This window comes from Aythya marila (genome assembly GCF_965140915.1).
Source record: "Aythya marila genome assembly, chromosome: 17".
In the NCBI taxonomy this organism is placed as follows: Eukaryota; Metazoa; Chordata; class Aves; order Anseriformes; family Anatidae; genus Aythya; species Aythya marila.
In genome coordinates, this window is record NC_139058.1 from 13,130,989 (window position 1) to 13,203,077 (window position 72,089).

The following is a 72,089-nucleotide window of genomic DNA, read 5'->3' on the forward strand; positions in this document are numbered from 1 at the left end:
ATACCATCAGACTTACATGCAACGTATCTTTCCTACCATAAAAATCCAAAGGAATAAGAGGTATCCCTCGAGTGATTTTGCACCTCTGCAGTAGTTACCTTTTCACTTTGTGTTGAATATTCACTGGAAGAAGGCTTCTTTGAGGACAGATTGCTATAGCTTTCTCTTCCAACACAGCTAGCTTGCTGAATGTGGGCTGTAATGACATTGTGACACAGGCTTCCCATGTCACCTTTTTTTTTAATGCAACATCTTGATTTTGATAGAAGTCTTTTAATCATTGTAGCTGGTGTTTTGCAATTTTCACTGTGCACAGGGTAGGGCACTTCAAGGCATGTGGACAACACTTTTGATTGTTTCAATAACTTAATGCTGAAACATTTTCACGCTTACTTGACTCGAGGTGGAAAAACACTCATCTTTTCACCAATCATCCTTGGAAAATGAATTAAATTATTAGAACTTCAGAAGGGAGAAGTAGAGACTACAAATTACTTTTTTCCTTTTTTATGAAGCCAAACTCTCTGACCTGATTCTTGATCAGAGTTAAGGTTTTCTTTAAGATTTGGCGTTTCTGTAGGAAAATAAAAATCTGTTATACAACTGAAAGTAATAACTTCACACACAGTCCTATAATCACGAAGGCCACTGTGTCCTAATAAATAAAGCCACAGATATACATTTTTGGATTGCATTTTAACAAAAAGCCCCCAAACCCACTTTTTAACAGAGGAAATATGAGCATACACAGGACTTCGCTCTGGGAGAACACATCCTTAGAATGTATTTTACAAAAAGCTGGACAAGATAAAGCATGGATTCTCAAACTGTGACGGTTTCACTGAAGAAATGTATCACGTCTGCTGCGCATTCTGTGTTGTGTGGGGGAAATCATAATCTGCCCTTCTCCAGTCCTGCATACTGGGGTTTCCCTTACCTTACCAAACATTTATAACACTGTCAACTACCACCAAGAACTCATCATACTTTCTCTTTAGAGACTGACAGTTCAGTGCTCAGTCTTAAAAATAAGTCTGTCACCATCCATCTACATGTGTGGAAATTTTGTCTGTATCAGAAAAACAAAACAAAACAAACAAACAAAAAAACAACAAACAACGACCACCAAGTCATATGTCGCTCGAGGACAGCATGGCAGTAATCCAGAAATGGCAGATTTTCACCATCACTTTTAAATGGTCTGGCAGAGCTTTTTGTAATGTTTATCATGATACATGTTCAGGATTAGTTGTTGCCAAGAGATTATCATCTTCACTCAAATTAAAGGTGTTTAATACCACAGAAGTTTCAAGTTCACAGGAAAGTAAAAGTGGATTTGTTATGAACAATCAGGGATTTGCTTTGAGATTACACAAAATCCATTAAGGCATTTCCCCACCTTCATTCACATCCAGTGTAATCCAGAGCAGGAAAAATTAAGGCAAGATCAAAGACATGCTTTGCATTAGGAATTATCAGGAATCCTTTTATGATACAAACAGAATAACAAAAGCAATACCACACCAGCTGTCCACCAGACATACGGAAACCTAATTAGCAGGCAGGCAGGTATTAGTTTCCAACTAAGTGCTCCAATAAAGCTTTTCCCTTCATATGTAATGCTTAATACAACCACACTTTCAGTGCTGAGAGCATATGTCTAAAACCAAAACAAAATATTCACAACATGCTCACAGTTAAAACACAACAGAAAAAAAAAATCAAACACTGAGGTTTCAACTTCTAAGAACTGCACTTCGGAGAATTTCAAATGCATCTTCATAAAGTTACAGCCAAATTAATTTAGGGAATGAAATTAAGAATGCTGGACCAGTGCAATGATGTATTTAATGCTTTCAGAAAATGAGGCAAAATTAAAATTAGAAAGAAGTGGGTGCTTTACTAACCTCAACCTACAGGTCTTTTACTTAACTTCATGTCATTAGTTGCTTGGTAGGAATGGGAGAAGTATATGGTAAACTTGGTTTGTGTAAGTAGAAATTAAGTTAAAGAGGACTTTGCAACGCAATTTCTTCACAGAAGATAACAGACATTACCTCAAATCCAGGAAAACAGGAATTCTAGTGTTATCATTTGTTGTCCCATTAAAAACTTGAGAGCGTGGTCTCGGTTGTCTGTAATGCATGAAGTTTAATAAGTGAGAAAGTGTACGTTTTGAAATAACTGGTGTCAAACAAAATGTTATGATATGAAGAGGCACAAGTGACAATTGATGTGAAATCATGACTAATGCCAAGAGACTGCAGGTGTATCTCAGTGGCTGTCAACTTCCTGGTAGAACCAAATAGTTCAACGCCAAACCATTAACGCAATTTGACAGAAGGTGCCCTACAAAGCGTAACTATGTTCTCTCTAACTGTAGGGAAAAATAAGAAGGCATATACTGAGATCCTCAAACGACTGACTTTTTCATTTTTTAATTAACAGGTTAATCACCAGCTGCCTGAACAGCCAATTAGGAAGCTGTTTACACATCTAACTCATTCAAATTAGAGCATCTTTAGTAATAGTTATTAGGTATCAACCCCTTAAATTACAAAGATTATACTCAGATGGGCAGCAGCAAAACTGATGAAGTAGAAGCCATTCTTCAAACTGTCTCTACTGAGAAATGTGCTCTGAAGGAAACTGATAATAGGGATTGGAAGATAGCTGCTTACAAGCACTGAAAACTTCCAATGGGCAAAAAGTGAAAATGCCATTCTGGTTGGAAAGAGGAAAAACAAAACGAGAAAGCACACAACACTACTTTCTAAATCCTGGAGGGGAAAAACAAAACAAAACAAAACAAACAAAAAACCACACACACACAAAACAAAACAAAACAAAACAAAAACTACCCATGAGAGCATGCTAAATAATAACAAGGCTCAGTAAATAATACAGATTGTAGAAAAATGCAGTTTAATCTTTTATTTTTTTTTTTCCCCCTGGAGCTAAACACCCCATCTAACTCCACAGCACAAAAGAGAAAATTAAAAAAAAAAATTGCTCACAGTGAGGGAAAATATTTTAAGTCATTAAAGCAACAACCCTCTTAAAGAGAATAGATCCGCAAAGCAGCAGCAAAACAAGCTGCCCAGTCTATTTTATCAAGGCTTTTTAGGCTTTTTTCCTATCACTTGACAAACAACTGCCATCCCTGCTGCCAAATACTGAACTATGGCAAGGCTTAACTGTGTTTAGGAAGGAAAAATAAAGTTTATGCAGTGTTAAATTTGCAGCATCTACTACAGCTGCCTACGAAATCTACTTTACGTCCTTTTTTTCCCCTCTGTCTCTACTAGTATTGTTTCATCAACATACAGAGAAAATCTTATTTCATTTATGCTGGTTAAAATACTTTTATGCTTGTTAAAACACTGCAGGTAACTTTTAAAACAGGTAAAGAGGGAATAGCACGGTTATATATTACAGGCTAGCTGGCTCTGTTTCATCACAACTTACACGCACCATCAAACTTCTCTGCACCAGACACAGCATTTTAAATTGTAGGACTGTAAACTCTGCTAATTGTTACTGACCAAAAATTGAAAAGAAACATAACTTATTAGTGTTCCTAATAGTTTAAATATTGTTCTTTCTTTCCAAGAGAAAAGCACTAGCAAGTGGCATATCAGCTCCCATTTGGACCATTCTGTTACTTTGGGTTTGAATTTGATCGTCAATTGAAGGAAACCCCAATCATACCAGTAAGTATCTAAGGTGCAATTAGCTACCTTGTTTCTCGTACTGTTCTCCTCAACATCCCTTATCACCATTAAAAGCAAATGGAAAGCCCATTTGGTCCCTGGTCATCTGAAAAAGTAAAGCTTCTCAATCAAAGACTGTGTATGAAGACATTTTTGTCTTACATCTGGTAAGAAATCAACTTCTCATCTGCCTAAAATATGATAAAAAAAAAAAAAGCTGTTTCCCAATAGTGCAATTGAGCTATTATCTAGATATATTCACTGCACAGAATATCCTTTCCTTTGTCTATTATAATTTTAGAGTAGTATCTATTACTCTAAACATTGTTCAAGATTTTCTTCCTTAGCATTAACCCATTTAAACTGGACACACAGCAACCGCTTTTGGAAGACGTAAATGAACGTAGCTAAAGGTCACAAAAACTCAGCCCTAGCTGAAAGAGCAACTGGGGATTTTTAATTATATCTTCTCTTTAGTGATTGCCTTTTTGCACTCATTTAAATAAATATTTCAATTAAAAATTGATAGCCTCACTGTACTGTAAGGAATGCATAATAAACAAGCCTACAATTATACTGAGTTCAGAAGAAAAGATCTGGACAGTGTTGACTAGTATGTGTCATAAAAGTTAGTAAGCATCTTCCTCAACATCATGAAAGCTGTTAAATTAAAAGAATGCTGGATTTCTGGTATGACAACAAAAACATACACTCTGTAGCTAACTAGATAGAAGCATGTTAGGACATTGAGGCTTCATTATTGACTTCAAAAGGTCAGCAACTCAAATGGAGGCTCACAGTCCCTTCTGAATGATGAACAGAAAATTATGTTCCCTGTCCAGAAACTGTCCACTACCAACATCAAGGCAAACAAGCATTCTTAGATCATTCTGTGCCTGAAGGAGATGAAAAATCTCTCTCAGCCTCAGGTAGCTAGACAGTTGTTATTTTAAGAAGCAGAAAGTTTAAAGGAAAAGAAAATGAACTTCTAACAGAAGTCAACTGCAAACAATTAAGGACTCCACAAAAACTCTGTAGCTAATGAAAGATGTTTCGTTCTTTATTATTGTGTAATACTTTTATCACAGAAACATGGTATTTACAAATATACACATATAGACTGCTGATCATAAAATGTTACTGAAGAGTTAGTCAAAAAATCAATTTACAAAAACCAAAAACTTTCCAAAGATATTCTGGCTGAAAAAATTCAATGAAATTTCAAGGAGACAGTTCTGTACAGAAAGATAGGTTTTAGCTCCTCAAGTTCTGGTAATATTAGACAAGAGAGTTGTGAACCAAGTGAGCTAAGCTCAGCTGTACATTTGAGATGAGGCAGTTTTTATATTGTTATTTTTCACATAATTTCTTGATGGTCAGTTCAATATGTCTCAGGAGGCACTAGTTTGTATGTTTTTGGAAGCTGCAAGCATTGCTCTCACTTTGGCCATAAGATCCTGTAGAAGATAAGAGAAAAATTATTAGACTTGCCTAAGCCTTGAACAGAGCTAAAGCATGTGATTGAAAAAAATCTGCATGGAAGGGCTGGTTTATGCTCCAGTCACATAAAATACTTAGATTCAAGACCATCAGATATTTAGCCTTGGGACTGTGATACCAGGCAGTAGCTTTTAAAAAAGAAATGGAATTATTTTGACAGAGGATGGGTATCTTAAAACCACATTAAGGAGAGTGTATACATTTAATTACTGTACGCTGTATCAATGTACGTACCTGATATGGCTATTTGTAAATAGTTATGCTATGAGTCACAGCAGACTTGAACATATCAACAAAATCATAATGAAAATTCACAGACAAAAACAGCAACAAGGGTAAGACTAAGTTGTGGATGTTGCTCGATGCAAAGCAAACACTTACTTTAGTTTGCAAGAGGACGTATTTTTCCTCTACTGTCGATAGTAGAGGAAAACAGCTGTCAACAGCTGTTCCTCTGTCCTTTCTTCCCTGAAACTTGTCAAGAGCACAACACAGTAAGATGGGCTCTCAGTAATACCTCCTGTTCTATTGTTCTAGCATAACGTTGACTTTCATATCTTAACAGTGGATATACTGCATCAAAGTGAACTTAGCTACTTTCAAGTTTAGTCAACCCTCTAAAGATCAAGCTACTAGGGAAGCAAAAAAATTGTTTTTCTCATAAGCAAACAAATTAAGAATGACAATGAACATGTCTATCATATGCGAAGCTCAGAATTGTACAAGGTATTAAATGGAGATTACGATATGGTGGACGCACTCCATTAGGCTGCTAATTTGAATTTGTTTATTTATACCTGAGTGATTTTACTCTGCACTGAAGACACGATTGCTGAAGAGATTTGGCCATCTTTTTCCTGAGAAACTCCCCTAAAAAAGTTAAAATCAGTGTTAAAGTTTATAGCTTACGTTTTCAAAATGAATTTCACTCACCATCAGAGTTTTGGGCCTTATTTTACAATTCTCTCATACACTAATAAACAGTTCTCTCATTCAAACAGAAGTCAGGGTAAGTCACGGTCAGAAGACTTACTCCTGCATAACTGACAAAAATAAATCTCAACAGCAGGCTAGGGATTTTCAACAGGACTGCACTGTATTCTGTGGAAATAATTTAACTGTGAATCTCACAAAGATATTGAAATTCAAACCACCCTGTTAAAATTCTACGTCAGAGTTATCCCGTTTAGTGAAAGTTATCATTTTCTAACTTAGAATCTCACTGCAGAATTTTACACGTAAGTTTTACTGTAGGAGTATGTCAAGGTATACTTGAACAAGGAGCAGAACCTTCAGTTTTCTACACTCACAGGATCACACTTAATCTCATACATAACATGAAAACTTCTTTGACAATTTAAATTTGTACAGTGCTTTCCTGTCTTAAATGTAAATTTCGCAAAGGTAGCGTTAACATATTTTCCATGTTTTGAAATCCAATCCTAAAATTTCACTGGATTACATAAAAACTCCATCAGGCAGTGGAGATCCAATCGTTAGACTGATGTACAAAGTGTCATCCTCTCAGCATCTTCTACTTTTAATATACGTACATACAGAGCTCCTCACTATACCAATTAGGTCAAAAGACACATTCACAGTGAAGAAACATCAGCACTGCAATATTACACTACTGAGAAAGTGTATTACCTGGAGCGTTCCTGGCTGGATTCCCTGCTCTCCACAGGAGAGACACTAGCTGAATGCACAGAATTTTTGTGTGTGGATGGTTTGCCTGGTGACACGGCTGGTGAAGGAGACCTAGCTTTGGACTTGGTACGTGATCTAGATCGCCTCTTCTTCTTCTTTTCATGGGGACTTCTGTGAGAAGAAATATTTTATTGAAGGATAGTTACAGTAGTATTAGACTAGCTCAGTGAAAGGTACTTTTCACGCTTCTAAAAGATTACATAGCACTTTTCCACAGGATACTTTTCCACGTGCACTGAGTAAACGTTCAAGTCTTACCCCAATATTGCATTTCTTACCCCAATACTGCACTTCTCTGGTCGTGCAAAACACCATCTCAGAAGCTCCTTTTAATAAATTACAATAGGAAAACTACTAGTATCTGAGGCTCTCACTTGGAATACTATCTCTCAGGTACAGAGGAATTAGGCAGCAGTATGTGATAACAGATGACAGTGAAAAGTCTTTAATCGAAGATCTGCAGAACAGCCTCACCAGAGGGAAGTTCGTTCTCAAACAACATCCTACACCTAACATATAATAAGAAATAGAATAATTTATATATCCCTATATTTTTTTTTAGCCCATAAAGGGGCAAACCATGTAACTATAACTTTGAAAAAAAATCTACAAGGCAAATCCACAGTTTGCTTGCTTGCTTTTTTAAAAACACAATTACTACAGCATTCCACTTCATAACTCAACATACTGCAGGCTCAAACCCCTAAACAAGCAACTGTATACTATGCAAGCAAACCTTCACGTAGCAAGATGTTTGAAGTGCTAACTATTCCCAACTTGGAAATTTTATATACGAACATTCGCTTCTAAGAGAATGGAACAAATGACTAAGGGTACCTGATGTATTTACTATAGACAGAAGGGGGAAAACAGAGGTTGCCTTATATGAAATGTTAGCTCAAAGAGAATTCAACTACTAATATACTACAGATGAAACTATCAAAGCATTTACACTTGTTTATGGATTTATGTCTAAGATTTACATACCAGTATTGATATTACTGTAATCAGAATTACTAATTTAGCTTTTAGGCAATACCTCACTGCAGGCACTTGTCTCTATCCTTCTCTGCAGGGGGTGCTAGCACACCTTCCATTTTTAGGAGCTCACAAGGTTAAAAAGGTCGGTTCAAAAAAGAATTAGAAATGCTCTGCCAGAAATCTAAACAGAAAAGTAAGTTTCTGAGGCTTCCAACACACCTTAAAGCATTGTAAATCTTAGATTCATCTTTTAAATGCTACATTGTTGATGCCTCTATTTTCATTTTCTTGTGAAATTTTCTACTTTAAAGGCAAATATGCTATAATAAATACACACATAAATATTCTATAATTACAACACTTAGAATTTATCATGAGTATCTGATTTTTTTTATATAGAAGTCAGCATTCAAGACTTAAATTACAAAATGCACCTTACTCTTTTCTTGCATAAATAGTCATTAAATGGCAGGGAAAAAAAAAAAAAAAAAAAACACACACAAAAACACAGCTCTATTGGTCTCTAATATTCCCAAAATTTTAAAAATAAAAATCCTCTACAAAGTTGGTTATTCCTTGACTAGCTGTGTATGTACTGTAATTGCTCAATTTCTTAAAACATAACATAATCAGGCAGTGAATATGTTTCATATTTAACTCTTCAAAATCACAGCAAACACTCATAGTGCTAGAATATTTTAGAGTAGGTTTTTTCAGTGTTTTTAATCTCAGATTATAATGAACAAACACCGTAAATGCTGAATGAAATTGTTTATCAATTTTCTAGTTTTAGAAGGGTCCACATGCTAAAACAAGGCTTGTTTTTACAGTATTTTTTTCTAGGCACAAAAGCTAGCATAAAGACCCATGAATATTCTCCGTGGAAAGCAATTCACTGCAGATGAATTAGATTAAAATGATTAAGATGATTACAGATTAAAATGATTTATATTATACTTATTCAAGTGACTATCCAAGGTACAGGATAAGCAGAAAAAACAATTGTTACATTTATTCTGAAATAAACATAATTTTGTTAAGCAGTAAGCCCCTAAATTCACAGAGGAGACAAAGCATAGCTTCCTAGTTCTTACATATTTTCTTTTGGAAATGTACCTACAAATTTACAAGCAATGCTAGCATCACCACAGATAACAGATTAATGCCCTAAGCAGTTTAAAACACTGCAGTATTTATTATGTCTAGGGTCCTTTTCAGTCCTCTGACGATACAGGATTCCAAAGCCTGCCTATTCTTTGTTTAGCTGTGGTTAACAAAAAGCACTCAGCTGACAGCTGCCATGTAAGATTCAAATCTGCATTTGGCTGTCAGGCAAAATATACATTACTTCCTCACAGAAAGCCCAAGTGAACTAATTGGCTTTTAAAAGATCATGAACCCAAACCTTGCTTCCATTACACCCACTGCAAAGAACCTATTCCACTGCCATATATTGTTGTGTAGTGTTCTGTTTTCTTGTCTGAGGCCTAACAAAGGTTTACAAGCTCCACCTATATAAACAGTATTGTTTAAAGAGAAGTCTCATTTATTTCAAAACTCCCATCATAATTTAGCACTTTGAATAGCATAATTTTCAACATGATTTATAGCTTAAAATGTCAAATGGTCAAGCAGCAGGCACACCAACGCTGCGTGAAAGAACATCACAGGGCTGTGAAACAATTCTTGCAAGTATTTATAGGAAGAAAAATATTCTAAACTTTTATATATTGGATCTTTTCTGCTTAGCCAATTTGCATGCTGAATTCCACAGAAACCTCTATTTTTAACTCAACTTTGAGTATGAAAAACTGAATCGGCTGACGTATACTGATGAAGTTCTCATTTATACATACCATACATCAATTAGTTAGAAGCTGTTAAGAGATGGAAAAAGTTATCCTAAGAAACAATGCCAATATTTTAAAAATCATGAATGTGAAAGTGACCTCCTTGTTTCCTACTCTACAGAAGATATGGAAAAACACGTTAAAGACTATCTTCACTAACACAGAGAAAGAGTCTGTATGTTCAGTTTAGTAACTCTTAAGCTGTTGCATTTTGCGTACACTTCAACTGTACATGACAAAATTAGCATGAAAATTTTCGCTTCCTCCCATGTTAAAATTAGAGACATAACATTTCAAGCCTTTTGGGCACACATTTTGCAGATTTTTTTATTCTGCGCCGGCGAGATGAAATAATGGTTGTTATGCCATCTTGATGATAGGAGGTTCAGGTAGACTATATGCAAGGTGGTCTCAAAAAAAGCACCACTGATTTTGGATTTCACATTCCACTCAGGTAGTAAAATAACTGTTGGATATAAAGCAGACTTTTTGTTAAACTGGATTTTCCCTTTATTTGCACATATACGGTGAGTGGTCAAGCAACTTTCAGATACTGCTATGAATAACTTAATACCAGTACATGTCGTCTATGGAGGCCATATCAATTGGACAAGTGGAGCATGAAAAACCAACCAAAGACTTCGGAGTCCAAATAAAATCTGAACTTTAACAGCTATGAGACAGTACTGTATTAACATTCACTGATTTGGTTCAGCATTTAGTGTTCAAACATATACAAAAATGTGCAAAGAACCATAATCAGTGCTTCTAGTTTTTCTTTTCCTCCATAGATGTATGTGTCTAACGAAATAAAGCCCGTGATGAAAAGAAACCCAAAGCTTTATGTTTTATCCAGGGAGCATACAACACTTCAGGCAACATTTAAAGTCTTCTGATACCAGAAGATTACCTTCTCTTAGACTGGGTATACTTACTTGGATCGTGCACGTTTCCTACTGTTTCCGGGACTATTACTGATGCGATAAGCTGTTGGAACACTCCTTTCCTCTCTCCGTCTTTCTGGTGTGTGAGCCCTCCTCCTAGGTGACCTTGATCGTGACCTAAGCAGGAAAAAACACCCCAAAATTTGCTTTTTGTTACTTATTTTGTATAATTATTTGTATAATTATTTTCGTTTCAGTGGAATTGTGCTTTCACCAAAAACAAATGTAACACCATTCATTTCTACTTTATATCATTATGAGGTATTTAGTCTCCAAGACTTGTCAGTTGCTTATGAATTTCTTACCCATCCAACACATTTAGGGTGTAGTTATCCATTGCTTTTCACTCCCAATAGTGGGGGGGGAAAAAAGCAATTTTTTTTCAGTATTGTGTGCTGACATCAATGTCTGTATTAGTAGGCATGAATGTTCCACTTCAGTGCAGTCACCTTTTGTGGCAACAGAGCTTAGTAACAATGGTACACAGAAGTCCAATTTGGCTTGAAGCCTGGAATTGTCAGGCCTGACCTTGTCTTCTCAAATTAATGGAATGTTTTTACAACTGCTGCATCACAGAGATAAATGCAAGTTTTTGTTTTCAGTTCATCTCCAACTTTGACAAGTCCAGGAAAATTTGTCCCTGATGCTGCAGAATAATCCTAACACAGCTAATATTTTCACCTGTGCAAGTGACCAACAACCCACGACCGGCATTGTTTGGCACTAGCACTTTCACTTGAAATATTTTTCCTAGAGAGAGAGAAAGAGAAAGACCAAGATGAAAAAAAAGCATACCCAGTTAAGATCAGAAATCAACTTAACAGCCTAACTCTTTTTCTGTGTGATTTGCAATTAAGTAGATGTGCAAATAAAACCTGAGTATTTTTTAATAACCAAATAATTTGAATGAGGAAAGTCTTAAATGGAAGGGAGACAGGGAGGAGATTGAGAAGGGGACAAGACAGGGACCCAGCTTGAAAAAAAGAAAGAAAAATACCTTAGCCTCAGATCTACCCCAAATTCATGGTAGCAACAGTTAATTTTATTCCCACTACAGTGTATAGCTCTAATCATTTGATTTTTGTTTATATTCAAGCCTTTCTTATTTATTTGCTATAGGTATTGTCACTCCAGGTATACCAAACATTTATTTTCTTTCGTTCTTTTGCAGTGACTAAAAGAGAAGCCATTTGTGATATCACTGATCTTCTGCAGACTTGCACAATGTATTTAGTATATACACACACACTCCTGAGCCATTTCTCTTATACCTACAACAGAACCGATCAACTGAAAATGGAAAAAAAATAATCACAATGGCAGTTAAGGGTTGCAAATTAACTGCTTTGTCACTTAGAAATCTGATCTTTACCAGGCCTTTCAGAAGGATTGAAAAAGGAAAAAAAAAAAACAACAGATCATAAAATTTGGGGTCAGTCAGACACCTTGACATTTTACCAGGATTTCCCTCAAAAGAGCGCCAGCAGTCAAATCTTTTCGTTGTCGAAGCTGCCTGATAACTTTCCCGCTCTGTTGCTGCTGCCATGGATGAGTTGCTCAGACTCGGTCCCATGCTCAGTGTCCCTGTGGATGCTGTGAGTCTGTGATACGGAGGCACACACTTCACATTCAGAATAAAATGTGCTAGTTTTGGTATTAACTAGAATCCTGAAAAGGCTCAGTCCCTTAACCAAAAGCTGAACCTTAGTGAAACATGCCTATATGGACCAGCCTAAAAAAAGTCCAAACAATCAGAAAGAAAAAAGCATTAGCTTCATTTTTATGAACCAGATATGATGTTTTTTGGTTCTACAACATTCTTCCAACCACCAAACGTTAAGAACTTGGCCATTAGTTTAAAACAATTCCAAACAGCTTAACAGTTTTACTGTGATACAACAATTATTACTTTCATTACACTATTATTTTAAGACACTCTATTCCATTAAAGTCAACAGAACTTGTGATTAGAAGGGTCCCAAAAGTTCAAAGGATTACAAAGCTTGGCATGTCTCATTACAATACAGGAATTAAAAGTAAGTGAAAAGACACTGCCTCAGCAATAAGAAAATTGATTTGGAACAAACAAAGAGCAGTTACTTCCAAATCTCTCAAATTTCTGCAGTTGAGGCAAAAAGTCAGTTTCTCTCTCACACAAGCAGTCTGAAGAGTTCTCAAACTTATCAAAAAGTGACCCACTAATGAAGCATGCCACCACCTATTGTTTGTTACTCATTAACTGGGTAATTTAGTATGTGGCTTAGCTCTATTCTGTTACTATGCAGTATAAAGGAAAAGGATCAATAACCAACAGAAGTTTAGACTTTCCATCTCTACTTTAGTTCAAAATGAACATCCAAACGTCATTGAATCGTATCATTCAACACCTAACGAGTGCCTCTCCATCCCCTCTCATACACACACACACAAACCACACTCACTCATGCAAAGACATCATTAGCTTAGATCATGTGCAAAAAAGATCTGGTAGAAAATAGAGATGCAGATGAACGCGGTCATTTCTTACACTTACTGTCCATCAGCTTCAAAAATCAAACTTCCCAGCTAGAACAGCATACCTACAGCTCCAGGGACTGACAACTTCACTTCTTTAAAGAGCATCACTATTAGATGCAATTCACATCTAACTTTTTATGGTGCTTTGAAGCTGATTAAAAGAAAGACACCACGAATCTGTTACTAGAGATGACCAAAAGATACTAAAGGCTGTTTGCCAAGACAGATTTAACAGATGTGCCTCACCTTTGACCTTAATTACTGATACCTTAATTACTGATGTGTAGTAAGTCATTATCTCTTTGGGACTAACACCTCCAAAGCAAGCCATGCTAAAATACCTCACAGTGTTTTTGCACATTGTTTAACGTTTCTGTGACTTTAATTTAACTTTAACCTGTCATGTCGGTCTAGAATTAAAACCATACTAGGCCAGGAGCTTTGTGGGACTAACTTTGACAGGCAAATTTTGGTTCAGAAAATAGCATTCATTTACGCAGAGAAATTCCTCGTAGTGTAGCACATGGCTCCATAAAAACACTGTATCTGGGTTCCTTGTAAAACTGCTTTCTTGAAACTTGTTTCTGTTAAACAGGCTTGGTTGTGCTACCCAGAATAATAAATATCCAAAACATGCTTCGAATTAATTTGCTGTTATTTGAACAGATTTTTTCAACATTAGTACTGCTGTAGAAAATTGCACCTTACCAAGGCCTATTTTTAAATGAAGCAGTGTCTACGCCTCTAACAATGCAAAACCAAATGATAAACAAGTGATATAAAACAGTATAGAAGTGTATTGCAATTATTATTTCCATGATTTCCAAAACTCATTTTGATTGAAAACCAAAGAAAAACCAAAGTTTGACAAGAATGCTGAACATCACTTGAACAAAGACAGCAAAGACAGTTACTGTAAAGTTATCTTTAACTTCACTTCCTACATCTCATTCTCTATCAATTTATTAGAAACCAAAATCAGTATATAGTTTGTTGTAATCTTATTTTTTGAAACAACTCATATGATTAAACAGTAACTACTCAAAGCATTAAAGAGAAGCTCATCGAGTGTCTACATGGAAATCTCACAAAACCTAAAACTTTTACGACTGCTCCCAAATACAAGGCACACGGTGAGTGGTCATTATTACAACTTAGAGGTAGTTCACTATTCATTATTATCCAAATGCAATATACATGTAGTCTAATGAGAAATTGTGGAATATGCATCTCTCTTTTGGTTGTCACAGGTAATTTAAATATAACAGTTTAAATAGCTTCAAATCTAAAACACATTTTTTTTTTTTTTTTTTACTGCACAGACCCCTCAGGCCTGACAAACTACTCTCTAGGAAAGTTATGAATGTTTACTACAAGAAAGAACTCCTTTGTTATTCCAAATTTTTTGATTAATGTGATCCAGTAAGTACTACAGAAAGAAAATTCCAGCCTTTTTTTTTTTTTTTTTTTTATCTAGTCTGCTGCACCAATAATTGCTCTATATTGAGTTCTGCACGTTAGCATAGACATCTAGAGCTGGGTGGAATACAGCACCAAAATCTCCAACGTACTACATTAGATTGAGACATTCAAATAAAGTGAAGTTACTCAAAATAGGAATGTTCCCATATAATTTAGCATCAATAACCAGATAATGAAGACTATCCTCTTAGGCACCACCCAATTAATAAAAGATGAACGCAGTAACCTCTGCAAATAGTTCACAGCTTTATCCCAGGTGGTTACGACTCTTTACATAACTACTTATTCAGCAGTAAACTGTAACATCCAGTGTTTTAGGAATCCAGAAAAGTTACACATTTTGCATCAAGCACTAGGAAAACTAAAGATAAGAGATGTGAAAGGTGCCATGTTTTGAACAAGGCAAGGCAACAAACGGAAATTATATATTTAGTGTTGAAAATCAAGAAAAGTCATATCTCTTCTAGCTAGGCACCAACATTTGCTTCTTTTGGGGAAAGACAAGACATTATTTTTACCTTAACATTTGTTACCTTAACATTTGAGAGACAAAACACATCAGTATCTGAATGGGTTATTAATCTGCCTCCCATTCCTGATTACTTAATTGTTTTACAACCTTTCCAGTTTCAGGGGCAAGAGCGTTGATTTCGTAAACACACTGAGTACTTTGAGGATTATCAAACACTTTCAGTAAAGCCTGGCTAACTATTGCCATTATTTCTTCTACAATGTGAGACCATAGGGATAATTTTTCAAGGACCTAATTAGAAATACAGAGCTAGAAAAGACTTCAAGAAATCAGACTATTCAATACTCTCTAAATCATCATTCTTAATGCAGAAATTTCCCATGACGGCACTTTCACAAGCTGTATTAACCACTGGGAAACTATAAAAAGCTTTCTAGTCTCTCTTCCATCAATTTAAATCCATTACTTCTCATCCTAACCCCAGGGACTGAAGAAGAATGTTCTATGCCCACCTTTTTGGCATATGTGATGACTCATTTAATTTTCCTGTTTTTTCCAAAGACGTAACTCTAAATCTCCTCCCCACGTCAACTTTTTTTTTTTTTTTTTTTTTAAATTTATGAAAATTTTTGCTGACTCAATCCAATCTTCCTCTAGCTGGTCAACATCCTTCTGAAGTGTCAAGGTCGAAGCTGGACACAGTACTCCATTTCCCGTCTCAAAGATATCTTTATGATCTTATTTGCAACTCTGGAATTTGTCTTCCAGCTGAGGATTCATTCAATCCATCCTGCATAAGACTTGATGTCTTGACTGACTATATATATTTTTTTTTCCTTTTTTTTTTTTTTTTTTTTTTTTTTACCATACTCCCACCTGTCTACTCCTTACTAGTATATAAGAAAAATTGTAAGTGATAAAATACTCTTCCACTGAAGTAAACCAACAGTCACTATATTTAGTATAATAAGCAGGAAGAAGGTATTAATTACTATTAATTACAGGAAGACCTCAAGCAAGACCTCAAGTTCAGATTTAGTCACACTGAGAACTCTGCAGATAGTAAGGTAAATTTAGACATATAACAGGTCTCCTGTCAAGAAGTTTCTCATATGACCTGCAGAAACCTCAAAGTGAAAGTGCAACAGCTAAACACTGATGATACTGCCTTAAGTTCCCATAAACAATGGTTTCCTGAATGGGGGACCCTCCAGAAACCTTTGTTTGAACTGGTATTCTCAGATCAGAAAACAGGATGAATGAGTTCAGCTTTAACATTAGTCAAATTTTAAGATGCGCAAAATGTTCTCAATGCAAGATGTGGTGCAGTTCTGAAACAATTTTAAAATTCAGCCAGCCAGCATCAAGCTTACTGGACCTCTAAGGTGTACAATTCAAATAGCTGATCTAGGAAAAATCCATCCAGATTTAATTAGGTGTCATGTTGATCCATTATGTTTGGGCTAGTATGCATCTACTAATTGATTTGTGCCAGGAAGCACATTCTACAGGGCACACAAAGATTAGCTCCATCGGATTAACTATTTTTGGTGACTTTTACACAGTATGTCCACCAACTGAATTCTGGACAATCAAAAAAAAAAAAAAAAAAAACTACTAAAAAAAATAAGACTGTCCGTGATATGCACGTTAGACTTCAGAACACTGTAGTTCGGTCTTTCCACTAGCAGAACCAAAAGTAAATCAGTTGGTGAAAGTATTCAAGCCTTGATAAAGGAGGAGATATCTTCAGATCACCATGAAGTCACTGAAGACATCTCAGGATATATCTGACTTGGTTGTCATTCATCTGATTAGTGCCAGATGCAAGCTCATGTAAGGTGCAGGATTATCCTTAACCTACAGAGTAGCAGACTCAAGTACTGATAAAGATCTTCTCAGACGATTCTATTTCAAGGTACCAGAAAAGATTATTATATTTTTAATCACTACATTGATGATTCTTCTTGTTTTCACCATTTATCAATAAAACAGTAGAAGAACATATGTGACATAGCTTGGATGAAGAGACAATGGAGTTCCAAGTGAAGATACAGCTTGGCAGGGAGCAGAAAAGATCAGTGATTCACCTGACAAGACTTTTCCCCAAGGTATCTTCCACTCTGAGAAGACTTGTATTCACTTCACTAAACAATGAAAGCTTCATTCAGCATCATTCCCTTTATACACTGGTATGTACAAAAAAGGAATGGTACCAGAATATTTTGGAATGCCTCTAATAACATACGAAATATCATGACCACCTGTTTGTCAAAAGCAGTCAAATAACCAGTGTGTCAGACTGATCATTTAATCCCAAATGAAGTTATGTTCATTTCATTTCTTTCATCTCTGAGTAGCAGAGATGTCTTCAGTGAAGTATCATATTTAACCTAGGAAAACTAGTATAAAATATCAAGTTTTGAAGTGTTAACATATATATTAGCATAGTTAGACACTTTGTTAAATATATGCAGAGAAGTTCTGTCACATCACCATCAATGGCTAGAAAAAAAACAAGAAATAGCTGAACAAGCTGTTTCTATGCAAGAAGCATTTAAATCATTGGCATGTCCACAGAAGTAATACATAATTCTGTGTGCATCAGATATATATATACAGCTATGGTAGTATTGATATGCATAATTCATTTGAACTACAAGTTACTGAAATACTGTTTGGATATTCCGTAGCATGATTCAGAGACTACAACCCCAGGAACATGCCCTTCTGACTCATCACAGCAACTGCTCTGTGCAAGGGAATTAAGATACAATAGAAGTTTACAGACAGCAATCTTTAAAGATTCCTAGACCCAAATGTCTTAGATGTAATTAACAGTATTAATATAACACAATATATATAGCTAGATAATTAGCATAATGCATTTAATCTCATTAATGGTCACATTTAGCCCAACTGCAGTGGGCTACATTCTTCTATGGTCTCTGTTCCACAACAACTCTGCTTTCAACCTTCTTTGATTCCTGTCATCTCTCTCCTGCCATTCATCCATCACATCTTTCACATGTTACCCAACTGCTTGCTTTCCTTCTGAACTTTGCTGTTCAACCAGCTAGTTCTCTATTTCATATTTTAATGTTGTTACTATACCACAGCAATAGCCACAGACTCCTTTTCTTGTTATAATCACACTCCTACATAGTATCACCAGGTATTTCACAGACCAAAGTTAAATTTGCTGGTGTAAATTCTGCACTATGTATTTAGAAATTAATGACTACTTCATCAAAAATGTTTTCAGAGATTTTTCAATATTTGATATTTATTCACTGTCTTCAGGGTGACTATATCCCTTGTAATGGGTAAGAAGATGCTTATATAATTAAAGAAGTGCAAAAACATTTTCAGTGTTAGCTCACACAGAACTCTAGAGAATATGGTTGGTTTCCAAACCCACCTTGAATGCCTGACAGTTCTATAAGCAGTGGGAAGTGAGTGCTTTGCTTTTGAATGTGATCTAGATCTGGACTTAGATGAAGAATGATACTTGAAAGGTGATCGAGATCTTGTCCGAGATCTTTTCTTGTGCTTTTTTCTTTTTTTTTCTTTTTCTTCATCCCTTGGAGGATCTTTGCTTTTGCTTGAAGGCCTTTCCGCTTGTTTAACTTCTAAGGTAGGTAAAGTTCTGACTGCAGTCACAGGACATGGTATACTACTGACACTCTGAAATCAAAGGTAAACAAAGAACATCAGCTTTCAGTTTTGAAAATTGCATAAAAATTTTTAACTTGAGAAAGTCCTATGTGTGGAGACAACACATAAGCATCTCTAGATCTTTATAGCTTTTTATACTAAACAGGAGGTTACATCTACTCTTATGAATGCCATGTAAATACACAGTTCTGGCAAAGAAACTTAAGATATCCCACTCACTAATCTTGCCTATATATATCTATATATGTATATATTGTCGAAATGCTGGGTAACAAGTACAACAGCAAGGAAGATAATAACTAACAATCATCTTATATTTTTGACTCAATAAAGTGTGAGAAATACATCCGTCTTAAGAAAATAGTTGTTAAATCAATAACAATCTAACCTCCCACGACTGCTTTAAATCCTCACAGTGCTGCATTAATATTATGTAAAGCACACGTAAGTCAGGCTCACATCTTCAAAAACACATATCTAGTATTATTCAATAGAGGCCTATACAGTCCCCCAAAGGTATATATGCAAGTTGGGATACACGTGTAAAGACTCTCAGCTTAACTAGGCATACTCCTGAGTATGTATAATCTTTAGTTTTTAGAAAAAATGTGTTGTAAAAAAAAAAAAAAGTGTACTACCAGATAACTTCTCATTTATTTATACTTTTGTTTAAAAAGGTATAAACAAGAAAAATACAATCAGAACTTACTGATATTCAAGATTAAGTTTTCAAGTCACTTTCTTCCCTGAACTGTGCTATTTAGATTAGAATCTCAAGTAAAACAGTGAAATGAAGTAGCACTGATACAAATTATTTCTGTACTTTATGGAGTAAATCTTTTGCATGTAAAGGGCTGGAAAAATGACAGAAGTTATTAATCCTAATGATAGAGCAGGCCCTTGCTCAACTCATGTTCAGCGAGTAATTCTGACTACAATTAAGTGAATTACGCAAAACATACCACACTCTGAGAAATTTTCAAATTATCAGCTTGTACCTGAGAGAATTCTGCTGAACACCTTGCTTAGAACAATTCAAGTCAGGCACTGTAGATATGCTCCTCATTTCAAAGTCTGTCATTCCCCCAGCTGCCATTTCAAGGCAACTGGAGAAATCAGTTTCCCTATCATAATTTCTGCTCTACCTGGTCTGACACTTTCACCATTTGATAAAAGGATGCTTACCGTGATCAGAATAGAAACCAATACACTAAAATTCCAAATAACCAAATTAGAAGCAGGTGATCTTCTCCTCTCTCTCTGCCCTTCTTCTACTGTGAATAGGTCAAGGCAATAATTGAACTACATGTGAACACTCAAATTCGGCTTTGCTTCACATTACAGCAGTGTTTCTTTTCTGAGCTTTAACTGATAACTGTTATCACAATATTTACAAAAATAGCAATAAAGCAGTACTGAAGTAGTTTGCTTCAAGGATTATAAACATTTTATACCATTATCATTTGAGTGACTAGTTTACTTGTGGCCTATTTCCAATTTCCCTAACTTGACAATCCACATGCAATTTCAGACACCTTGTCTCCAAACTCAAGGGTTTCCTAAGAGACTACTGCAGCCTACTTTTGTTCCTTGACAGTGTTATTCATGTCTTTATACAGTACCTTAGTCTCTTTGAACTCTACTGAATATGTAATAGACCAGTTTGCCTTGAAGTAGATAACTCTAATAGCTTGAAACAAAATAGCTGTAGGCAAAGCAGAATTAAGAGGAAAACAAGAGAGGGAAGAGAAAACAACATTTTTCAGTGCTCAAGTTCATTTGGCTGCACAAAACACAAGCTCTCATACCGCTAGCCAAAAAGGAAGCTAATAACTAATTGACACAGGTACTTTTAGTGCACACACAGGGATTCTCTCAGCAATCAGAATGAGGAACCCTGCACTGCTAAGCATCCCTCCATACCCACCACAAGCACTGGCTGCCAAAACTGTGATCTCTCCTTGACTTTCAGGAGGCTTTCAGTACAAGTGACAGAGCTGTCCACATCCCTCTGTGAAGTGTACTGCAACCTGGCTGGATGGAGATTCAGACACAACAGCTCCAGCTTACTAATGAAGCATGTTTGGAAAGCTCTGGCAGAGATCATACAGAAGTAACTTCACCAACCCCCAAGTGAATACGTAGGTCCTGAGTGCGAGACAAGAGCTAGCGCAGAGAGGGAAGCCACCTACCCAGCCAAACTGACAACGCACGGCTGGGACCTGGTGCTCAGAGAAGCTGTCACAAACAAGCCGATTCCTGAAGTGGCAACTCTACTTTCAAGGAAAAAGCCACCAGCAAAATGGCTTGAAACATCCTCAGAGCTGAAGGCAGAGCTCTGTGAAAGAATGTTATGCCAGCAAGTTGCCAGGACACGCAGAAAAGTTAAATAATGCAGCTGAATTTGAAAACAAAACAAAATAAACCAAAACTGTCTTGTGTTGGGCAAATAAAAGAAGCTGTCAGTGACTTGGGGTTTTACTAGGGAAAACTGACCCAGGCAAACTAAGGTAGTAGAGGCAAGAAACTAGAGGCAAGAGCGAAGTAAATCAATAAATAAAAAACAAAGCAAGTGTGGACATTGGGAGATTATTAAGGATTTCCAAAAGGCAGAAACTTTTTTTTTTTTTTTTTTAAACTGACCAGACTTTGGAAATCTGCAGGTCAGCAGAACGCTGTTTCAGAAAGCATAGCAACAAGCTGGATACCTGATTAATTTTATTATGCATCTCAAGGGAAGAGAGATGTAAGGCTTTTGAGAACTCTCCTAGGAAATTAGATTGCAAACTTTCAGACAGCATTCATTGAACCTCACTTCTTTGTTCGTTTAGGTTAACAGAACACTCTTTCAGCCCCTAACAAAAATTAGTGTCAGACAATTAGAGCTCTTCTTCTGTATTTTCTGTGGACGGCTGAAGGAAATCCTGGTAAAAGAACGCTTCCTACAGTAAACACCTGCTATGAGAAATGTTTCAAAGGTACTTCTTCAGAAAAAAAAAGATTATTGAAAAACTCTCATTTAATAGACATGGGTTAGGAAAGAGCTTTCTATCAGGAAGGATGTAAAACTATATGAGAACAAGTACTTCAGTTCATTACCAGACATTTGCTTATTTGCAGTATTCACAAGATCGGGACACACATTAGTTTTTCATGGGTTACATTATTTAATCAAGGTTCAAAACAAGGATTAGAAGTAAACCAGGAAGTGTTTATTAAAACAGAACAAAACACTGGCATTGTTCCTGGTACAAGTGAACTTAACTGTGAAAGAACGTTATTTATAATATAACTAATGCTTTCACAATTAGTTAATGTTTTTTTCTATTCTGAAGGCTGATTTTTGCATTAATTTCAATCCTGTGTTAGATCAAAGTTGGAAAGAGTTAAGAATTAGAACTCTGAAAAGTTAATCAACAATTACTTTATTTCATTAAAAATTGAATTTCATAAAATCTAAATCGCTTCAAACTTTTCTCTACCCCTGCACCTTTTTTTTCTGCAGGTTCCACAAAGATTGTGCTGAAATACTCCTTGATACGGAACTAGTAAGCAACTGTCTCCTAGTAATAAAAAAGTACCATCGCTCTGTGCATCAGAGTGAGCAGTTCTAACTTTTAAAAGACTTAGTCCAACCCTAAATTACCCCAAAGTGCTTAAATGTAATTGATAAAAACACTTGTTCTTCTAGAACAAAATAGTACTGAAAGATAAACTGTTTCAACAGTTTAGTTGCTGCTACAACTAGTAACACTACAGTGACCATAAGAATTTATTTAAAAACAAACAAACAAACAAAACAAAACAAAAAAGAAACAAAACAAAAAAAACCACAGAATTTTGCATTTTCGATTTTGAAAGGCCAACTGCAAAGAAATTTGTGGTTGTGAATGTGTTTGCTGCACGGAGCAGTATGCCTTTATACCCTGAGTACTTTGAAGAACAAAAATCAAGGCATAGAATATTCTTAACTCCCCCACATATCTACATTCTTTAGATGGCAGTTTCTGGTATTCAACTTTTCCTCCATTAAATATTCGTTGAAGTAATTACAGTATAAGGAATTACAACTCTCGTGTAATTTTTATGTTAGGGTTCTTGCAATAAAAGAAGTTTCAAATGCCAGCAAGATAGCCACCACTTATGCCCCAAATGCCACATTAGTATGTGGCACTTGGTTTTATGTTTTTTGTATGACCTTTTGAAAAAGCAAGATAATGGAAGTTTTGAAACAAACAAGCTAACAACCCCCTCCCCCAAATCGTTCCATACTAAACAGAAGATAATGATGCATATATTCTACTTTGCTTTTTTTCCCCCAGAAATGGATGACCCTGAAACACTTGAAAGGTTTTTATTTCCTCTAAATACTAAGCATATGGTATTCATTACAGTTACATTTTGCTTACAAATTAATATTTTTTAAAAGATGCAAACATAAAATTGTTATATGTGATTACTCCTCTAAACAGGCATACAGCAATACACACCATCTATTGCTAATGCAGCAGAATCAACTACAGCAGAAAGTGTGAAAGATGTACACAATCTACAGTTGTTGATAACGCTGTTACACTTGGCAAAAATTGAATTGCACCTTACTTTTAAGCCTGTACTACAAACTTCTGTTTCAGCCGTAAACATACTACTCTCCACAAAAAATGAATACTGTTACGAACAGGACAGAAGTAAGGACAAGCCATCTAAAGAAACAAATGAAAACCAGGTCTTCAAAAGAGAAAAGATGAAAGAGACCAAACAAGTTAAGATGTGCTTTGTGCTATAGAATCTTTATATTCAGAGGCACAATGACAGATGACATCAGGGACAAGCCATTAAAACAGTTACTTTCAAGTTACGTGCTTGCCTGGTTTTGCAGCATTATAATGGTGAATTTGTCTCCTTGTTTCAATTGGATGTTAAGGTGTATACAGGTAACAGTTTGGGTACAGCTAACTGTCTTTTACAAGTAGATCAAAGTACTTATCACCCATAAAACATTTCTGACAAGATAAAATATGAGAGATGAGCAGAATAATATGTATTAGAAACCTATCAGGCATGCTATTAGGTAAATCATGCCTTGTATACAAAAATTATACTGTACTACACATGCAGAACACCCATCTGTACATCAAGTAACTGCTATGAAGAAGTCAAATACACTGTGTGCTACAGGGACTATACAAAGCGTAGCCTAACCATGCACCAGCATTGTCCCCCTTTCCTATTTTTGTCAGGTATTACCTGCTCCAGTAGATTCTGAGATGCTTTATCTCTTCAATTGCTTCAACAGTCACTTAAGACCATTTGCTTTGACAAAAAATGAAGCTCTGCAGGCCTTCTTTTGGCAGGGATAGCAGGGATAAGACTTTACCTACGTAAATCACTGTTACCAAAACTTTGCTGGAAGTATTGATTTGGCAGCTTAGATTGTACCTCTGCAAGACTTCTACAACTTGCTACAGTTATCAGCCACTGTTAACAAAAAGATTAAGCAAATGTTCACCAGCAAGACACCGAACCTTGCCAGGTTTTGTTTGGCTGCGAAACAGATGGAGAACCCCTGCTTCAGAGATGCTGCTTCCTTTTTTGCTCCCAGAGGCACCTAAGAACAACACTGCTTAAGCAGACAGGATTGGGAATAATCCAAAGTTTTGAATTAGCATTTTTGTAGACAAACAACATTTTAAACCCCTAAAAAGTTGCAAAATGTGCTACAGGCCTGCCATACCACAGCCTACTACTACCAAAGGTGATGTTTGTATTCAGAATTCAACTGATGCCAACAGCTACATATCTGGAAGAGTCCTACAGTCCTCAAAATTAAAAGGTTGCTCCCTATTGCAGGCCACAGAACCTTACGTTTGTGGCCAACTGACTGTACTTTCTCTTAACTGAAATACTGCCCCTCACGTGTGTTAATTGGTATGCTTTTCTTGTTAAAATAGCATCCACCTGAATCATATATAAACATAAAATCATACAAAATGAGAGATGCTACCAAGTTACTGTTAACCCATCTCTTGAAAAAGCACAGACTTCACCAGCTACTAGTTACTGCAAGCCGATTAGCTTCAGGAACTGAGCTAGAGTTCCATGTTTTCTAAATGCTGCTCTGATGAAGGATTATTCATAACTGCATTACTGTTGTAATGCATCCAAGAATGGTGAGGAGTCATTTCTAAAAAGCTGTGCTGCTTCATTGCTCAAGCTCATTTTTCAGCCTTTTGTTCCTCTTGCTTGATTTCACTTTAAGGAAAAACAGAAAACCATATAAAATAATGAATTCAGCTAGGGAAAAAGTAGATCTGACTATTTTTATGATCCAGCTGAAGTCAAAGAGCTTAAAAGTACTACATACTCTATGGTGTCGAGTGCCCTTTACATGCAGTTAGTGGAATCAATTTTGTTCCAACTTAAAACATATACTCAGTATCAGCAATTCTTCTAAGAAATACTAGGCATCTTGAAAATCTGACAGAGGTCAAACAAAGCTTTGCTCATTTAATGCATTTCTATACCGTGTGATAAGCAGGTTTTCAGCACTGATGTATGCTGTGTATAAACAGACAAATAGCATGACTAGTTTTTATACAGTTATTTGGCAAGGACAAGCTCATGGGAATTATGCATCTCCCATGGAAATTCTCAACCAATTTTCATGCCTTATTATACTTTTCAGTCATTACTCCATTTCTGAGATACATTTTAAGCTACAAAAATCATTCCACTACACTAAGTCTATGACCACTGCATATCAATCTTTGTTTCCTGGACTCAGCATTGGATGGTCATATCCCCAAAAGGGAGATAAAATATGTTGTGACATTTTTGGTAAAACTAAATACTTTTTTCTTCATTTTGTGAAATTTCCACTTTTGCTTCCATTGACCAAACTGCAAAACTAATTTTACATCTTTCTTTCTATTGATTACACATATGTTTTCTTGATTACAGTTACTTTTTGTTATTGTAGAATACTTTTGCTATCAGTGTTTTTAAATGCATGTTTTTGTTTCTGAAACATGACTGAAAAAGCTTTTAAAAAAAAAAAAAAAACAAAAACACAAACAAGATCTGCACTATGTATCTGTTTATAAATCAATCTAAACACCATGATGCAGATTACTGGATTTTGAGTGTAGACGGCAGAAGACCGCCCGTTAATACAGTACTAACATTCCCAATATAGAATGTCAATATTATTTCAAAAAGGCAGGTCACATCACTAACATTTAAATACGTACTTGAAATTCTAAATAAACCCTTTTATAAACAAATTGTTGTCCAATTACTTCTATTGGTAAGAAGCAGAGAAAGTGGTTGCTTTAAAATTCTTAGATACACAGGACTTTGTGTGAGAAACAGAGATGTCTTCTCTGAAACAGTACTTCTGCAGAAGAAAACCAGACATTTTTAGCAAGTAAGTTTACTGAGAAGTAGAATTTGGGTGAGGCTTTTGTTGAAAAGTTGACTTGCTTTTTAGTAAGTTCAACTTAGACCTTGAGTAATCCCCTCGCTAATTGAGTATTCCCCTCGCTACAAGAAGGACATGGAGATGCTTGAGCGGGTGCAGAGAAGGGCAACGAAGCTGGTGAGGGGCCTGGAGAACAAGTCCTACGAGGAGCGGCTGAGAGAGCTGGGCTTGTTCAGCCTGGAGAAGAGGAGGCTCAGGGGCGACCTCTCTATAGGTACCTCAAGGGAGGCTGTAGAGAGGTGGGGGTTGGCCTGTTCTCCCACGTGCCTGGTGACAGGACGAGGGGGAATGGGCTTAAGTTGAGCCAGGGGAGTTTTAGGTTAGATGTTAGGAAGAACTTCTTCACTGAAAGGGTTGTGAGGCACTGGAACAGGCTGCCCAGGGAAGTGGTGGAGTCACCATCCCTGGAAGTATTCAAAAGACGTTTAGATGTAGAGCTTAGGGATATGGTTTAGTGGGGACTGTTAGCGTTAGGTCAGAGGTTGGACTCGATGATCTTGAGGTCTCTTCCAACCTAGAAATTCTGTGATTCTGTGATTCTGTAATTTCAGATGCAAGTGGGGACACTAATCTGCTCTTCTGAAAAGAGACAACTGTTATTGAAGTTGTTGGTTATTTCAGGCACTCTCTTAAAGAAAATAACAACAGAATCTCAGCTTAGAAATGCCTACGTCCTTGACAAATCCCTTTGAGGAGAAGAGCAGACAAAGTCTCAGGAATTTTGCAGTGGCATATCTCTCTGCATTCATTCAACATATAACTGGAAAAACATAACGCACACACACCAGTCATAGGAAAAACACATTAGCATCAGTAATGAGAATCCTAAACAGGATCTCAGCTTGTGTTCATACTCAATTCATGAGCTACTATGTTGATACGGAATTCTTTCTGTGGCAAAGGAAACAATGGAAAGCCACGTCATTCGTTCTTGTTGCAGTCTGTCACAACCATTTCAGTGGTTGTGAAATGTTCAATTGGTACCCAAGATGAGGTTTTGCTTGATCAGTGCAACCAAGAACTCCTTGCTGGTTTTTCTAGGAGTGACACAGTTCCAAACACAGGAAACAGACTCTACTTCCCAACTATATTTGTGTTTGCAATGTGCATGGTAGGTCTGACTGCAACACACACAGTTTTTTTCTGGCTTCTGTAGGATCCCATAAAAATACTCCTAAGCTGTATAAATTTCAGGTCCTATTTAAGCTGGGTATCAGGAAACTACATAGCCTACACCAAATCTCACTCCTACTTTTTTTCCCCACAGCTGTTTACAACTACTGCAGTGAAGACCTAAGTCCAAGGTGACCCTCTTGAAACAGGTTTTGATGGGTTTTCTTCCATTAAGAAAAGAGATTGTCTGGACTTGTTGGAGGCGTCCATACAATTGCTGAAAACACAGACAATCTTTTATGAAGCATGCATGAGATCACGCTGGATTGGGATGTGTTATGATAAAACAATACCCAGACTGAAAGAAAAAGAGGTTGACAATCTAGCCTCTTCTTCACTCTGAAGTTAAGCAATTAGGAACTTAAATGGAAAATATACAATGCACATGGGAAAGTGTCACTTGGACAGAGAACACAGCTCTGCTGCCAAAACCTGCAGATGGAGAAAAAAGCTTCGGGACAGAGCTGTGATGTACAAACAAATCAATACGAGAAGGATTTTCCTATAGAATAAATGCAAATCCCTCACTTAGGCTTTTAAAATTGTAGTTATTTTATTGAAATCAGAAAAGGTTTATGTGAAATGCATTATTTCTAAGCTGTTTTGAACAGAGTTTTCCATTTATTAATAGGGAAAAAAGCAGATCAGTGGCTTTGATCAATACAAGTTTTTAGAGTTTGGTTTTATATTTCTTCACTAAAATTTGCAGAAAAGCATTTCTAGGAAACAAATGTCTTCAGCTGAAGAAGGGAGACAAAGAATGCAGTTTTTGTATGGCTCCTATCTCTTCCAGCTTTCAACAACAAGCTGGAAATGATTAATTCCAGAAACATCAATCTCTCTCGATCTCTTCATAGTGATCTTGAAGATGCAAATAAAAATTATGAATACACTGTTGAAGTAAACAGGCTACTGGAGTTAAGAGGACAAAACATATTTCACTATTCTCAGAGCCTGTTGAACACGACTAAAGTATAAAAAACAGAAATTACCATAGAGAAAGATGAGACTTTCATTACAGTTTTGTCTTCATTACTAGGGAAAATGAATTTATAATCTACATTTTTCTGTAGCTTGTACTTTTGAGATTCTCTTTTTTCATAGAGACATTGCTTACTTTTTTATTTTTTATATTTTTTTAATTGCATGAATATAAGCATTTTGAATCAATGCACATATTACTTACTACCTATGGGCTCACAAAGGCTCACAAATTCTACACCAAACACAAAATAGTAATTAACCAGCAGCAGGACTAAAAATCAAAAATAAAATCCACATACAAACTGCTTACTAAGTTATGACCAAAGCAAAATTGAAGCAAGTTAGCAAACTCATCTGTATGCCTCTGTTGTGAGAAGCACTATACAATATTGAACATTATTGTACCAACTTTTAAGTTATTAGCTAAAGGTTACCACCTATGGCAGACACAGACAGAGTAAGTGCAATTATGTCTTTATTACACTTACATAGTTGCTTCAAACATGTTTATACCAACCTATTATTTTTTACATAATGAAGTACTGGAAAACTTGTGGAAATTAAAATAAAACTGAAGTATTTCTGCAACTTAACTTAAACATCTTTTGACCCAAGATTGCCCCTTTAAGCTTGCCTACTCAAAAATTCTAGGTCTTACAAAACCGATTTCTAGAAGCTATACCCAAAAGGTATTTTAATTGATCCACATACCGCCTGGTAATAGTTCGATTTGCTGCATAAGATAATTGCAGATAACTGATTAATAGTTATTTCTGCGTGATAAAACCTCTTTTTTTCTTCTTTGTGATAAATTCTAGTAAACCAGCACGTGACCACTAGAAAACAGATTTTAATTTCCTTTGGAAACTACAGCCCAAACAGTTAAATGGCAAAGTAACTTACTAGCAACTCTTATTAGCTTTTTACAGCTAGGCACAAAGTCTTTTATCAACCCTCAGGTTACTTTTAGATTGGCCTAAGAATACCATGATCACCCACTGAAAACAGAGCTTCTGAAAGCTCTCAAACTGACATTACCTTAGTTTGATCTATTACAATTGATTGTCCAGACAGGGGATACAGGGACAAATTGTCAGGAGCATTGCAAAGACAAAAGAAAGATGGAAAGCAGTCTGCCTGTGCCACATACACTAGGATTCTAGAGAGCAGCAAAGTGCACAAATTTGTAACACAACTATCAAAATCTCTTCTTTGAAAGAAGTGCAGGAATAGTGACACTCCAAATTGCTTTGCTCTAGATAGACATTCGCTTCAGCCATCCAAAACAGATTCTACTAAACAAACCCAAGGCATTGGGCCGCTTTATCATAAGAATAGCACAAGCATATACTCTGGAAGACAGACAGCAGAATAATTAGTCCCCTCAATTCTTTCACTTTGAGTTTCTTGTTTTGATTCTTTACTACCTGCTCTGTAAGTAGCATGCATGCACACATTATTTTTCCCACCTATGTATTTATTTTCTTGATTAAGAATGCTCCAGCTAGAAACTTTAAGTTGTATGGATCATTTCACTACCTATTTATCTCAGTTTTATACCAGCTAAATTAAAAAAAATAAACAGCAGGACAGGTTCAAAGTAAATCTGAATGTAAGCTCAGTTGCCTGCATACTGTTTCAAAATTTTGAATATATCTACTCACACCAAAATAAACTTGAAACAAGCAAATATTAAAACAGATTCCTAAAGAAATTTGAAAGAGGAGCATTCTACTTCACAGACCTACTAGCGCAGAGTTAAACTTGCAAGTTTATTTTGCTTTCTGTGACTGGCAATCTGACCTTTGAATTACACACCTTATTTCTCTACCAGTTTTTTAATTGAAATTAAGAGGCATGTGTAACTGAAAAAAGATTAAAATGTGTTTAAAATTCAAATTTCTGTCCATTTGTAAAATATTCCATCTCTTCTGTCAACTTGATAAAATACTCCCAGATTCATACCCCACAGGTAATTTTTCTGCTAGCTTTACAGTAAAGAGAAATGTATTTCCTGCATACCTCAACACTGAAGGAATTCTCTTCAACCTTCTCAGTTTCTGCCTCTGCCAGAGGATTTTTCAGAGTCTGCAAGAACAGTGCAGCTTTCCTTTTGCGTTCTGCTTGTAGCTGCTTTTCTTTTGATTCCTTGGAGGCCTGTGCAAGCTTCTCCCTCGCCGCAGCTGCTAGTCTATCTTCAAGTTTCTGCTTTGCTAAGGAAAATAAAAATCAAGTTTAGAATGAATCACACTTGCGTAACGTAAGTTTCCTTGAAAGAAACACACAACCAAAAAATAACAGAACCAAACGGTCCCCCCAGCTATACACAAACCTTTCTAGTACATCTATTCAGAGAGATAGTAAGGACATATCACTTGAAATGATCAAATTCTACCCATTATAATTTATAAGTAATGTTATTTGATCAATTAAAAGCATTAATAAAGTAAAAATTGTTAAGCTTAAAGAAACCGCCATAAAAATCTGATCCTGGAAGTGCAGCATACTAGTGTTTTCCTTAGCATTTACAGAAGCTGCCTAAAATAGTAGCAGTACAAATTCTGTGGCTTTTTCCTTCATACTCCTTAAAGCGATGCACTCTTCATTTTGCTTTTCTCACAGGCTGGTTCATTTTCTCACTTCTTCCAGCCCACTTTACATATATCTAAAAAAGTTTACAAAGGAGTTTGCTCCAGATAGCTTGACAAATGGTTTTGCAGTTGTTGTAACCAACAATTATTGTTATGTGATTAAAGAAAGAAAACAAGCCACTTTAGCTATGCACAGAACACTTTTTTTTTTTTTAACGTGCTTCATCTTACATTTCCAGCTGTGTACTGAACACATAGATGATTTTTTGGTTAATTGCACCCAACCCAGCTTTTCCCAACCATCTCTTATGCTTCATTTTTATTATCATATACAGTATTTCAGACTTGCTCTACATATGTATCACTAGAGTGTACTCATTGCTACGCAAGTGTAGAAAGGAACTGTTGCTTAGAAATAAAAAAAGTACTGTTTGACAATGAAAAATTAAATTTCTGTGGCATACTCACAGTTATAAAAGCAATATTAAGTTTTTAAGCTGGCAAACACTGACAGCATCTCTACTTTATATTAAACAGTCTCTACTGTAAAACCGCCTGAGGGATGAAGGTGGGAAATCTGATCCCTTTAGAAGATCACTTCATTTGAATTCACACTGCATACCCTTCTGCCCTTACATATGCACAGTAACAGGGAAACCCGTACAAAGCCTTAGTGGCACTGCATTATAACAGGAACAAAACATCAGCAAGGTGATATTAAGAGTATATGGGCATGCTATGTTACTGAAAAATAACTTGAAGCATTTCATTGTTCTGTGAAGAAAATGAGAAATTGACATGTCTTTTTCTGGGTTGTATAAATACAAACTGGAAACTAGAAGTTTCATGTTTTACCCCAAGTTTGTAAAGAAAAAAAAAATCAGAAAGATCATGTACCATGGCAAACTATTCAATGCCATTGTGTTATAGTATCAGTTTCAACTGAGCAACCAATGAATATTTTGTACTTCTCAATAAGTAAGAAACTGCGGGAAAAGGAAAAATAATAATCTAATTCCTGTAAATGTGATATGGTGAAGACTGAAAATAATTACACGGTACTTTACAAAGGACTCAATCTTTCATTTTGTTTTCAATATAACATGGGATACCTTGTTTAGCTTCCAACTCCTCCTGAGTAAGCTGAGGTTTTTTCTCTTCAGCAGGAGTAGAAGGAGTGGTAACAGCTGGAGTATGGTTTGAAGCATTATTAGCATTCTCCTGGCCTTCCTTGCCCTCTTCCTCCTCCTCATCACTGTCATCATCTAATTTAACACGGTTTTTCTCCAAAGGAAGAAGGTCATTTTCCTTGGCCTTGATTGCAAAGCTTATTGGAGCAAATGATGCTGTGAAAGAATGGGTAAGATTTTACACATCATTAAACAACAGTGGGAAGCATGTTGAATTTCTTGTGTTTATCCGTAACTCCTGAAGCCTACACCATGGGTGAAACCAAAACCAAGAAAGAGATCTGTATCATCCTTACACTGTGGTAATTATTTTGGAGGACAATACAACATAATCATTTTTTTCTTATTTGAACATATTTTGGAAACTATTTCCCTGAAATGTTCAGCCTCAAATTAAAACATTTCAGATATAAACCATTTTTTAGACCCAGCCATACAATACAGTTGTTAAAATGTTTTTCATTTATTTAAAATCAGTTAAGGGTTTTCCACCCTCAAAATCTGTGAGAATTGGTCTTGAAACCAGAAACATTCCAGTCTAGGATAAAATACTTCATAATGCTATAAGAAGCAGAAAAATAGTTTAAAGTATTTTTTCATATTTTATTATATCAGACACTGCAATTAGATCTATAATACAACTAGAACTTAAAATACATCTCTTTAAAGGATCACTTGCATTCCATATTTTTCTGTAAATCTGTTATCTTAGGCCAAAGAGATATGGACATTCCTAGAAAAGAATTCAGTATTTCCTCCCTATGGTTGCTTGCTTTCTTGTTGAATCAGTTTTCCCAGTTTTTTCCCCACTGAACACTCCTGCTAAGGCTGCTGACACACTACAGCATGATACAGCCCCTTATGCTCTCTTCACACTAAATCTGATGGTTTGTGCAACAATAGCATTTGTCTGGCTCACAGAACAGCACTTAAAGACTAACATCCATCTATATGAAAATTAATTACTTTGGGGAGTTAACAACATTTCACTATAGGAGAAATAAATGCAAAATTTCAATACTGTTCCCTAAAAAGTAATTCACTGCTGCAATACTTGTCTTTCACAAATAGGAATGCCTGTTGCATGCATATATAAATATCCTCTAAGGTTCTAGTAACAGAAAATTAAATACAACAATTAATTTACATGCCAGTGTTTAGAAAATATAAGCTTTGCATCTTCTAATTCTAGGGGAAGAAAACAGGCTCATAAGTAAGAACCCCAAAATTACAAGATGAGAAATTATAATGGGAATTTTTCAACTTTTTCATATAACTAAACAAATCCTAAAATGGGATTTTAATCCTTCAGAGGCAGAAGAAAGGTTCGGATATTATGTTTGCCTTAGAGCCAGCTACTGCATTTACATTACAAGAAAGTGGGATTTGTACCATACCAGAAAGTGAAAATAAATTTACAGGAATAAGATCACAGGGACCAGAGGTAAACTCATCAGCAATTAAGTAAGCCTCTGAAGAAGGCAGAAGGTAGTACTTGTCAGCGGGAACACTGGTTAAGTTTGTCTTCTGCTTTGTTTCCTAATGGCTTTTAATTCTACTTCTATCTTTTAAGTTTCTATTTTATACTGAAAAGATGACATTTTACGATTTCTTTTTCTGGCAGGCCAGGAAATCAGTTCTTAAATATAAAAAATCTGTTTTTTATATTTACTCAGGATATTAACAGTGTTAGCTAAATTTGGCTTTTAAGAGATCCTTCCACTTTGTCCCTCTGCTACTATAACTGCAAGAGGAAAAACATTTCACCTGCATGTGAAAAGGCTTTTTTTTTTTCCCCCAGTATGACTAACATGCACCATGGGAAGACTGATTAACCAAGAAATAAGTGTAGTGTACTTCCTTCACATATATGGTTTCAAACAAGACTACTGCTTTTATTCAGGAGTACCTTCTTTCTTACAGAGCTTGTAACTGTCAAGTTTTAAATGACAAAAATAAAATTCTGCTGGCATCATTGATGAAAGCCTTCAACTTTGCACTAAACTAAAACGAAACAATTTATTCTGTCAGACAGTGAATACCTCATAGTCTGATAAAAGAAAAATATGAAAGCAAGCAAATTGCTTACCTTTTTTTAAGGTTTTAATGAAAATAACGCTTAAATTCTTTTCTCTACTCCCCTCCCGCACCCCCTTTTTTCCTTCACTATACGTTAACAAATATTTTTATGGCCAACAACTCATGCCAACGTACCTTTCACCAATTTACCATCACTGACAGTTTTAGAAGGAGGAACATCCTTTTTAGTTCCTGGAACTCCCTTAGCACTTGGCTCAGATGCATCTTCAGGTGTGTGCTCATCTGCAAATTGAGTCTCACTTGCCGTATCAGTGGCAGTATCTGCTGGAACATCTTCAGATGAAGATACTCCCTTTTCAAAAGAAATATTTAATTTTACCAATTGGGTAGTTTATGAGAGTTAACGCTGTGCTTAGGGAGCTGCAATTATGCCAACTATTTCAAACATCATTTTATGAACAGCTAATTGTACATCAATAAGCAGTCATGACCAAAGTTTGCTCCTTGTAAATAATACACTGCTTCACATACACCCACAGGCTGCACAGACTAGAGATCTGCAGTAAGATGTGTTATTTTAAAGGGAAGAAAATGTTTTTCAGCTGGTACACTTTTGCAAACAACTGTTTTAATAATGGCATTTTTTAAAACTGGACCCTAAAAGCATATACTTTCTTTCCAAAGTATTTTCTTTTAATTCTTGATCTCTAGAGTCGAGGACAAAATCCATTAAAGTTGATTTACAGAACAAAAGCTTAAGATGTTTTTTGGTAATGTCTAACTCGTTCCAACGTTTTGCTGAAGAACACTGGGCCTATTGATAAGTTTTTGTGACATTAAACTGATACAGTACAGGTGTTTTAAGATTTTCAATAGAGTTAAGAATTATTGTTTCTACTGTTACATGACTGAATCATTCAAGACAACTTCTAAACTCATACTGTAAGAATATTAAGATAAATATTTTTAATATCCTACAATATCTACATGGCAAGTCAGGGGATCACATTAAAAAATTTAACATTTAAATGAGCCTCTCTCAGCAAATAGTTTGGTCGCTTCCCACTGGCAGCTGTTAAGTATATTTAATGGTGAAATATCATGTATTGAAGCGATCCTTTCATTGCTCCCTGCAGCCACTCCCTGACCAACAGAACTAATTTCTGAAAATCCTTTGAGAGGAAACGGATTTCATGTATTTACTGAAGCCAACAGCACAATTTTCTATTAACTTTAATGGCCAAAAGGAGAATAATCAATTGCACTAGTTGCCTATACTTACATTATTAAAGCATAAAAATAATACTGAAATCATTATTCTAAAAAAATTAAAGAGAACAGCAATATCTACAAAACCATGCAGTAACAGAATATTCATTGCTACACAAGACCTCAGGGGACTTAAACCAGTTTCTGCTTGCTTCTTAGCTACTAGAATCATTTGAACACCTAAAAGGAATCTTTTATCATTACATTTTGGTTAGCGCACAATTTCCCCTGAAAATAAACGTTAATGAGTCTTGATTAATTATGTAACTTTTATGAATTCAACCCACTAGCTTGGAAATAAGAAATTCTAGAATAACAGTTATCATTGTGGTACAGGACAATTTATCAGTTGACTAAGATAAAATTTTATGGAGTATCTTTAAAAACAGTGTTTTCCAAACATTTTTCACGATTAAAATAAAACAAGAGACAAAAAAGTTTCAAACATCAACTATTACTGAATTTCTTCATTTTCCAGAAAGTTATTTTGAGGAGTTTACCCACAGGCCTACCTTCTTCAGTTTAAGTAATTAATTGTTGAGCACTCCAATCTAAGCCTTGAGATGACAAATGACATAGGGCCTAAAAAGAAAATAGCTCTTTCCCATGAAAAGTTAACATCAGATGAAGTATTTCTGATCATATTTGCAATTTTCTTTTCCGTAAGAGAACAGACAATCTAATGCTATCAGCTAACATGAGAATGGTTAAAAACAAGGATGCCAAATCTGGGTATTATCTTTTAATAACATGACTAGAAGAAGCGAAGGAAGTAAGAAACTGACATGAGATTTTGTAGGTTCAGTATTATTTCAGTCATGCGAGGGTTCCTCTGTTAGAAACCCTCACTCAGAAAAAAGCATGCCAGCAATGTAGTTTAGCTACTAGTCTACGAAGAACCATAAAGCATGTGGCTGTTAAATGTTATACCTCATCTTCATGACAGAAAAAAAACCACCACTAATCCTAATTTTACAAGGCTGCAGACCTCCACGAGGCATATACTGCCTTGTATAGAAATGCAAAAGATTCAGTTTGCCATTGCAGACTACAACCACAGTGAATGGCTGCTTATACTAAAAAGCAAGAAGTAAATATCATACCACCCCATGTATCCCAAATTAAATGCTATACAAAATTAAAAACAAACAAAAAAAGCACTCGCATCCTTTGCTGACCAAATTCTCTATAATTCAGAGATTTCAATTTTTAAAGTCTCATGATAATACACTACATAAACAAGTCCTTTTCCCACTTACGCTGTATTTTTAACACACGTACATATAAACAGACATGTACCTGAGAGTTGTCACTGCTTTCTTTTTGAAGGAAGAACTGTTTTTTAAATTCATAATAAGCATTATACTGGTGCCACGGTTGCAGGAACTCAAATCTGTTAAAACAAATGAACACAGCATATACCAACAATCTATTGTTGTTTTAACTCTCTCTTGCAGATGGAACGCTATTTTATGTTTGGAAGAGTTATATAATGTATGCCTAAACTTCCAGAGGATATATATATTGAGAGCATGGTTTTGAAGGAAGTTTTTGCTTGTTTGGTTGTTTTCAACATTTGGGCAATAATACTTTAGCATTACTTTTAAGTAGGTCCTTGAATTCCAAAAAAAAAAAAAAAAAACAAACGACATAAGTCCCTCCTTGAGATCTGCATGCTCTGCTGATATATTTTAAAATAGAAAACAGAATAATGTTTTCTTACCTTAGATCATTCTTGGCACGAACACTAGTTTCAAATTTTATCCCATTCCTAGCAACATATTCAGCTAGCTTGTCAATAACAGGTTGGATATCTGGGGGTGGAGGTATAATGGCAACCACTGGAGCAATTGTGCTGAAAACATCAAAAGTGCATCATTTTTATAAATAGAATATAAATATCTTTCAGACTTCTGTTTTACTCTCCCCCTCTTCCCTCCTCCCCCCCCCCCCCCCCCCCCATGAAATAGAGGCTTGCTCTCTAGGCTCATTATGCAATTAAAGCAACTGCTGATTTTCCACATAGAAAAAAACATCATAGTAGCTGAATAACACTAACCACATATAATATCAAAGACCAAAGTGAAGCCAGGTAATCAAAGCTGTATAAACACTGCTGAATGTTACCGAGGCATCACCAATAATACAGCTGTTACTAAATACTTCATATTGCAGTGCAAGGACGAGTCCCCTCCACCAAACAAACACAACTATAGAACTGTATGTGGTACCTTGTAGATGTTGTGGTAGAGGTCAACCCACTGCTGCTTTCAGTTGTGTCTGGAGGAGGTGGAGGTGTAGTACCAGGGGGTGGAGGTACTGATGCTACCCCTGTAGTGCTCGATACAGTCACCCCTGCAGGCAATGCATTGTAGTAGGTGGCGACATCTATTCCTGGAGGTGGAGGTGCAAGGCAGTAGGTTCCATCAGGTAGCATATAGTAACTATAATACATGGCTGCCACGGTTGCTATAAAGAAAAACAAAAACATATTAAAGAATAAAGTTCTAGTTAGAAGAAAGACATACAATAATAATAAAAAGCTACTATGCAATCAGAACAAACCCATCTATTATCTAGATTCCCAACAACACACTAAGAAATAGTATTTCATTTATTGTGTAAAAAAAAATTTCACATTAATACACTCAGAGTGAATATGAAATAAATATGATGAAAAGACAGAATCAGAATATACTGAGGGTCAGATGGAAGACAAATAGGTAGAAATAAAAAAAAAAAAAAAAAAGGTGAATCACCAGAGAATGCCTACAAAAAACAACCTAATATGAAATCGTTCTTCCTAAACTAAATTAACCTCTGGCATTGTAGCTTAGATAAAATTGTGTATGCATTAAGAACAAAGTGCGCATATATTCAAAACTAACACTGAGAAATTAAACTCCTATTATTGCTAGTGGTTTAATTAAACGACAGCACTACTTTAAGAGAAAAATGTTTTTTCAACAGTTATTGTAATTTTCTATATTAAGTTATTTCTAAGTTCCACTTTATTAACAACCTTTCCCAATTGCCTGTGTATAAAGCTGGTAAAAAGCTGTTTTGAGTATCTGAGTAGTTTTTCCTTATATCTGGTAAATACATTTGCATTACAAGCTTTGGAATCAAAGTTATGCTGACTGTATATCCGCTTAAATAAACTGTATATGCAGGTAAGTAGAAATTAGGCAATATAGTCCATTAATGCTGAAACTACATAGACATTCACAAAATCTAGAAACTTTAAAGCTTACAGGTGATTTTTCATTCTTCACAATAGAAAATCTCACATTAGACTGCCTTCACAGTAGCTGCCATTTTACAATTGTGCTACATTGTACATGTATGCTACAGTCAAGCTCAAAAACATTTTGCATATACCAACTGCAAATGGAAAGAAAAGAAAAACCCAGAACAATACACAATGGCCAATGCCTTATTTCACTCATTACCTGCATACAAACTCCTAATTTACAGCACAGCTGAATGTGCCACTACTATTTACTATGAACAGAAAATAATTTGCTTTCTAAAGTCACCATCCCTGGAAGTCTTTAAAAGATGTTTAGATGTAGAGCTTAGGGATATGGTTTAGTGGGGACTGCTAGCGTTAGGTCAGAGGTTGGACTCGATGATCTTGAGGTCTCTTCCAACCGAGAAATTCTGTGATTCTGTGATTCTGTAAAATGATCTTAGAGGGTAGTCTCTATCTATGATTGCCAGTGAGTTCTTTTTCTGCATTTGATTGGTAAGACTTCACATTTCAAGCTTGGAGTCACTGAAGTTTGCCTTATATCTTTTGATCAAGTAGATGAGGCTGATGGAGGATCCTTTCACAAAAATGGCACAGAACCAAAGTAACAATACAGACTTCATCATGAAGAGAAGTGAACTACTTTTGTTTGCCTCAGGTTTGTATATATATTTATTCTTTAACCCCCAGTCAAGAGATCTACTTCCAGCTAAATGAGACCAAATCACATTTAGTCCATTACTTTGTATTAACTCATACAGTAAGTAGGCAGGATGAAAAGTTTTCACATTTTCACATTGGTGATTTAGTGTTGTTTAGTGAATTTATGTCTGAGGCATATCAAAAGATGAGCAAAAAGGCAAATATTTGGCCATTAAGCTAAGCATCTTTTCAGCTCCAGAATGTAACAGTTCACTATTACTAGCCAATGCTTAAGTCCACCGTACCAGCTCTGCAATTTAAGATCACATACAAGGCTGTATCATCTGGGGAAAAATCATAGCCAATAACAGGGAACAGCTACACTACAATGAAACTGAGATTTATAAACTAAAAATAGTAAGTAACAAGGATTCCTTTTTCTGGAACATGGTCTCAACTCAATTCTAGTACAAAAATGCTAATACACAAATTATGAAAGTACATCCACATTTTTCTATGCTGCTCCCACCATTATTGGTTTAATATATTGAAGTATTTCCAATACACTCAGCATACCACTCTGCAGATAGTAATTATCAATGGAAGGTTGGGAAGTTCTGGTTATGTCTAATTAATACCAGCAGAATGTAATAGACATGTAGAACTGTGCAGGAAAGATTAGCACATCTAACTCATGCTAGTGGAGATAGTTGTTTGGAAAATCTCAGTATACACAGCTAAGCACAAGCGGCAAAAACAGAAAAAAACAAGCAATTTTTTAACGCAAACGCACACGGAGATTAACATCCTTTGCTATTTTACCTAGCGCAGTAATGTATTTCATTCCTTTGTATATAAATTGCTTTAGGATTAAAGCTTTCTGCTTCAATAACATCCCACTGCAGCAAGTACCACAATTTTGTATTTCAAAGTACTATGCTAAATATATATGCAACTTTGAGACTTCGTAGTTTTATCCAGTGCCTTCTTTATGGACTCTCCATTACGGACATACATAAATACATGTAAGTTACTGAAGTGCCTCGTCATTACCTGCTCATTTTTGTATCTTCCAGTGCTGCTTCTTAGTCTAATCCCATCTCACTCTAACAGTGCTTTCTAGTAGAGACAACCTAATCACTTTCTCATCTTATGATGGATAACCCATTTTGTGGTCATAAAAAAAAGATATATTTACACAACATACTGTTAGTAAAAACTGCCACTTAAAACTCTGCTAATTTTGTAGGTATCTTAAAAATGGATACAAAAATCTCTTATTTAAACTGCGTTAGTTGAGAATTCTAAGTACTTAAAAAATACAGCACTACTATGTGACTGCAAGTCATAGATAACCAGATTAGCCTTACCGCTCCACATTATATCAGAATATATTACCACAAAATCTTTTTCTTTCTAAACAGAGGTAAAAATTTTATTCTTTCCGCAGAAGTGTAAAATTAAACATCAGTTTTCTTTGTGTACATTTACAAGCATTACTTTGCATTGAAATATCTTACAAATAATTTAAAATGGAAGGGAATTTTTATTTCCAAGATGATTTTAGGATAGAGAAAAATGGGTTGCAGGTCTCAAAATAGGGCTCTTCTAGCAAAATCAACACTCATTGAATGTTAGCATAAAAGTTGCACAACACTGAAAAATACATGCAATTTGTATCTGCTGGATATATATTTAATATGGAGACATGCTTACAGAAGCCTCAAGAAGCAGATGAGTTTAGCAATATAATACCAATACAATGAACAACTGATTTGAGTAAGATTTCCAAGCTAAAGGTTTGTCAGATTCTAAATGTTTGTTTCTTGAGAGAGCAAAGGCTTGTGGCTTTTTTGCTTTCTTTAAGCAAGTATTTTATAATGCTTTACTTAGCTTAACACTTCACGCAAGGGCACTCACTTCCTGTAAATCTAAATAATTTCAACAGAAAGGTGTGTAAACAGAAAGTATTCAGGTAAAATATTTCAAAGGATTTAGAGTAAGAATTTACATTTCTGGAGGGAAAGTTTAATCAATGCATTAAATTATGGTCCTCTTAAAAGTTTCCTAAACAATTCTGTGTGGCAGTATTTACTTTCTTCAAAGAATAACTTATCTGTAAGGAGAGCAGAATAAAGATCTATTAAGTTTTAAAGGCAGAGAGAGCAGAGCTGTAGGCTTAACTTGTATTGCTATTAAATGATAATCTCCAAGTCTGCAACACATTAATTCAGATTCAAGCCTGACATGAAAGTAATCAGAAAACTGAAGGGCATTTATCCATAGAGACACTTATTCTGATTTCAGTCTTTCTTGAAATAACCAGTAATTTTTCATTTCTCTGCAGACATCTTATTTCAGTTTTATTAATATTCTCTTAAGGTACAGTTTTAAATAAAAACACTTCCACATATATTCCACTACATATATTACAGTTGGACATCTCCAATCATTTGGAGAGTTCTGAATTTATAATGCTTCATAATCAACTTTGCTAATTATTGTCACCATTATTTGCAATAATATTATTAATAGAATGAACTCTATCACCACCACCTTGAAATTGGACCACTCATTACCTACAAATTGATATTGACATAAAATGTTTCTGCAGTGAAGGCTACAATATACCTTTTCTTACAGCTCAATAGTGTCAGATGATAAGTCCTATAAATGAAAGGATAAGTTATATTTCTACGTTTAAGGAATCAACGACTTTCACAATAAAGGACTATGAAAGAATTAGAGGCACATAAATCCAATTAAGTTTGTCCTCACCTTTTTGGGTATAAGAATTTACTAAACTTGCAAGAGCTTTGCATGCAGCCTGCATTAAGCAGCTTCAAAGATAATAGAAACCAGACATAACCAGAGAACTTAAGATAACATTGCTAAAATATTTCATAGCAGAAGAGATTCTTAAAAGAGGTTACAGACAGGACAATATTTAAATTTAATCTGAAATGGCCCAAAAGAAATGTCTAGTATTAAAGATTTAATAATAATTTGGAGGTGAGGAAAGCCTTTGCATTTCACTATCAGGCATGGGAAAATCAGTTGAGCACACAACTTTCCACATGGCTCACTTACAATTTAAACACTATCATTGCTTTTGTTGTTCTTTTAAAGAGAATTAGAACATCTACTCCTGTATTAAAGAATGTCCTCTGTAGCTTTTGAACTTAAAAGACAGTACTCTTTCTCTGATACTGTAATAGAAAATATAATTTACATATAAATTTTTAAATTTTGGATCTTGCATTTTCCTGATTTTTATTTTCTACATATAACATTGAGCCAGTGCACAGAATAACAAAATAATGAAAAATGATATGAAGTGTATAATAAAATACTTAAACATTTATGTCCTGTAAAACTACTTCCTATTTCAGACTAGAACGCTATACTAACACCTGAATTTATGACCTCATGTGGATCCTTCATTAAAAGTTATTATTATTATTTTTTTAAGCTTTGCACATTTTTCTTAGTATTAGACAGGCCAGCAAAACTGTTCAAAGCAGATTCACCATCTGCTTTTTCACTGAAAGTAGCAAGTTTTTTTGATGAACTACTTTATAGGACAGTTTTATATTCAACTCTGAATGTATTAGTTAGGCTTCATTAATAGAAACTGATGGAAGCTATCAAAAAACATTAAGAATACTGTGCTCTCCATACTCACAGACTGGAGACTTTGCTGCCTTGCTCCCCCACCCCATTTCTGTTTTTTTTTTCTCTACACTTCTAGCAACTTGATATATACCCAGTGGAACACCACACCTTCAAAGATTGATGCAATTGAAAAAGAATAAATACCAGTTACAAATGATGAAATATGAAGTTAACATATTTTTTCTGTCCCCCAGTCTACACACAAAATTAATTCATCAAGACACACCACCAGTTGCCTAATTACAGTGCACTTACAATCAGAAGAATATTCTACTTGTGATGTCTGAACAGCTGCCCCATCCGTTGACTGTGGTGTCGATGAGTTATTATCTGATTGTGCTTTACGGACCAGTGCTGCAAGTGGATGATCTGGGTCTACTACCTTCAAAGGCTGAAAAAATTTTGACAGTGGAGAGTACATTAAAATTTGAAGTGTATATTTAACACATGGCATCATCAACTTAATCTGAATTAAGTTAACTAGGTATCAATAATATACTCCAAACACTGAAATTACTGTTTCTGTAGCTCCTGTATCAGGATCAACTTGATTCTTTTTCAAAAATTTGTGGAAGAAAAAGAAAAGACAAAATACACTTCAATTTGATGTGACCATAAATCCATGACATGAACAAAAAAGCAGGTATTACTCTGTTGTTCACCACCAAGGCTGAAATAAGACACAGAACCTGACTTGACTTGTCTAAATATCAGAAAACATTGCTGCCATTTCTCTGAAAGCTTCGTAAGTGCACAAACATCTGTTATTCCCACTGTTCCATCACCGGATCAAACTCAAAAAATATCTAGAACATATCCAGCAAAATCTACACTTAATGAGTCGTACTAATTCTGCTGAAATATTATTCACTGAACCTATCATGTCATGTCAAGATTTTATCTAAAATCTGAGAAGAAAATATTCCATTTCAGCTTTTAGCAAAATATATTTACATTTCCAAGACAGACAGAAAAAAAAAATGCTAACAGAAGATCCTAACACCTGCATATTACAATTCTGTGCCCTGTAATCAGACATTTAAAAGTCATTTTAATAGGCTGAAATACCTTCATGAGCTCTTCAAGTCTACTGCATTTTTTAGACGCAAAGAGACTTGGATGCAGATAGTTTCCATCATCATCGTCGTCATCATCATCCTCTTCCTCAGATTTCACTTTCGAGTCTGAGTAAAAGCAATATCTGAATTTAATTTGGGTTTTCTGTGGATTGGTATTTGGAGAGGATAAGGGTACAGATCAAGCATGCGTTCTTCTAAGAAACTATACTTTTCATAAGTCTGCTTATTCGCTAAAATATAAAAAGATGACACTGTTAGCCATCAATAAAACTAAAACTTAAGTGCACAAACCAACTTTTTATTGGACTAGAGCTACACGAGCATTATAAAGCTCCAATATCATAGCAGATTTTGTATCAGAAAGCTCCCCAACAGAATACTTTCTTTTAAAAAACTTTTTCAATTTAAGGAAAATCTTAAATCATCCCATCAATCTCAGATGCAGGATAACAGTACTACCATCACAATGCACCAAAAGAATGCAGCTATTTTACAAAAAAAAGACCAGTGGATGTTTCACTGATTCACATCCCAAAGCCATCCATTCGACAAGCATTTACTTACGTTTTTTCTCATCTGCTTTATTTTCAGAAGGAGCTGCGTATCGTCCCTCTTTCATAGCTTTCTGAATGAATTTGTAGTAGGGATTGAGGTAGTGATCAAATCGCAAGAAGTCAAACTGGGAGTTGCGTGCTTGCTTGGCTTTTAGCATAATCTCAAACTGTGCTCCCTGCTTGCAGACAAAGTTTGCAGTTCGTTCTATAATTGCATGCATTTTTGCTGTTGGTGGCTGTGGGAGTAAAATAACATAAGTTTGTATTTTCATAAGCAGTTTGTAGAGTTTGTCAGAACTCCAGAGGTAATTAGAAAGAGCACAGTTCCCTGCCCAGCTTCTCAGCTTTCTCAGCAACATGGTGTCATAATCACTTTCACCTAGTGAAAGTGTATCACCTTTGAAGTAAAAACAAACAAACAAACAAAAAACAGTCCCAATTTTCCCCAGCTTCTTATTCATTTCCTCTTGCAAGATACTCTCCACCTATCACACCAAACTGAACTGGGGAACAAATTCCAGTTGAACTTGATGCAGCAAAAACATTCTTTTAAGTCAGGCACATTCCATAGCCACATAGCCACAGAGACACTTCTGCAGGCACAAGACAGGAGACAGATGTTTTTGTTGACACAGCAGTGCCAACATGAAGTGGATCTGCCTTACAGCATTTTGAGGTGCTCTGAGGAGTCACCATGCACGGACTTGTTAATAAACGTGCAAATAATGTTCCCTAACTACAAAAGCTTCTTACTAGGTTTCTTGGAAGGGTCATGTTGCATCTGAAGACCAACATAGGAATTTTAATTATACATGCTGTCACATTCCCAGTCATTAAACACTTTAACAATAAAAGAAAAAGAATGAAGGTAACCAGCATCTGTGTATTTCTACTCCTGAAGTCTCATGTAAGGAGCACTGCCATGTCAAAACCAAGAAGTGAGAAGAAAAAGAATTTAATTGAAGAATGAATAAACTTCACCACTGACTCTTTATTTTCATACCCAGATAGGTCTGTTTTGTCTTGTGCTAAATAAACTGTAGGAACACTTACTGTGTGTACCTATAAAAAAGGAAATGTCACAATACTGATTAATTTCAGCTTTGGATTTTTACTGGTCCAAATGCAGATGCATGCTGCAGACCTCAGAAAATCTGCTCAGAAGATCAGAAGCAGATAATACAGTGTTGCTCTATTTAGGGAAAAAAGACTGAATTTGATCAAACAGTGTATTTTTAGAAATTATTTTCAGCCAGTTGGATTCTTCATTAGAACAACATGTTCAATCTGGAAAAATAATTAGTTGTTTCAAGTTTTACTTGTCCCTCTAGAACACTAATAAAGATTGTTTTAATTAGAGATAATTAGGTTCTCAATAAACTGACATTATTATGTTCACTGCCAGTTTCATAATTTAGTCATATATCAAATTTATCTATTTCTGTGATTCTTGTGCAGGAATATAAATTACATTTCAAGACCTGGAGACTCATGAACAAAGCTACAAATCAGAAAGGAATCTCGAGGAAGATTGTACCCAAAACTGTGATCTGGCATTGAATCTGAAACTGACACCACCTTATAAGCTCTGGAAGACTAGCAGCACCAGTGATCTGCAAAACTTTGAAACTTTACAAAGTAGGAAACCATTAAATCTCCATCAAGTAGAGATGTGGATGTCATAGATATCCTAGATGTCATAGATATTCTAGTTTGCTACTACATTTAATAAATAGACAAAATAAAACTGATAAGGACTGTTTGTTAAAATTGGTGGTACTCTTCCATGAGAACAGGGGAAAAACCCTTTGAAAACAGTCCAGAGCTGACATTATGTAAGTGCTATAATCTAGTCAGATATTCTGTTCTAAACTTCAATTATTATTGTAATTAATTTTTTTTCCTGAGCAAGCTTTCCTTACTGCAAGTTAAACAACTATCTTCCATTCTTCAGTGAGCCTGAAAAATAATTTACAAAGTCTTACATTGCCTCTCAAATATATTCATCTAGAGAAAATAAAGCAATTTTCAATCTCTCCTCATAAATTTAGCTGATAATATCCTCTTATTGCACATGTCTGTGGCATCCAGAGTTCTTAAAATGCAGTGGTTAAAAACAATCATCTTTGCCCATTAACCCAGACCATGAACAGTTCAAGCAGTAGAAGACATCCTGTGTGCTTAATACAACTCTTGTATTTTAAATTTGACAATGACATCACTGCTGCAATTGCAGTTTTCATACACTCAACATGCAACAGCTCACTATAGCCTCTGGATTTTTAATGTATTTATTTTTTAATTTTACAGTAGTGCTGCCTAACTAGTCTTCATTTAACATTTGCACGCTGGATTGCTCTTTATTGCAGGAGCTATTTGATACTTTTATTGACCTGCACCTTGCAGATAGTGAACAAAGTCTCCAAGTTAGCAAGTCAATTCTCAGATCTTATCCAACTTCCAAGCACTACAGTTTCTTCCACAAAACAATTCACAAAGCTTGTAAGTACCACCCCACTCCTTGACCATTAACTCCTTGCCATAATTACACATCATATGTCCTTTAGCTTAAATGTTGATTAGCAACAGCCTCGGGAGAAGCCTAGACCACCACTGTCATTTCTACAAAATATAACTCTGTCCTAACTGAAACCAGGACAGTAATGTACCTGTACATGTCTTCCAATCACCTGGGGATCAACAAAATGGCAAAGTAATTTACAGAGGGTTTTGTTTGCCTTTAAAAAAACAACAAAAACAAAAAAAAAACACAAAACCAACAGAATATGCACTTTCGACAGGAAATCTGAATCACTAGGTTGGAACAACAACAACATCACGGCTTACAAAAAACATTTTCACAATTTCCAATCCAGGGTTAAATATATGTTCCTTTCAGAGCTGCTGTCTAGACATTTCTGGCTTTGTTTGTTTGTTTTAAAACCCAAACTAAAAATATCCCCATTCACTTTTTTGTTTGTTTGAAGCTATTGGAGTTCAATAGCTGACTTATAATTAGAAATCACTTCAGTAAGCCCCACACTGCATTCTGCAACTACATGTAAAAATGCATCTTAAATTTCAGAACAAAACTCAGCAAAACAGCTTTCTAAAACAGCGAAATTTCTTTCACTTTTTGCAAACAACATACAATTGTAAATAAGCAGTTTCTGACTGTGAAATTGACGTTCCTATTCTAAGAATAAAGTATAACTGTCAATATAAAGGCAACAATGTAAATATCTGAATTCAGTAGTGGGTTTGTAAGCACTTTACTACTGAAACATATTGTATGACTGTATAGAAAAGTAAATGAACACAATAGATACGTTAAAAAAACAGAACAGGATAAAAATTTTCAATTAATGGCTAATGAAGTAGAAGAACAGTCTTACACAAATACTGTGTGAATGAATAGTCACTCTAACAAATTGCTTTGAATCTTTACTAGCTAAGATTATCAAGCTGAGAAGGCATCCCAAAGGTAAATTAAGATTTCCACAAACACGGTGTAGAAGAAAGATTATTACTGCACTTCTCAGCATCTCTTCTGAAACTTGAAATAAATTTAAATTCATCATGTTTACAACTGTACTGAAACACCAACATTACACTTCACTTCAGTCAAGGATCTTGAAGGAAGACACTGTTCAACTCCCTTTAGGGAAAACATGCAAGTTGTCGTTAAGCTTACAGCTTACAATGTAGCACACTCTGGTAAGATCACATGAAGGAAAGAGCTTCTATAATGCTAATACTTTCAAGTTATTTCAGAATTTTCTAGAAATAAATTATTACTTTCCTCCTGGAATAGGCTAGCCTTAAATGTAGCCTTTCCATTAGTTACTTCCTTTAAATTGGTCACTTCCTACCCAGTTCAGATTGGGCCAAATTAAAACAAATCTCAAAAAGTCAACAGAAGCGTTCTTCTGGTTTAACAGTCCTTTCCACTTTTTATTTTCTTCACATTCTCTAAAATATCACAAGTGATACTAAATGCACTTAGCATAAACACAGTAGTAATTTCAGTGTGAATAGGAAGATTAAACAGAGTTAAAAGAACTCAAAAATTCAAGGCTGTACATTTGGAATTAAGCTGCTATTTGAGAATAAGTTAAAGTCTACCAAACTGAAGTTAATGGAGAAAAATCAGCACAACACTATAAATGTCTTGAAAATTGACAGAAATGTAGGCTGCATAAAATGTACACACATACCAGTTCCACATCAGAAGGTACATTCAATCCTGGAGGGGCAACAAAAGGTTCTTCATTTTCTTCTACGTTTTCTGTCTGTGCTGCTTCTACAATAAATGGCAAGGTTAAAACACCAGACCACAAAACACGACTAACTATTCAAATGTTAACAAAAAATTATTAAAAAAAAAAAAAAAAAAAAAAAAGCTTATCTAAAAGTATTTATCTTTACACCTAGGTAAGTTAAGCATATCTCATATCACAGTAACCCAGCAATAGGTTGTTTAACAACCCTAGTAGTTAAATAAGTAGTAGTAAGTGTATTTAAATAATATGTAGTTTAATAATTAATTTAACAATCCTAACATAACTAAGACATAGTTCAGTAACACTTGAAAGCTTCCTTAAGACTTCCCATTAAAAATACAGTTATCATAATTAAAGATGGGAGCATGAGAACCTGAACTGTGCATTTAAGATCACAAAGAGAAGCATACTACACTGAGAACGATCTTGTTTGTAATTACTAAGGTGGCGAAATCTAAATCTAAAAATTCTACTATGGTTAATTATTGTTTTGTTTGTTTGTTTCTAGTGATCTTTTCCTTCTTGACCAAGAAACATAGTGGTAAAATATTGTCATGTGATGAAATACAAGAATTTTTATGATTAAGAACCTGCAGGACAGCAGAATTAAACTTCTGATCCTGATTACTGCAGTATTGACTATGGTTTATCAGGAAAATATTTTAACATGTCAAGAGAAAGTTTTCACAAAAACTTAGTAACAAACTTCCATAAAAATGTAACCTCTATTTAACCTGAAGTACTTTTGCATTAAAATGCGTGTAAAAACGTCACAGATTTTCAATCTTGAACTACAAGGGCGACAGAGGTGCTTCCTCTTAATTAACCCTCACCATTTTTAACTCCTTACCTCTTTGTTTTGTGGGCTGATGTTCTTCCTCCTCAGTGGGTTCTGAAGGGTCATAATAATCACTGCCGTAACGGAATCCCACTGCATTATAGGTACCATCTTCTGCCAAAGCTTCACTCAGTCTTTTATATTCCTCCTCTTGAACAAAAATACAATTATCAATTAATACAAGATATATTAAAGCTAATGCTTTTTAAAAAAAAAAGAAAAAAATAATGATTCTTACTTAAGTTTTTAGATGAGACGTTTTCACCTGTTTTAACTTTCATTTAAAACTGAATAGAAAAAGACAGCATGTAAATATGCTGACCATTTACGTCTCCCTAAAGAGATAAAGGCTGAGGGTTAAGACATTCTAACATGATTATTCACAGAAGAACACTGACTTTCAGTCATACAACACTGAAAAAGAAGCAGGGTGTGTTTATTCTGTTGGTTTTTTTTTGGGGGTGGGGTGGGTGTCTGAAATCCCAGTCTGCCCTCAGAATCAGGGCAGTTTCTGTGTGGATCTATATTTAAACTATCCTGTGGTCCTCTCACATACGCAAAGACTCCCGCTTTTCGAATCCACTGGATACTGTCAAGATAACATCAGAAAAAAAAGAGAGTATAAAATAAGTAGGAGCAAATTTAATTAATTTCAAAATTATTTATTTAAACGTGCTAACTCAGGAAGTTTCCTTGAGCAATACCTTGCCTCGCCTCCTCCTCAAGCAAGTCCGTATGCAAGGCTAAATACCTCTCTTCATCACAGAGGGCTTCTATTCTAGCTTCCTCTTCAGACAACTGATAATCTCTGTTCCACGTGGAATATTCAGCATCATATTCAGAAAGGTCATGCAGGTGACCACGCCCATCATACCTGCAAGATGAAAAAGCTGGTCAATGAAAAAAACTTAGGGCTTGAGTTTATGCGACTACTTAAATACTTACCCATTAAAAATGAAAAAAAAAAATACTTATACGTTAAAGCATATTTCCTTTTAGAAGTTACGTTTAATTTTGCTAATCATTTGTCACCAACTATTGAAAATTTGTTTAATAGGCTAGATTCCTCTCAAAGAAACTAATAAATTATTACAATTAAAGGCAAAGGTATCCTTTAATAGTTTAAGTGGGATCCATTTCCTTAACAGCTCTTACCGTACGTGGTTCAACCAACCAATCAATGTCACTTGCAAAATATGTTTTTCTGGAAAGTCAAATAGCTTACATTCACACAAACCCGAATACATAAATACCTATCCGTAAGAACCAAACGGTCGAAATTTCCTCGCTTCTTTCTGCTAGTCCCGAACTCTCAGGAGATATCTTCACCATAGAAACTTGCGTCCATTGGAGGTAAAATCATGGCTAGGCTCGGCCCCTAGCCATTTGGCTGAGGAAATAAGTTCTGGGTTATGTGATAGAGAGACACACATACATAGGAACAGTAACATATACATGCAATTCAAGGAGGTTCACCGTAAAAACGGCTAAGATCAATGACGTACACTTCCTTTCTACTAAGCAGAAAATTTTATTTGCAAGAAAAGCGTTGCATCAGGATAATGTTTATGCATCAGTAAAAGAAACTGATTGAAAAGTGACAGTAAACTCCACTCCGCTGAGGTGTCTTCCCACACACAACTCTTGACTTGTGCCAACTTGCTAGACCAAAAACAAAGAAAGTAAATATTCTAATAGCAAAGTTAATGAAACACGTAGGTCTGGTTAATCAAGCTCTGTCCACAGGCAAACTTCAACCCATGTCTTCTCATAGCAATGTGCTTTTCCCAAAATGGTGAAAATGAAGACTGCTGCTGGAGATAAAAAGAATCTAAGCTTCCGAAGGAGTTTATAGGATTAGTAAATGCAAGCTTCCTTAACTTACAAATGTATGTTATTTGAACTTTTTAGTATTGTATGTATGGATGTACATGCACATACTTCATTTTTGCTCCCAACAATTTCTGTAATTACAATAAACTGGGTTACTGCTGTACAGAACCACTAAAATGGCCTCTACCTCCTAATGAAATACGCCATACAAGTGAGCTGCCCTTATAAGTGTGCATTATAACACTTCTCATGTAAGTAAAATATAAAATAACTTATTTTTTTTACCCACGTTTTTGTATTTATTGCAACTTAACTAATTAAACTGTAAGAATCCAAAACAGTGCAAGAACATCTCCTTTCCCTACATTCTTACGGATTTTTTTTTCAAGTTTTTTTTTTGTTGTTGTTGTTGAATCGGAACAAGAAAAATCATGCTTAGCATCACACCAATGATGAAATTGGGGGAACAAATATGTATAGTATGTCATGTGATCCTTTTCAACCCAAAACTCTTCCATCTTTCCACTGAATTTTTCAGGATCAGCCAGAACTCCTCTTAAATAGTACTTTCATTGCTCCACTGACATATACCCAACCTGACTTCTGATTTTCTTTCTCCAGATGTATATTCGAAAGATTCATTCTGAATAAATTATTTCTAAATCCCATCCTGGACCAGTGAGACTTCTTAAGAGACCAGAAGAAAAACCAAACCACTAAATTCTGTTATACTTTCTGGCCATGAACCTGTATGTACTGCAAAACAACCTAAAAAGCCACCTCTGCCATAAAATGTGAAGAGCAAACACCCCTAATGAGACCCACTCTGCCACTAACATAGATTAACGCATGGCACGAGGAAAATGTATTTAGTCCATGAATTGCTCTTGGGGTATCACGTCAACAACTTGCAGTCAGATTACACAGGATAAGTATGGAAGCCCCACTTTCGCTAAGGATAAATGGGTAAATGCCTTTTTGCTCCATGCCCTACGCTCTGGCTGCTTAGAGAATGCAGAAAGCTACCTATCAGCATTCCAGTGCAATAAGGCTTCCTTGGTTTCCATGTGAGGATAGACAATAGTAGGGGTTTGCACTGAAAAGGTGCAAAACCTTCACGTTCTCCACTCCACAAACCCTATCCTAGCAAGTGGAAGAGGAAGACACAATGCACACTGGATGCCCGAGGGAGGGGGGCCTCCCCACGCTGCCAGAGAGGGGAACCCCAAGTTCCCGTTGCCTGGGGGATGTCAGCCTTACAACAGCAGCGCTCAAAGCACCCTAGCAGGAGGAGCAGCCCTCCAAGCCTGCCAGCGAAGATTCCCACACATCGATCGGCCAGAGCGAGCCCTCCATTGCTCATCCCCCGCCCTCGCTTGCCCACAGCACAAGGGGAGGAACAGAAAGAGGCTATAACAGGAGATCTCGCAGCAGAGTCTGGGGGTTGTGGTACACCGACCTATCGATCATGATCTTGGGGTCTCCCATCCAAGGAATAAGGTGTCGCCCCTGCTCCTGGTACTGAGCCTTCTCATCATCTCGAAACAGCTTGCAGGCATAGCCGAACACCAGCAGCTCCACACGGCTATTCCCACCTCCACCTCCTCCTCCTCCACCTCCTCCGGGGGGCCCGGGGACCGCTGCCCCGCCTGACAACAACATGAGGGGCGGCGGGCCTGCCTCTTCTGCGCTCCGGCGAGAGCCCCCGACCCCTCCGTACATCACCGGGGGACGCAGCGGGGAGGAGGAAACTCGCAGCAACAGCGACTGTCCGAGAAGCGAGTCCCCCAGGAGGCCGGGCCCGCGCTAAACTCTCCAGCTCCACAGCACCACGGTCGCCATCACCCGAAACAAAATGGCGACGCTTCCTCTTCCGCTGGCCGAGCAGAGGGCGGCCCGGCTGCCGGAGCTCGGCAGATTCGCCTCAGCTTTCGGGACGGGGAACCCGCAGCCCCCGAGGCGCGGTGAAGCTCCGTGCTACCGGCGGCGGCGGGGTGGGGCGGGTGGAACGCTCTGAGGCGACAGCGGCCGGTGGCGTGGTGGCCGCAGTGACGCGGGGGTGTGACGAAAGTGCGGAACCCCGGGGGAGGGGTGGCTCAAGGGAAAAGGGGTCTGGGAGCCGTGGGGGAGGGGCTGGTGGCTGAGGAAGATTTCTCTTGTAGTTGATAAAACACAATATTTGCTAAAACATATATATAGTCTGGGTCAAATTTTCTAATGATGTTTCCCTCAGTGTGATATTATTTTCCTGTTTTTGGTAAAAACCTGTGTAACGTGGCTGTTATATATGGAGTGGTAATTCGTGTCAAGAAAATGGTTGATATTAATAAAGAAGGGAGAGATTTGGGAATGTGACCATGGGGGTTGGAAAGCCCCATGGTTGAGATAACATCAGACTCTTAACGACGAGGCCATCAGGAATATAAAAGAGTTTAGAGGGAACAAAGAAGGGTGGTTCAGGAGACTCCATGCAGTCTCCGGTTTCTTGTTCTCCAGCTGGTTTCTTGTTCTCCAGTCGTTAAAGCGTGGATGTTTCTGGGTGTTTGCTGTCGTTATATTCAAAGTTGCTTGACCAATGAAAAGTTGTTTTGAAAAGAACTGCTGTGGAGAGAAGGGTATAAGAGGGGAAACTGCCCTCAAGATAAAAGAAGAAAAAGAAAAAGGCAACACGATGAAGTTACATCATCAATAAAGAAGCAGGAAAAAGAAGTGAAGAGGAACAGGCTGGCAGAATGGAGACCACGACGGCGACGGGAGCAGGCACTTTGCCTCATGAAGATAGGTTCACCAAACTCAGCAAACCGCTCAGAGAAGCTCATACTGAAAGTCGCTGGAAATGGGCGCACTGGAGCTGGAGAGAAGCTCGAGCTGAGAGAAGTGGACCTGTGCACACAACTGTCCCTCTCTGGTAAGCAGCTGCGCATTATGGGGAATCATATGTCCTTAGGAACAAAGACTGTCCTGGTAACCTTACAGCTTATTCTCCTCCTTAACAATCGGACAGTTTATGAGCCTAAAATATGGGACCAAACTGAGGTCAAGGTGTGGGACTCTGCAACTAAAAACGACAAGATTGCAGTGGGATCGCTCGGCACCTGGCGAGCAATCTCTGAGGCCTTAAAGAGCCATGTGGAGCCACAATTACAAACATGTGGCTTGTCAGATAGTGAGGGAGCTGCGGGCTCCTTTACTGATCTGACTGCTAAGCCATCGGCCCCTCTGCTGCCACAGCCATCGAAGGATTTTGCTGTTACGCCCCCTGATGACCTGAACGTGCCTTTTGACCCAGGCCTATTGGCCTTGAAAAGGAGATGGATATGCTTTTCTTCGATCTGGGAAGAACAGGATACATAAGGCCTGAAGACCGAGTTGCTTGACAACTTAAAGCGAGACACATTGTTCAAAAGGAATGGAAAATGGAGATTTGTTAGTAATCAAGAAAAGGAATGGAAAATGGAGACTGTTAAGTCATGGAACTTAAAGGATTATTTGTTACCTTTCCAGATTGTACGTATGTATAGGCATACTCGGGTTTAGTATGTAAAGCAATGTTCTGTATATTTAGAATGTTTGATGTTTGTGTGTGCGTGTTGGTGGAGCATAGACTCCCTGCAGACCCAGCACTGTTTACTTGCCTTTTATACCTTTTATAGCTTTTATACCTTTTAGAAACATTTGTTTTATAAATATCACAAAATTCAGATTGAGTTGAGACCTCATTTATAATAGTGGCCAAGGTGACCCTGCTTGAGCATCAGGGTTGGACTAAATGATCTCTGGAGGTCCCTTCCAGCCTCAACCACTCTGATTCTGTGAAAAACAAACAAAACCCAACCAAACAAACAAAAACAGTAACAATAACAACAACACAAATTACAAAACAAACAAGCAAAAAAAGGAGTAACAACTAAGCTCCTCAAGAACTTAATATGAAGGATCAAGTTGCTTTGCCTAATTTACGATATGTTTTGTAATTAAATGCATCATGTTTTGCAATTCAAAATGGGACTTAAACCATAGCTTTTGTTATGAGGAATTTTGGACACCAATAAACACCGACAGAGCTGCTGGGCTTTTCCAGTACAAACGATTTACCAATGTCACCGCACCCAAGGGAATTAAATATGTAAAATAGTGTGAGAAAAGCAATGCACAAACACTGGAAAAGAAATGGATAGCTTGTATCTGCATCTAGAAATACCTGCTACTTCATAAATTTGGTGAAGAAATGTAAAACTTTTCCTTGAGCAGTTCTTCCAGTTTTAGTCATAAAACTGAGACGTTATCCATGGGGTTACCACAATATATGTGAAAGTGAACTGCAAAATCTCAGTAAACTTTATATAATGATACTTTTAAGTAATTATGATGCACGTACACATATATCTGGAATTCCTTGTGCTATAAAAGATGGTTAAAAAATGAAGTTCTTGAAGTTAACAAATCTGTAACCCTGGAGCATATTTCATGTGGAAGTTATTAGTAACTGATTGCTTCAGAGCCATCGGTGAAGAAATCTGCTAAAGGTAGCTGCTTTGGATATATCTTGCTGTCATGCAAAAGTAATGACTGAGATGTTTTAATGTAGAGAGTAGTCCTTAGTATAACACTCCCCTTTGAGAAACATGGAATACAGACCTGAATACCAAGGAGACGGGGGAACAGGCCTGATCATCATTCCACAATTTTGTACCAGTTAGGAAACGCCTGGAGTAAAGAAAAGTGCAGGAGAAAACAATAAAAAGATTAAGGAAGACAAACAAACAAACAAATTGATTTTGAGGGCAGTGTAAAAACGCAATTAAATACTAATATTTGGTGAGGATTTTGTGACTTCCATAAATCTTCTGGTAGTACAAATGATTCAGCAACGTGCCACGAAAATGGCTTTGTGCAGTTAAGTGTAATGAGATGAGATAACTAAAGAATATTTTACCAGGATATCAGCATTTGAGACAAGGGTGTGAACTGTACGTGAGTCAGATAAAGGACAAAAATGGAAATCTTAGTTACAAAGAATGCAATTAGAGAAAGATGGAGGGAGTATTTTAATGAGCTCTTTAACGGTGAAATGGATAAAGGCGAACAAACAGCAATTTTCCAGCCACCTGAGCCATTTGTAGAAGAACCAAGAGGCAATCAGAACACCCAGGAACAATAAAGCACCAGGTGTTGATATTTTTTCCCCCTGAATTATTAAGAACAGGAGGGGGTATGCTAACTGTAAGACTTTAAAACTAATTGGTGCTGGTTTGGTGATTTGAAATTAATGTAAAGAAATGGAAAAGGGGAGCTGCATGCTTATCTCTGAGAAGAGGGACAAAGTGAAACCTGAGGCCTTGAGCAGCATCTCACTGCCTATTGTAGCATGTGATATTTGTGGCTGTTTGTTCACATGCAATTAGCCTGTAAACAGAAGAGAGATTCAGAGAGGCTTCTGCAAGAATGGGACTACTGCACAACAATTATTTTCAAATTATTAAATACTCAAGGAAAGGTAGTAGGAACATGAGCAGACTGCACACAGGGATCCTTCATGTATTTAAGGAAGCACATAGTAGTACCTTATGAATTTGCATTATAATAATAATAAAAATATCTTTATTTTTTTTTTTCTTTTTTTTTTCCCCCCAATATGTATCAGTAAACTATTCCATTTTAATTTTTGTTCTAATGTATCAGGAAGGAAACTTGGTGCCAGTCATATTATAGTTTTTTTTAATTACATTTAAAGACACATCCAGCTTTAATATCAGCTAATAAGAAAATATACTCTGAAATGACTCTAGGCTTCTCTTTTAATGTTTTTATATGGTAGAATGTCCATGTTATTTCATATTTCGACACTCAATTAGTCCTAGCTGAACTGGCTGGGAGGAAGAGTAGTTAGCTTTAACAGGAAAAAAATAACAAAATGAATCTCTCTCCCTCTTGCTGTTTATATTTTCATTCCATTGCAGATAGGAAAGCAAGAATAAAGCAAGTAAAAACAAACTTTTTTTTTCGTCTTCTCTATTTTAATAGAACTGTAGTCATCTAGTATTGCTTTGTGGCTTACCTTCAGCTAAAAGTGTAGAAAACACATTATTTCTCAGTTCTGAAGTAGGTTTCAAAGAAAAGCATGTTGGGCTGATTTGAAAGAAAAATACCATTTTCCTCACGTTTTGTCCTTCAGCAATATAAAGGGATTTTCAAGCATACCCAAAGAACGCATCAAATATTATCCCAGTTGTAGAGGAGAAAAGAAATCTCAGCTGCTGGAATCCCTACTGAAGATATTAGCAAAGGGAGGGGTAAACGGTTCTGCAAAGAAGAGTGCAAAATTTCAGTAATTAAGTAGTTGTAACTTAGGAGTGGGTAGTCATATAAATTCTAAGATGTTACATTCTTTCCTATTGGTTATAGGGAGATGAGACTCTATATGAGTCCATATAGGATTTATTGATGAACACAGCACACTGTTCTTTGTAGTAAAAATTGAAAGCTTGCGTTATCATGATATTACTATTGACACTGACGTTCAAAGTGGGCCTGTTATTTTTGTAGAAAATGCTGTGCTTAGGTTGGAGCCAAGATCTAAGGTTTTTCTGGGTCATCATTTGTTTATTAAGGAACTTGGCATGAACCTGCATGGCCATCAGACTTTATTCTGCCTCAGTGATATCTTGTAACAGAAGAGCTGCCATGTTCTTTAGGGATGTTTGCACAGAACCAGAGTGGTTTACTTGAACACTAAAATTATACATAATTATTCTCTTAAAGAAGATATTCTCTAAATTATCATGACTTTTTGAGCAGATTTTATTGTTACTTCTGCCATTACTGTAGCATCTACATATAAAACATACGGTAATTCCAGTCCAATTGAATTGGAATCACCTTTTAAACACAGAATTGCTATAAAACAGTAGGTAGGTAAACAATTTATGGGTATGTTAATGTCTGCAGTATGTAACTGGCTGCATTAATGACTAGGTGCAGAGTAACAGAGTAGTGGTTGAGGATTTCCAGCTCTTTTTAATTACAAGCTTACTGTAATTCATAGCTTAGTTGCTTGCTTTATTTCCAGAGAGTTACTTCTTGAATGAAGATTATATTTACCTATCTGTCTAAAAACATGAGGTAAAAAGCTCTCTTCTTTTTAACACAGTGCTTTTGTCTATTGACCACCTTTCTTACTCTAACAAGTTACACAGATACGCGATGTTTCCTCTGGTAGGTTGTTTCCTCTGTGAGTGTGTGTGTATTTCACAACCTGCCAATTTCTATGACTAATTTGGTTACTTACTTTTGGTCTCCTTTCTTGAGGGTGTGTTTAAGAAGCAAAGATGCACTTAAATATAAACAGAAAGCATTAAACAAATGAAAATAAAAAGGAGGGAGGGGATTATTCAGAAAAAGATTGTATTTTTTCCCCCATGATATTTGCCTTGAAAAGGCCCAGCAGGTTCTATCAGACAGTCCTCAAGAGACTAAATGATATAGATCAGCTTGTAGGTGCCATCGTTTGGTTGAAGAAATTTCAGTTCCTGTTGCTTTGATGCAGTACAGCTTAATGTGCAGCTGATTGCAAAATACAATAGAATTAAATAAGCTTGTCCTCTTTTTCCTTCCATTTGCTTTCTCTTTTCTTTATTCAAAAATATCTTTGCAGTTGTATTATATAAAGCATTTTATTACTATGTGCTTGGAAAGAGTAAATTAAAGTTTATGAGTACTGCTAACAATCAATGTTAGATTTGCTCCTGAATTCTCTCATATAGCAGCAGTAGCTTTGTTTTCTTACAGCTTTTCCCCAGAAAAATGATTATGTATGACACATCTCAGTTAAAATGTGTAACAAGCAGTTTCTGTTACTGTACACAAAATGTAGAGCAAATTAAATAGTTTTGAAATGTATTCAGCTTACAATTAACCAAATTCCTTACATTCAGCTTTCATCATAAATTTGCTTTTGTTGTTACTGTGGAAGCCCATGACGTAAGTTCCATAAGGAATGTGTTGTGGTTTTGTTTGCAAAGCATAATATCACTGGATAGTAACTTATGTTCTGGTTTATTTTATTTGTTTGTTTTTAAGTAATATAATGTCTTGCAGATAAATTAATGAAAATGGACTGCTACTTTTTAGATAGAACTGATGCGTTTAAGAGCAACCTTCAAATTTGATAGCTTATCTTTCTTACTGCAAGGAGGTTTTACACCACATTCTTTGTGCAACAAAGCAGCCAACTCTGTGTTACAGTCTGTCCAATTGTATTTAATCTCCTCTTACCCATTAAGAGGAATTCTCTCTTCTTTTGCAGAAGGTCATAGCTGAATAGGTTTTTGCATATGGAAAATAAACTTATTTTTCCTATGAGCAGTAACATTAGTCATGGTGTGATAGCATTCCTAACTAAACCTTGACAATCATTGATCTGCTACTTGAAGAGAACCCCACTTCATACATAATCAGAGAGCATTTACTTCCTTTATTATTTTTAAACTTTGTATCATTGGGAATATATAGATATCAAAAGATCAAAGTCTGCCTTGTGTAACCCTGTGTTAAAACTGATATTATTTATTTATAATTGCATGGTTAAAGAACCCAAGACATATTCATTAGCTTTAATGGATTGTGAGGCCATATTTATTACTAGTAACAACAAGGGAATACAGATTATAAATGGCTGTCATTTTGTATTATAAAATAAACATAGAAGCTAACTACTTGAAAACTTTATGCTTCTTGAAATTCTTCCTTTTGCAAATGAAGTAAATGTTGTTTCTAAGCTGCCACTGCTTATTGAAGCTTCTCTCTCAAATGATGCTGAAGCACTCCTGGCCCTTTGCGTGCTTTAGAAAAATCAATGCTGAATTCCTATGTGGAAATAATTACTGAAGATTTAGGCCTGCTATTCATTCCTAGAGGAAAAGGATAAGGCAGCAGCAGTTTGTCTTGTTTATTTGCTTCTTTAATGGTCGTTGATTGTCTGTTCTGTGGACACTTTTTTGAAGGTTTTCATTTTATTTGAACCTAATATTTAAATATTTTCTGAAGGACTTACCATTCAGTATAACATGATGAAAAGTTTCTTAGGTGGGAGTGTAAAAGCAGTCACTGATAGACACATTAGCTAGTGCCAGATGGCACAGTTGGACAACATGCTGCATGCTGTTGCTTCCTGCATCTTGAAGTTGCCTATTGTGCAAAGTAGACCTCCAGCAGCACTGTCTTCTGTACGGCTGTATGATTTGCAGAATTATCAAATAGGAAGGCTGAAGGGCCTTCATATTAGTATTGCCAGTTTGCGTAATCAAATTCAGATACTTCTTCCCTCTAATGCTTCAAATTTTCTTGGATGAAAAACGCTTAGATTTCTCTTTCAGCATTAAATGTTTGGCTTCCAAATGTCTCAGCAGTGTCAAATGTTTCATGCTGAACAGCTGGTGCTTTCAGAGTGCTACACACTGTGGCTGCAAATCAGTCGGTGTGAAACCATATGTAATTTGCCACTTTCTTCATTTTTTTTTCTTTTTTCTTTTAGTGCAATTTGCCATCATCCCTTGTACACAACTTTTGCCTTTCCCATTCACACATAGGCTGGGATCAAGTGACGAACATGGGAGGCCAATGTAGCTGTCACACCTTGACATTGTATCTGCTGGGTATAAATTGTTAGTGTTTCCATGGTGGCAAAATCTGAGACTCAAGTACAAAATAATAAAAAAAGAAAAGCTCAGAGCCACTGGACTTTGAAGTGTGCTTAAATGCTTTATCCTCTGCTACGTTTGATGGAGATAAGATCCATTTCTGAAGGTTGATGAAGATGGAAAAAAATACCAGTACTTAGAGGTATGCATTTGGATCCAATGATTTATTTCAAATACTTCAATCTGAAAAAGGTTTATAAATTTTAGAAAAATAAATTCTAATATAGAATGTCTCTTTCATCACCTAATCAACATTTTCTGCTCAGAAACCTCTCAGCACATACTAGTTCAAAGTGGTGCCTGTCCTGCTGTCTTCCTCTATTGATGTTGTTTTCCACAGCTTCTTTCTCCCATTTTTGACTGCAGCTCTTCATAATACATAATTCTATGAGCAAGGCTCAGGGCATTAATGCTCTGAGGGGAAAAAACTGAGCTACTGACTCTGGAAGCAAACTGTTCCAGACTCTTTTGATGCTTCACAAAGATGCCCCTCTGCTTTATGCAGTTGTTATGGTTTTCCTGGCTTGGAAGTCTGAACTGCTGAAGACATTCAAGTTAATATGTCTTGCTTGTACAGGGAAAACAAAAACATGCTTAATCGTGCTGGATAAGTTAATAAAACCTGCTGTGAGCACATTTGCGATGTGTTATCTTACTACAGACAGACAAGATGTATTTGCATCTCCATACTGTATGCAGTTTTAGCGTATAAGGAGTGCACACACCATAAAAAGACAATGTTGATCAGCATGGTAAGCTCAAGTCTCACCATATAAGCAATCCAAGCCTCAAGATATTTTTCTTATTTTGGTATGCTTTGTACTATACGAAAACTTAAATGAGGAAGATCCCAGCCTAATACCTGCCTCTGTGCAGCCAGAATGATCTGTGTGTCAGTATGGATGCCCAGGCGCATCTGTGCACCTGTGCTGATCCAGTTGTAGCGTGACACTTTCAGTAAAGTTTTCTTCATGGCTTTTTAGTGTTTGCAATCCTAAATCTTTATTCATTCACAGTTTGAATGCAAATGTCCTTATACTGAAGACATTCAGTCTTATCTCAGAATTACTCAATTACTCTGTCATTCTGTTTCTTGAATAATCTGATGGACTAGAGAAAAACTACAAGCAAAAGGTGTGTTAAAGGTCACTCTCTGCTAACTTCTTCAGTAAGCCCAAGGGCTTCTGCTGCTATAGACCTAAGGCAGAAGGACTTGATAATTAGTGCTGTATTGCTTCTGTTCTGATCTGCATAAGCCTGGCCATATCATGTTAAGTAGTTGTCAGAGTGAAGGAGAGCACACCTAAATGTTGTTAACATAGAAAGGAAATAAATGCTGCTCAGCAGTCAGTCATTCCTGATTCCTTCCAGTAGAAGTAATTTACATTCAATACCTTGGTGGCTTCTGGTTAAGAACTTAAGAGTTTGAAATATTGGATCAGACAGCTGGTTCATGTTTCAAAGGAAAATAAAGCAATAACATAAAGTAGGTGTTTGATATGTCTTGGGAAATAAAATTAATGTCTTAGAGATCTAATTTGTGGCCAAAGCAGCAGTATTTTGGTACAGGAGCTCAGGATGGACAACAGTAACATGCAAACTGAAATAAGAACGTTAATTATGCATGTAACAGACTATATTGTAAAAGCACTTTATCTCTTTGTCCTATTGATAAAAGCACATCAAAAAATATCATCCACACAGAGTGATCCCTAAAGTCTGGAGCAATGAAACTCCCCCTGAGGCTCTGAGGTAGTATTTCACAGCAAACCTCTTATTTTCCAGGGTGTTTTGAAGGTAAGTTGATTTCTGGAAGCTTTATGCAGACTCCATAAATTCAGTTTCTGCAAAGGGAACTATCTTGAGAAAATTACAAAAGATAAAAAAAAAATCTGAAAGACACAGAATATCCAGCATGAGGATTTGGCTTAAGCCTTGAGCCTGCAGACAGACTGTTCCACTTGTTCTCCAGCATTTTGGCTGAGGTTACATTATTCTTCATTATTAAGCCTTCTTAAATAACAGATGTGCCATGCAGGAAGCTAGCATCTGCTGCTGAAGGGTCCTGATTTTTACCCCCCTATCTTTTTAGAGCAGTTTGTTACTCTTTCCCTGTTGCATTTCTTGGGAGCTAACAGTTGCCGGCAGACTAGTATTTCACTGAGCAAGGACAAAAATACAGCCATGTGAATCATTTCTCTACACTTCTGCCAAGACTTGGATCAATGGAAAGCTCTTAATGTTAAATGGCATATATGTGTGTGTAACCTATGTGTACGTGAGGGTGTGACTGTTTTGCTAGCAAGAGGAGAATGAAGAGCACTTACTTCCTTGAATTTCTGCTCTTGTCTCTTGACCTGAGCACAGATTTAAAGGGCCTTGACAAGGAACACTAAAGGAAGTGATTACAAGGATTACAGCGTATTAATAATTGGCTGCGTTTGATTTATGAACATTAATCACTGAACTTCTGTGCCAATGTGGAGACAGGGGAATGGACTGAGTTTGGGCTCTGAAGCTGAATGAACATCAGTCAGCCGCGATCACTGAACCGAGAGTCTGAGGTGCAAACCAGGCCCAGATGCAAACTTTACCCAGGATACAGACATTAAGCTGAATATTTAGAAAATATTTTCTTTTAAAACACAGAGGCTGGCTAAAAAGCTTTTAATGCCTTTGTGGGAGAACTTTGACAGCAGAATAAATGTCTCAAGCATAACTATATTTGTGTAAACAGGACATCAGGATTAGAAAAATCCTGAAACTCTGCAAAAGGGACAATCTGCGTTGAGCTCAGACACCAGTGAAGCCACAATGGAAAAAATACCTTAACAGAAAGCTGCTGCCAGACCGAGCATCTTCTCAGAAAATCTGAAGGAACCCAAATTTACTGTGCTCAAAAAGTTCCATGATTTAACAGGGACAGAATGGGATCATCTTTATACTGCAGCAGGGCACAGACACTTCTTGCTTTTTTGGTTGCTTATTATGTTGGTGCCTCCTCACAACCTGCTGTCTTTATAAGATTTGTTTCTGGATCATATTCTGCTAATTAATTATGCACCTAATGGTATCTGCAAAAGGTCAATATGGTTTTGGAATGTGTTTGAGCAATGGAATAGTCTGTTTGCAGTGCTGGACTTCACAGCTATGCTCACAAAGCAGTCTGTGACTTTGTTCTTCTGTCAGTAGTTTTGAACATAAGCAACAGGGCGCATAAAGGACAAATAGAAAATGGGACATGAACAATTTTAGAGCAGAAAAATCTGTAGATACAGTGGACAGTAGAAACATTGGAGACCAAGGCTTAGCTTTGTCCGGCTCTGAGCAGGGAATTAAATCCTCCTCAGAAAAGGCAGTAAGCCTTGGGTGGTTGCCAGTCTGGTGTGTTGTATTTGCCATTTCACTCTGTTTTTTAAGGGGAAAGGGGAAATCTGTTGCAATGAAACATACAACTAAAACAGGATTTCAAAACCTACATTTCACAGAATGGACATTTTTCAACTTTTTTTTTTTTTTTCTTTTTCCCCCAAGGAATCTGAAATTACATTACATGTAATTAACACAATTTAGAGATGTTTGTGTTTTGCCAGTTCTGTGCCACACTTTTTGACCTTCAGTAGAATGAGCTGGTTTGCAATCTGCCCTGCAAAGATTTACAGAAGCACTAATGCTTAAGAGAAAATTCCCACTTCTCTCTGATTCAAAAACTTGGAGAAACTCACAGTGAAGGATTTTGGCTGATCATTCATCTTTGGGGGGAAAAATAAAAATGGCTCATTTGTTCCTGCCTAATTAGTGCCAGGGCTGGGTGTTTGGAAAAAAAAAAAAAAAAACAAACATGTAAGAAACTCAGACTTCTAACCACATCAAAGATACCTACTTGGAGCACTTTTTTTTTTTTTTTTTTTCTTGTTGTTTTACGTGGACATGGTAACTGCAATATAGTTGAAGAGGGCTAACAGTTGCAAGAAGCAAATACCATTGTGTTCCCATGTTCCCACATGGATAGCTGTCTGCAGAAATACGTTATCTAAGAAACCACTGCAGGCAGTTTTGTCGCTAGACAGGATCTGACTACACAACAGTTTCCCAAACATGCATTTCGTGCAGGATTATTTAAAGCTGACTTTCTCCTAGGATGCTTCTGTCTTGGCAGGCTTCTGAAGAAGCATTTTCCTTTCTCCCCACAACTGGCTCCTGACGCTATTTCCCCAACATTCACTTTTCTTGTTTTTATCAAGCCTTTTCAAAGGTTTATGCTGAGCAAAAAATACATTCAGTTATACCAAAGGATGACCTTTTTCTATAATGAGTCTTAAAATTCAGACTGTCAGAAGAGTAACGCCACAAATGCCTCCACTCTGGGCCTTTCTCCTGTGTGGTAATCTGCTCTAGCTGCTTTATTGAAGTCTGGTAAGTTCATTTTTCCTCTGAGACCTGGTCAACTCACAAGACAAGGAAATGATAATCTTTTCATCCCTCCAACATCAATTCCACATTGCATCTGATCTTAGTTTTTCTTTATAAACAGTATATTAACAACAAAAAAGTCTTAAAAATTCTGCAATACATCTTTCTTTTGATGGTCTATGTATTGTTCTACAATAAATCCAGTACGACCCACTTCCTATCCTGAGAGTGTATCTTGCTCGGATATAATGAAGCTCACAATAAATAAAAATAAAATTCCCAAATGATTCTGTGTACTTAGCCAGCGAAGTGTGACTTCCTAGCATGAGACTGCAGCATGGAGCTTAATTATTTTCTGTGCAATTATTCTGGCATTTTTACCTGGTTCCCTCCTTAGGCAATCATCTCTGATGTTATTGAGGTATTGCTGAGAGAAGGCTGAGTGAAATATGAGTATAAATAACTTCAGATCTGGCCAACCAAAACATCAAAAAACAAACAAAGAAAAAGAGTGTTAAATTGGCCTTGAAGCTTTTTTTCCAAGGCTGCCTGAAAATGTATCCTGAAAATAATTTTCGGCTTCCCAAAACTGTAACACTATCATGCTTGAAGTGTTGGCCATGGTATTTTCCACTCATGCATAAATTTTCAGCCTGACTTTATTTTTTTCCTGAGAAAAGTGGTTTGGAAGTTAAAACTGATAGGGACAGTGGCATTTTGTGGCAATTTTTTAACATACACATATATATAAAACTATTTTTCTACCTCTACATGTTGGAAGAAGCACAGCTTAGAATTTGTCAGTGGTGTTGAAAATGGCAAAATGTTTTGCAGTACTTATGTCATTCTTGCTGTCAGAAGCCTTCGAGAAGCGTGCAACTGCCTGTATATCCTGGGAGCCTCTGCTGTATGCCAATGGCCAGTTCCAGGCTAAAGGGAAAATACAGTCCAAAAATATATTCCTTCCAGCTGATGGTAAGAAAAGAGCAGCAGTGCTCAGTGATGTCCGAAGGACTGACTAGCTCAGTGAAGTCATGTTATTGGAATATATTGCACATTCAGAGCTATTACAGAATAATTTGATACTGGACACAATTCAGGGCTAGCAATGCAGGCTAATGAGGAGATCAGCCACTGATGCTTTCATGTTCTATGCAGTGAAGGCAGAAGGAAAAATCTGTCTTCTAAGATTACTGAAAAGGGATTATCCTTGATCATAGTTTCCTATGAGTTCAAAGGTACAATTTAGTTCTCCTGTGCTATTTTTCACATGCTCTGTGCCAGGGAAGTTCTGGGTCTTTTGGACAGCAGGCTGAAATCTTCCTGAGACTTTATTTATGCAAATGGCTTGTCAGCAGCAAAGCAGAATTGACACATACATTGCACACTGGATAGTGGGATTTTCACTCGTCTTTCTTAAGTACAGAATAGCAAAAGGTAGATATTTGTGAAGATGAAAAAGTTTATGGAATTTGAAAACTAACCTTTAAGGTTGAATCTTTGAGATACCTCTCAATATTTTACACAGTGACATCTTGTCCTTTTTAAAGTTCACTGGGAAACTACCTAGTAATCAGTGTAAAAAAAAAAATCCAGCTTATAGTTTCATGTTGATTATCTGCATTTCCCACTTGAAACAAATACTCTGCTTCAGTAAGGGTTCTGTGTATAGCACAGAAATCCTAAGAATGGTCGTTTGTTCCTGCGTGTTTGGTAATCCCTGCTTTGTAGTGTGATGGCTTTAATCCCCTGGGTGGCAGGAGGAGAATTTAGCTGGATTTCAGGAGAAAGGGGAAGCTATGTACAGTAGATGCCAACTGTTAACAATGATTTTTTTCTTTAACCATGATGTTAAAGAAATGCTGCTGTAATTTACTAGTACTTTATTATTTACAGAGGTCAGTATTTTTTTCATTTTAGCCTTGGTCAAAAAGGCCATTGAAAAGACATGCCGTTTTTCTTTCAACTTAACAGCACAAAGGCAAATTTCTTTACTAAATACTATCATTAAAGATAATACTCAACCTATTGTTCTTTTCTGATAATTTTCCATGTTACACCTGATCACCCAAGCCCCTCAGTTGCCTTTGCCAAGAACCAAGGTCTGAAAAGTATTTTGTCAGCTTCAATACAGGAATAGTTTTTCTCAAATAATGTCAGAATAAAGGCAAAAGCCCTAAATGAAATTAAAGATTAGGGTTTTACTTCCTCCCTCTTGTTCTTACTTGTTTCTGAGGTGCAAGTTATTCAACTTTTATAAGAAAAACAGTTTGTGTGTAACAAGGGGTAATGTTGTAGTATTCAGTATAAAGAAAATACTGCTAGCAGAATGTTTTCTTTGCATCAGGGAGGCAGTTACCACCACTTGGATTTCTTTTTAACCATTTAAAATAATAAAACTCTTAAGCAACACCTATTCACTATTCTAGAATGTGATTGCATCTTTTCCTGCAGAATAAGGAAAGCTATTAAACATTTTCTTCAGTGCCACAAGGTTAAGCATGTAACAGCTTGCCAGTGTTTTTCAATTTTGGTGGAGTTTTGAGCAGCCTGCTTGATTTCTGGGCAATGTAGGTTCTTTATATTCCCGTCTCCAAACCCTAAATATCCAGAGATGTCCTAAAGCTTTTCATTCTGAAATCACCAGCTGTTTTTAGATATGGAGAAACCAGCTATGTTGGGCAGATTAGTCTGCCTGGCCTGTTGGCTGACCTTTAATTCGTAAGGAGGCAGGAAATGCACCAGTTTGCTGCAACTTTCCAGTCCCTGGAGCATGCAGCTGTTTTTAAAACCTTTCTAGCAATCAACTCTGAGATTATGGACAGCATTGATCAGGACATAGCTTAAAAAAAAATAAAAAAATCCCACTAACACCAACAAAACACAAAAGCAAACAAACAACACCAAAGAAATGCACAGAAAATACAATAAAAGAATTTACTTTACAGAATTTTAATCTTTAATTAAAGGATCTTGTGTTTTTTCTCTGCGCAGTTCTGTTAGCTGTTTGAGTTGGTCTCAAACAAACATGAGTTTCTGTAATTAGTTACTTTGTTCTTTGATGTGTTTTCCATTAGAAGTAAATAGAAGGACAGAATCAACTGCAATTTTGAATAAATTAACATTTGTACAGGAAATATTTTCATGATTATGCTTCAATGTATGCATATTGTACAGTTAATTTTCTGCTTAAAAGTCTTCAAACACCAAGTAGAAGTTTACTCTTGAGCAAATTGCTTACAATTCCCAACAAGGAACAAGAAGTACCTTATTAACCAGTTGTGACCTCTTTTGATTTCAGATGAATAAAACTGAATTTTGTCTAAGTTTCTTCTTAACATGCTATTTTGGAGCTGCTCTGTAATTAAATGCTTGTGTTTGAGCAATATAAAAACCTTAATTAAAAAGGCAGAACCTCTCTTTTGACAACGTGTTATAAAAGGATTCTGCTGTTGAGCAATACTCTCTTTTAACTGCAATATGTGAAAATTATTCTCGCCTGTGTTTCTAAAAGCCTCCGTTTCAGTGTCAGTGAGCTTTGAAAGCAGTGTTCATTGCTCTGCCGAGCTCTGAGAACCACAAGGGTTTGCTTGTCCCACCATTGGCTGCTGCTACTTGCAGTGGGCACCTGGCCTCTGGCAGGCTGGTAAGAGCATGGCCAGGTCTGCTGAGGGCTCTGCAGTGCTCAGCCCCCTTCCCTGTGTGGGAATTTGTAGGACAAAATCTTTCCACTCAAAATACATTAATTGTGCTTTTACTCACCCCTGATGCTTGTCAATGGAAGAGGGAGGACTAATCAGTGGTTATTTTGAAAGCACTCTGTCTTTGTCTCTGGGCGGCTTTAAGCGTGCGAAAAGAATTGAAGGTTTCCTTGAAATTTCGCCATTGTCTGCCTGAGCAGTAATTGCTGCAAAGTGGTACCATCCCTATTTTCTTTTCCTGCAAGCATGGTTAATTAAAATTTTAGATTCACGATCTGTGAAGATAACTATCAGCTCTAAGCAGCATCTCGTCAATCAAACTCTCCCCAGTTAGTACCCTTTTATCTCCAGTCACAAGAGTAACTGTTGGAAGGTTGCAGTGCTTCCTAGCACCAGCTGAAACCTTGTTTGGGGAAACTAAAACAAAACAAAACAAAACAAAAAAGTATTTGTAAAATCCCAGTTTGAGGTAGGAGGATGGCTTGGAAATGTGTATGGCCAAGACTGCAAGTTTAACTGGAAATCGGATGAGCTTTTCAATTTTTAGTGTATGTAGTTATTCAAGAGATTCACAGATGTTTCAATTACAATGAAGTAGCGTTTTCATGGGAAAAAATGTGTTAAGTCTTATGTAATGTTTTTGTAAGAATCAGAAGATGGAAACGGAAGCCAGACATATGCCAATTAAAAAGATCAGACATAGATTGCAAATACTACAATAAATCCATAGTTCTCTGACCTCAGACATCTTTGAAGTAATACTAAATATATTTTTGGAAGATTAACTCTAGCAGAATATGAGTTAACTTTAGTCAAATGTAAATAATTGCTCTAGGTTGAAGAGCGATACTTTTCCAGAAAGCCATTTGATTTGACCTTCTGGGAGGCTGCCTGAGGGTGGAATGTACCTGCCTCCAAGGGGCTTGGAGCAGAGCTGAGGAGCTGTGGTGTTTGTGTTTCATAGAATCATGGAATCATAGACTATCCCGAGTTGGAAGGGACCCATAAGGATCATCAAGTCCAACTCCTGGCACCACACAGGTCTACCCAAAAGTTTAGAGCATGTGACTAAGTGCACAGTCCAATCTCTTCTTAAATTCAGACAGGCTTGGTACAGTGACTACTTCACTGGGGAGCCTGTTCCGGTGTGCAGCCACCCTCTCGGTGAAGAACCTCTTCCTGATGTCCAGCCTAAGCTTCCCCTGCCTCAGTTTAACACCATTCCCGTGAGCCCTATCACTGGTGTTTACAGAGAATAGGTCACCTGCCTCTCCACTCCCCTTCGCGAGGAAGTTGTAGACTGCGATGAGGTCCCCCCTCAGCCTCTTCTTCTGAACAGGCGCAGTGACTTCAGCCACTCCTCATATGTCTTCCCCTCTAGTCCCTTCACCATCTTTGTCGCCCTCCTCTGGACTCTCCAACAGTGTAATGTCCTTCTTGTACTGTGGTGCCCAGAACTGCACACAGTGCTCACAGTGAGGCCGGAACAGCGCAGAGTAGAGTGGGACAATCACCTCCCTCGACTGACTAGCAATGCCGTGCCTGATGCACCCCAGGATACAGTTGGCCCTCCTGGCTGCCAGGGCACACTGCTGGCTCATATTCAACTTGCTGTCAACCACAACCCCCAGATCCCTCTCTGCAGGGCTGCTCTCCAGCATCTCATCGCCCAGTCTGTACGTATAGCCAGGGTTGCCCCATCCCAGGTGCAGGACTCAGTACTTGCTTTTGTTAAACTTCATGCAGCTGGTGATCACCCAGCTCTCCAATCTGTCCAGGTCTCTCTGCAAGGTCCACAACTCCTCCAAGTTTGGTGTCGTCGGCAAATTTGCTCAGAACACCTTCTAGTCCTACATCCAAATCATTTATAAAAACATTGAAGAGGACTGGCCCTAAAATGAAGCCTTGAGGGACCCCACTAGTGACCATCCACCAGCCAGATGTGGCCCCATTTACCACAACCCTTTGGGCCCTGCTCGTCAGCCAATTGCTCACCCATTGGATGATGTTTTTGTTAAGTTGTATGCTGGACATTTTGTCCAGTAGGATCCTATGGGAAACCATGTTGAAAGCTTTTCTGAAGTCCAAAAAGATCACATCACCTGTTTTCCCTTGATCGACTAGGTGGGTGATCTTATCATAAAAGGAAATCAAATTTGTTAGGCAGCACCTACCCCTCATGAACCCATGTTGGCTGGGACCAATGACTGCATTATCCCCCAGGTGTGCTTCAAGGATCTTCTCCATAATTTTACCAGGCACTGACGTGAGACTGACAGGCCTGTAATTGCTAGGGTCTTCTTTCTTACCGTTCTTGAAACTTGGCACAACATTTGCCAGCTTCCAGTCTACTGGGACCTCTCCAGATTCCCAAGATCGTTGAAGAATACTTGAGAGAGGTCCCGCGATGACATCAGCCAGCTCTTTAAGCACCCTGGGATGAATCCCATCCGGACCCATGGACTTGTATGGATCCAGGTGGAGCAGCAAATTCCGCACACGTTCAGGGTCAGTTGGGAGTTGATCATTCCCACCGTCATGGTTGT

General features: G+C 36.7%; 1 protein-coding gene across 10 annotated transcripts; it reads right to left on the reverse strand.

Annotated features, from left to right (window-relative positions):
- Window positions 1-4,746: 4,746 nt before the first annotated feature.
- On the reverse strand, window positions 4,747-53,619 carry SFSWAP (splicing factor SWAP). Of its 10 annotated transcripts, none has more exons than XM_082774157.1 (20): window positions 51,152-53,329; window positions 50,603-50,772; window positions 50,137-50,487; window positions 49,911-50,048; window positions 48,995-49,080; window positions 44,788-45,013; window positions 44,213-44,328; window positions 43,400-43,535; window positions 37,806-38,043; window positions 37,298-37,429; window positions 36,874-36,967; window positions 34,480-34,657; window positions 32,188-32,421; window positions 30,507-30,697; window positions 18,591-18,856; window positions 12,144-12,299; window positions 10,690-10,815; window positions 6,864-7,034; window positions 6,011-6,083; window positions 4,747-5,170 (listed from the first exon to the last, which is right to left on the reverse strand). In XM_082774157.1, exons 3-20 carry the CDS (start codon window positions 50,177-50,179, stop codon window positions 5,105-5,107), a joined length of 2,670 nt encoding a protein of 889 aa, XP_082630283.1. In that variant the 5' UTR covers window positions 50,180-50,487; window positions 50,603-50,772; window positions 51,152-53,329; the 3' UTR covers window positions 4,747-5,104. The 10 variants fall into 10 exon arrangements, with proteins under 10 accessions (XP_082630283.1, XP_082630285.1, XP_082630284.1 ...); XM_082774159.1 differs by having other exon boundaries at window positions 50,603-51,288; window positions 53,191-53,298; XM_082774158.1 differs by having other exon boundaries at window positions 50,603-51,709; window positions 53,191-53,208.
- Between the last annotated feature and the right edge of the window lie 18,470 nt (window positions 53,620-72,089).

Bases quoted from the DNA above. Each gene is read 5' to 3' on its own strand.
- SFSWAP (XM_082774151.1), bottom strand. From the start codon at position 53,453: ATGTACGGAGGGGTCGGGGGCTCTCGCCGGAGCGCAGAAGAGGCAGGC. The intron at 45,014-48,994 runs GTATGTGTGTAC...TTACTCCCACAG, and splicing joins TACCTTCTGATGTGGAACTG to CCACCAACAGCAAAAATGCA. The intron at 10,816-12,143 runs GTGTCTGACTGA...TTTCCTGCTTAG, and splicing joins AATCCTGGTAAAATGTCAAG to GTCACGATCAAGGTCACCTA.